The sequence below is a fragment of the Canis lupus genome, chromosome 38 (genome assembly GCF_048164855.1).
Source record: "Canis lupus baileyi chromosome 38, mCanLup2.hap1, whole genome shotgun sequence".
Taxonomy (NCBI): domain Eukaryota; kingdom Metazoa; phylum Chordata; class Mammalia; order Carnivora; family Canidae; genus Canis; species Canis lupus.
Genome location: NC_132875.1, coordinates 2,156,898 through 2,228,080, shown reverse-complemented (window position 1 = coordinate 2,228,080; position 71,183 = coordinate 2,156,898). Strand labels below are relative to the sequence as shown.

Here is a 71,183-nt window from a genome sequence, read left to right as displayed (position 1 = left end):
GCGCGGCTCTCAGCTGTGCGGACGCGGCCTCCAAGTGGAGTGCGGGGAGATGCTCCTCCTGTAGGGACTAGACTGCTCTGAAGTAGAGCCTCATAAGACTTTTTTATGGCCGTTTTTTTCAACTTGACTGGGCCACTCATGGGGTGCCCAGATATTTGGTTAAACATTATTCTGGGGGGAATCTGTGAGGATGAGATAACCGTTTGGATTGGCAGACTGATTCAGCACTCCAGTGTGGGCGCACCTCACCGAATCCGGCAAGAGCCTGAGTAGAAGAAGAAGACGGCGTACAGGAGGATCCATTCTCTCTGCCTGACCACCCTAGAGCTGGAACATCAGGTCTCCTGCCTTAGGACTTGGACTAGAACTTACGCCATCAGCTCTCCTGCTGCAGACCTTGGGACTTCTCGGTCTTCGTGAGCACACAGGCCACATCCTTGTTAGAGATGTTCCCTGTTGCTTCCATTTCTCTGCAGAACCAGACTAACACCTATTCCAAGCAGCCTGAGCAAGGAGAAGAGACAATACCCAGCACCCCATTCACCAAAAGGAATTGACCATCTAGATTTCTGACACTTTGGGGGGAACTGAGCACAACTCAACCATCAAAACAAGAGACCTTGAAAGAAGCAGGTCATTCTTCAGAGGGAACTTGGCAGATACATGATGGTGTAGATGATGAAACTGGGTTGACCCTTGTTCCTAAGACTCAGTCCAGAGAGTCCTGGACTTTGCACTTTGGTTAGATGCCCCTGCCCCTCCCGCCAGCGCTGAGGAGGAATCACGCAGGCCTGAACAGAACATTCAGGTGATCCTATGAAGAATTGTTTCCCTCATGTGTGGGCACCCATAGCCAGCTAAATCCTAAATCCCCATCAGCAATCCCATCCTGGGCAGTAGAAATAAGCTGCATGTAGCCAGAAGGAAGATGTTAGTCCCAGCGAATAGGTCCATAGAACCTGACCTATTAGCTCTGACCACCCTTAGTAGTGTTGGGGGCTGCAAGACCCCCAAAGTGTCAGATGAGCACAATAGCTGCCCTATGCAAGACAAGCACAGACTCTATACTTAAATGCCGAACTACTTGCTGTGGGGAGTGCCAGGTGCTAGCAGTCAGGGACGGCTCCGTGAGGGAGGTGAGGCTGCAGCTGGGCTCCGGGAGAAGGATAGGATTTGGCCAAGAGTGAAGAAGACAGATCACATCCAACTGAGGCAAGCACAAGAAGCAGAGACGTGGATCTGTGGGATGTTTTTGGGGCACCTCCCCGGATGCACTGAGTGCGTTCACAGTCCCTTGCCTATGCCCGCAGAGCGCCTCTGCTTCTGTGTGCGCCCCCACCCCGACCCTTCCCACACACTGCAATGCTCAGATCAAATGTCACCTCCTCTGTGAAGCTTTCCCTGGTGTCACTGGCCAAACTAATCAGGACTTCTTGCACTCCTTTTGGCCCCTTGCTCCTTAATCACTGCATCTCATTTCTCTCTGCTTCATAGCATAGACCATTATTCGTTTCCTTCCCTCTGTACGCACCGAAGGGCAAGACCCATGACTTCATGACCATAAAGAGTGATCATGAGAGACGAGAGTTTTATTCATCTGTGTATCCACCACCAGCCAACCTCGTGCCTTGTACCCTGCTTGTGAGCAATGAATGCAATCGAATAGAACTGGAAATGAGCAGCCCGCTCAAATAGAAGGTACACGTCGCAAGGATGGATAGAGGCCAACGAGCAGAGTGGAATCCAATTACAGCGCGGTTAAATGTCGGAATGCAGAGGTCAGTGTAAGGACACTGTGGACGGAAAAGCCTTCCAGAGTTAGGCCAACAAAGACATCACCTGAAGCGGTGAACTAGGTGTGAGTGAAAGGCAGTCACCCTCGGGAGGGACGTGAAGGAAGAAATAAAGACCTGTCACAGGGATGGAGAAGTTCCAATGTGACGCTGACCAGGCTGGGTTTCCCCTAAAATAAAAGCATGCTCGGGGCCCCTGGGGGGCTCAGTGGTTGAGCCTCTGCCTTCGGCCCAGGGCGTGATCCTGGGGTCCTGGGATCGAGTCCCGCAGCAGGTTCCCTCAGGCTTCTCCCTCTGCCTATGTCTCTGCCTCTCTCTCTCTGTGTCTTGTGAAAAAGTAAATAAAATATTTTAAAAAACAATAAATAAAAGCATGCTTCACCTTTATGTGAATTGAGGGACCTCTCCTGAACACGGTCCTTCTGTCACCGGCCCCTGCTTCTCCCTGATGCTCTGCCCAGTCAGTGGGGGAGAAAGAATAGAGCCGGAGCAAGACGTCCTCGGGTCTCCCAGGAGAACAAACCTGGGAGGGACCCAGTGCCCAGGAATTCTTCGCGTGGCCTTTGAGCCCCAGGGCCACTGAGCTCCTGTCTCTCGCTCTTTCTTTCCTCGGACTCTTCTGATTTATGAAGTTGTAAGCCACTCGCCCCATCCCCTAAGGGCTTGGTCTCAGATTCTCCTTCTGCAAAATGGGTGTGATCTCATTTCCCCCTTCACACCTTGCCAGCTGGACTGGATTGTGACCAGGAGGTCTACAGGGCTGTTCTTTCAGCGGGTCAGAATCTTGTCTCACCTACACGGGCCAGTTTTTACAGATGCTTGACACAGCATCTCCGGGGCGGGGCCCTCTAGCGGCAGGGCTCAGCTGCCCAGGCCCGGAGCGGGACACAGGGCAGTGCGGGCCTCTCAGAAGAAGAAGGTGAAGCTGATTTAAAATGTGATGGGTTTTGTTTTGTTTTGTTTTAAAAAAAGCTTTGGAGTGCTGTAAACTACACAGCCCACAGGAGAAGAGCTCGGCAGGGCCACTTTGGAAACGGGGTGCAGAAAGAAAGGGGCCTGACTGCCCTCGTGTTTCTCTTTTCTTCTTTTTTTTTTTTTTTTAAGAGATGTTAATTATTTGAGAGACAGAGACAGAGACAGAGAGACAGAGAGCACAAGCATGGTGGGGGTAGCAGGGGAGGCAGAAGCAGAGTCCCCCCTGAGCAGGGTGACCGGGGAGCCCCACACAGGGCTCCATCCCAGGACCCCGGGGTCAGGACCTGGGCTGAAGGCTGATGCTTAACTGCCCCCAGGCGCCCTGGTGGGTGCTGTTTCTTAAGTTCGGCCTGGAGAAGAGAACTGGCCGGGCCAGATTTCCTTCCAGATCCATGACTTTTTTTCTGCTTGATTTTTCCCTGAATTTTCCTGGACTTGAGTAATTTTCTCAAGAATCACCGGCGACAGCCTCTACTGGCTGTAAAACGAAGTTTGAAGAAGGAGACAGAAGGCGGGAGGGTGCTGAGTGGTCCCAGACGCAGGCTCCGATGCAGGGGTGCCTGGGTCTGAATCCTGCCTTCTTAGTCCTCTGACCCCAGGCAAGGCAGGTTCGCCTCTCTGGGCCACAGTTTCCCCTCCTGTAACAGGGGGACTATAATAGCGCCTAGTATGTAGGGCTGATGTAGCGACTAAATGGGGCAGCGTAAGAATATGCCTGCGACTCTTCTTGCAAGCTTGACCCCTTCACCAGATGCTAGCCCTGTACAGTTTCTTGCAGCACACCTGTCTCCGATCCTGTGCTAAGTTAGGGTGTGCGCTGAAGTTTTAGCTCCCAGTCGTCCTACGCCAATGCTCGTTCCTCCTGCCGGTTCACTTACCAGGCCATGTACTATGCACCGACTATGCACCGGGCGCCCCAGCCCGACCCAGAACAGGGGCTGCTCTGAATAATAATAATGCAAACAGAGAGCTCCTGAGGGCAGGGAGACCGGAAGAGCTCCTTAAGGGCTTACAAACTGCTATCCTACATGCTTTATACATTATTGTCAAAATTCACAACAATCCTGGAAAGTAGAAGTTACTTCTTGCAGTTTATGTTAAGGCTGAGGGAATAAATACCTTAGCAAAATCAGGCAGCTGGGGAAGACAGGACTTGAACTCAAGATATCTTGTCACTAGGGCACTGAGGGGGGCACTTGATGGGATGAGCACTGGATGTTGCTATATGTTGGCAAATTGAACTCCAATAAAAAAAAAATAGCCAAAAAAAAAAATCTTGTCACCAAGGGCCACACACTTGCACTTGACCATGCTGCCTTCCTGTCCCCAGCTCTGGACTCCCAACACGTGGCATGGCACTTCACTTGATACTTCCTAGGTGGACCACAAATATCGGTTGAAGGAATACGTACATGTAATAATATTTTAAAGACACCAAGAGCAGCTCCAAGTAAATGTATTCGTATATTAATTCCGTGGTTGTCTGGATAAGCGCTCAACTCCCCTATCGGAAACATCCATTAAAGAACCTTGAGTAGAACTCACTGTCTGCATTTCGGGCCAGAGCTGGTTTCACGGTAAACAAGGGACCCAGGTCACAAACGTTTCTGATGAGTTGTTACAAGATGGGAGAAATACAGTGCAAATTTCCACTATTCAGAAGAATAACAGAAACAGAAGAAGAGGTAGGAATTTATGAGTCTTCAACACTTTAATAGCTTAAAAACAGCTTTAAGTTTTAATGACCCACCACACTCATAACAGCTAACATTTATCAGTGCTTACTTCGTGCCATTCCCCACGCGAAGGCTTTACATGTACCAACTCATTTAAAGCCCCCAAGAAACATTAAAAGTCATAGACTCCCTGAAGTATATGCAGTCCTCCTCCACTTTACAAATTAAGAAACTGAGTCACAGAAAGGCTAAGCAACTAGTCTGAGTTAATACGGAAACCAGGATCCGACTGCTGGCCTCCCGAGTCCAGGGACTGCGTGCTGAGCCACTGTTCTCACTGCTTCCCCAGCCTGCCGCTTCCCAAAGCATAAAATGTTTCTTCTGGACTCCAGACCCCCTACATCTAAGCAGCCATTAGGTCTTGTCAAATCCAACCCAACCACGTCCTCTCAATCTGCCCACCCTCCCCCCAGGTGCCCACTCTCCCCCGTCATTCCTTTATCACACGTTACCTGGGCTGTTGTCCTATAAAGAGCAATCTTTCTAAAATGCTGATATTAACACTTAATTTTTCTACTGAAAAATGTTTCCCGTGAGACCAGACTCCTGAGCAATTTGACCCATCAGACCATCTAGGCCTTTCTCCTGCTTCCTCCCTAGGAAGGTCACGCAGGAGTACCTGGATCCAAGAACCCATCAAATCCTCTCCCGCCCCATGCCTTTGCCCTCTCTGGCTCCTCTGCCTGGAATGCCTTGTCTCCCTTCCATCTCTAGCTGTTTTATACTCAAGGACCAGACCAAGGATCCCTCTTTGGGCAGATTTCTGAAATCTCCCGCTCAAAGCTAAGTATATAGCTCCCTGGTAAATTTCCACTAATAAAGTAGTCATGGTCTATAAATTTTACCTGGTAAGTGCCTAAGAAATGAGACTACAGGCTCCATTTCAGCAGGTTAAACACAGATTATTCAATGATGCACCTCTTCTTTGTTGCATCCTACTTTGTTTTTCAAGAAAAGAAACCAAGCAAGTAGCAAAGACAGCAGGGACTCTCCGACGTGCCAAAGGGCCTGTGCAGTCTGGAGCCTCAGGGAGACCACGGGGTTGAGAGCAGGAAAACAGAACTTGGGGATGAGGAGGTCGGCCAAGAGCGAGGTGACCAGGTCCCTGAGAGAGAACAGAAGGCGAGTGGCCGGGAGGGCCAACAGCAGAGGCAAGAGAGCGGAGTGCAGCACACGTGGCTGCGGGAAGGGCAGGCGGCTCTGCCTCCATCGTCCTAAAGCTGGGGATCTGGGCACTTAGGTCACACCTCCCTCTAGGACGAGAGGTCTGCTTCACTCATCCTTTCATTCCCTGCACCCCTGACAGCAGCCGGTACCTAGGAGAGCTTCATAAATATATGAATATTTGTCCAACTCAATTCCGATCGGGACTCAGAACTGGGAGAAGCCCTTTCAGAGTCTGGGTCTAGGGAACGGAGGACAGCGGTTGCCTGGGTAGTCAGGGTGCCACCTGGAGAAAACACTGGCTTTTCGGTGAGAAGAATGGCCTGTGATTGCCTCACAGCTGCTTGGTGCAGGACCTCAGGGTGTTTTGTAAAACCCTGAAGGAGAATGGACTTGCCGAGAGATGGCGTGCGAGATATCAAACGGAAGTTTCTAGATTTGAAAACAACTCCCCGCTTATCAGAGAAGCCTCAGATCCTCTGCTCTGAGCAGCTCTTTGCAGATGTGCTTGGGCTCCCAGCGTCCCCGGCTACATCTCTGCATCCTCTTCTTGTTGGGCCGAAATTAAGCTTCTACCCTGACAAATTGCAGAGTTCCTTTGTAGAAACTCTGTAAGCAGATACAGGAACTACTTGAGAAGATTAAAAAAATAAATGGTGGTGTTTTTCCAGTGTCTTGAGGTTCTGGCACATTTCATTTAATTTAGTCTACCCATCAGCCCTAGGACTCCTTCTCTCCCTCTACCTCCTTCCCCTCACCAGCTCCTGTCAATGCTCCCTAGTTAGTGCTCACTCACTCATCTTCCCTTTTTCACTCCTCAAACCCTTCCATCACTTTTGTATTCAATTCTTATTTCAGTTTGCTGGGTTTGAATATTTAACATGGTTTCAGTTTTCTTATTGGTCATTGACTGAAACACCTTCTATTTTTATTCTATTTGCTATTCATTTTCCCTAACCAGTTGGGGTTGTTGAACTTTATAAAATATACTTTTTTGTATATGTCAAGATGATTATGGTTTTTCCCTTCCTCTTTAATGTGTTTAAACAATAAATTGTAATAAAAAGTCTCTTAAAGATAAATCATGCTTGCATTCTGGGGATAAACCCCTACTTGATTGCATTTTTTTTTTTCCTTTTCATGCATTGCTTGGTTCACTCAATAAAATTTAAAGTAAGATTTTTTCCTTCTTAATTTTTAAATTAATATTTCTTTAAAATTTTATTTATTTATTCATGAGAGACAGGGAGAGATAGAGAGAGGCAGAGACTCAGGCAGAGGGAGAAGCAGGCTCCATGCAGGGAGCCCGACGTGGGACTCAGTCCCGGGTCTCCAGGATCACGCCCTGGGCCGAAGGCAGGTGCTAAACCGCTGAGCCACCCGGGGATCCCTTAAATTAATATTTTAACATTTATATTTATAAGTGAGATTATCAAGGATTGACAATTTTTTTCTGTACAAGTCAAGATAGTGAATATTTTACACTGGGCAATTGTACAGTCCTCATTGCTATTCAACTTGGCTGTTGTAGAATGAAAACAGTGATAGTCAATACATGAACAGATGATTGTTATGTGTGTTCCAATAAATATTTATGAACACTGAATTTTGAACTCCATATAGTTTTCACATGTTACCAATATTATTCTTCTGAGGTTTTCTTCAACCTTTGAAAATTGTAAAGACTATTCTTGGCCCATGAATCATAGAAAAACACTCTGAAGCCTCGATTTGTCCATAAGCTGTTGTTTGCTGATCCCTGCTCTATATTTTTCTTGGAGAATAATCCTCATCTAGCTTGGAATCAGTGTTATATTAATAGTGCTCAATGAACTTTGAAGTTTCCGTGCTTTGGAATAAAATTGCCTAAGATTTATCCTCTCGCTGAAGGTGATAGAACTAGTTCATAAGACCACCTAGCTTTGGCACATTTTTCGGAATTAGATTACTGAATATCATTTCCAAATTTTCTCTGATTAAAGAAGTTCTTCTACTTACAAACTTTGAATTTATAAACCACTATCGATATAAAGCTGTACACCAGCAATCCGTTGGTTTCTCCTGCCACCAGTATCATATTTGTGTTTGGAAAGACCACTCCTGCTGTGGCATAGAGAAGAATTGGACTTGGATGAGTGTGGGTGTGGGAGGGAAAGGGCTGTTGTCCAGGAAGACGTGGTGGGGGCCAAGACTGTGGCAGTTATTGGTGTATGAAAGAACAGAAGTCAGAGAGACTGCAAAAACTTTTAGAAGGTGTGCTAGGGCTTTTCAAGACTACACTTCCGTGTTCAATGATTCACTAGGAGGACTAACAGGATTAGTCCTAGTCATGCCCATGATTTATTACAGGGAATAGATACAAAGCAAGATCAACAAAGGGAATGAATGGTACCTGGAGTAGTGTCCAGAAGAAACCAGGTGTGATCTTCCAAAAGTCATCCCAGTGGAGTCACACAGGACGTTCTTAATTTTTCTAGCAACATGTTGTGCCAACACGTGTGAAATGTTGTCTACCTGGAAGCTTGGCTGAGCCCAGAACTCCAGGGTTTCTATCAACTGTCAGAAATAGAGGCACTATCTAGTGTGCCTAGCATATACCAAATTTTCAGAACCCCAGAAGGAAAGCAGCTGTTCAGCACAAACCAAATTGTTTGTGCAAACAGTTTAAGCTCAGGTTACAATTTATTGTTTATGGAGGGGGGAAACCATAATCATCTCGACAGATAAAAAAATATATATTTTATAAAGTTTAACAACTGATTAGGGAAAACAAATAGCAAATAGAATAAAAATAGATGTTTTAGTCAATGCCCAGTCAGAAAACTGAAACCATGTTAAATATTCAAACCCAGCAAACTGAACATAAGAATTGAATACAAGAAAAAAAAAAAAAAAGAATTGAATACAAAAGTGATGGAAGGGCTTGAGGAGTGAAAAGGGGACAATGAGATTACTGACCAAGTCCAGGAAGGTGTTACCATTCTTGGGGGAATTTGCCTTTGGAACCAGTGCTGCCCATTGCAGGTGTCAGGAGTCCATACTCCAACCAAAACTATAAGAATCTGGGAACCTAAGGTGCCCCACCATGTGGCTGACAACACTGCAGCCAGAGCCCACAAATACCACACTGCCAATACTTCCAGAATGCTGTTGGAACTGCATTGCTAGACCAGGAATCCTGGAGCTACATTCATTGCCCACTATTGCTGCCACTGCTGGTGACATGATCAGAAACCAAGATGAAGGGAATCCCTGGGTGGCTTAGTGGTTTGGTGCCTGCCTTTGGCCCAGGGCGTGATCCTGGAGTCCCAGGATCAAGTCTCACATCGGGCTCCCTGCATGGAGCCTGCTTCTCTCCTGCGTGTGTCTCTGCCTCTCTCTCTCCTCTGTGTCTTTTGTGAATAAATAAATAAATAAAAATCTTAAAAAAAAAAAAAAAAAAAAGAAAGAAACCAAGATGAAAAAAACATTTCTCCCTTCCTCCCACCTTCCAGTGTTTCACCAGTACCACCCACTGATAAAAGTACAGAATAATATCCCTTATGAATGTTAATGCAAAGATCCTCAACAAAATACCAGCAAACTGGGGCACCTGGGTGGCTCAGTGGTTGAGCATCTGCTTTCAGCTCAGGTCTTGATCCCAGAGTCCTGAGATTGAGTCCCACATTAGGCTTCCGGTAGGGAGCCTGCTTCTCCCTCTGCCTATGTCTCTGCTTCTCTCTTTCTCTCATGAATAAATAAATGAAATCTTTTTTTTAAAAAAAATACCAGCAAACCAAATTCAGCAGCCTGTTAAAATGATTATATATAATGACCAAGCTGGATTTTTTCCTGAAAGGCAAGGATGGTTCAACATAAAAAACAAACCATGAATGCAATAGAACAGATTAATAAAATGAAGGGGTGGGAAACACATGATCATCTCAATTGATGCAGAAAAACAGTTGACAAAATTCAACACCCTTTTCATGATTAAAACAGTCAACAAATTAGGAATACAAGGAGATTACTTCCACATAATAAAAGCCATGTGTTAGTTTGCCAAGGCTGCCATAACAAAGTACTACAGGCTGGGGGGTTTAAACAACAGAATGTATTTTCTCACAATCCTGGAGGCTAGAAGTCTGCAATTAAGATGTCAGCAAGGTCAGTTTATTGTGAGACCTCTCTCTCTGGCTCGTAGATGGTTTTCTTCTTGTGTCTTCACATGGTCTTCTCTCTGTGCAAGCCTGTGTTCTAATTTCCTCTTATAAAGACATCGACCTTATTGAATTAGGGCTCACTCATATGACCTTATTTTAACTTAATTACCTCTGTAAACACCTTATCTCCAAATATGGCCACATTCTGAGGTACTGGGGGGTTAGCACTTCAACATATGGATTTTGGTAGAACACATTTCAACCTATACCATTCTGCCTTCTGCATACCCCCAAATCCATGTCCTTTTAACAAGTAAAATGTTTTTTTTTTTTAAAAAAAGATTTTATTTATTTATTCATAGAGACACAGCTAGAGAGAGAGAGAGGCAGAGACACAGGCAGAGGGAGAAGCAGGCACCATGCAGGGAGCCTGATGTGGGACTCGATCCCAGGTCTCCAGGATCACACCCCGAGCTGCAGGTGGCACTAAACCGCTGCGCCACCGGGGCTGCCCCTTAACAAGTAAAATGTGTTCACTCCATCTCCGCAGCCCTAAAGTCTTAACCTATTCCAATATCAACTCTCAGTCCAAAATCTCATCTAAATACTGTCTAAATCAGATATGAGGGAATCTCAAGGAATGATTTATTCTGAGGGAAGGTTCAACTCCAGTTGTGAATCTGTAAAACCAGAAAAGTTATATACTCCCTCAATATAATGGTGAGACAAAGGATAGACATGTTCACTCCAAAATGAGAAATAAAAAAAAAGAAAAGAGTCACATTTGTTTGTTCTCTTTTTTTAGATTCCATAAATAAGTGAAATCATATGGAATTTGTCTTTCTCTTACTTATTTAATTTAGCATAATGCCCTCAAGGACCAACCATGCTGTTGCTGTGATTTCCCTTATATGTAGAATATAAAACAAACAACAAAATCAAATTATGACAATAACAACACCCAAAACCGAAGTTCATGGATACAGATAAAAAAGTAAGTGGTTACCAGAGGGGAGTGGGCATGAGAAGAGAGTGAAATGGGTGAAAAGTTTCAAAAGATAAAAACTTGCAGTTATAAAATAAATAAGTCAGGGCAATCCTGGTGGCTCAGTGGTTTAGCTCTGCCTTTAGCCCAGAGCATGATCCTGGAGACCCGGGATCAAGTCCCACATCGGGCTCCTTGCATGGAGCCTGCTTCTCCCTCTGCCTGTGTCTCTGCACCACCCCCTCTGTCTCTCATGCATAAATAAATAAAATCTTTAAAATAAATAAATAAATCATGGGGATGTAATGTATGTTATGGAAATTATAGTTAATAGTACTGTATTGCATATTTGAAAGTTGCTAAGAATAAATCTTAAAAATTCTCAACACAAGAAAAAAATCTGTAACTATGTATGGTGCCCAATGATAACTAGACTTATTATGGTGATTATTTCTCATTGTCTACAAATATGGAATCATTATGTTGTACACTTGAAGCTAATATAATTGTATGTCAATTATACTTCAATAAAGAAAAAAAAAAAAAGGAAAGGGGTCACAGGTCCCAAGCAACTCTAAAACCTAGCAGGGCAGATTATATTCAATTTTAAGACATGGGAGTAATCCTCTTTGGCTTCATGTTCTATCCTTTGAATCCACCTGGGTGGTCCTAACTTCTGGGACCAAAGGTTCATCTCCTCCACCGTTGCAGGGGCCCCACCTCTCTGTAACTGAAAGCAGCCCTTCCCCCTGAGCTGTGTTAGGGACCATAGTGGCAATATCAGCCCTGCTGTTTTTCTATTTTCTGGAAGGATAACACATGTTTGCAGCTGGATAACTTTATCGGTCTGTCCAATAGAATTCCAGAAATCCCACTGCCTTCCTTCCTCTAGTCCTGTCTTTGTCTCCTTCAGTCCAAGTTGACAGTATTTCTGCTGGTATAAAATTCCCCAAAGCCTTATTGGTCTCCGATGCAATTCACAGAGGCCCATACCATCAGACAAGAGGGTCCTCCCCAAATCGTTCCTGGTAACCTCATCTCTATCCCTAGATTCCACTTAAATGACTGTTTGTATCCACACACCTATAATTCAGCCCCATAATAGGCTATATATGAAAAACTCACAGCTAATATCATACTCGTTGGTGAAAGACTAAAAGTTTTCCACCTAAGATAAGGAAAGACAAGGATGCTGTTTTTTCCCATTTCTATTCAACATAGCATTTGAAGTTCTAGCCAGAGCAATTAGGCAGGAAAAAGAAACAAAAGGCATCCAAACTGGATAAGAAGTAAAATTATCTCTGTTCATAGATGACATGATCTTATATATAGAAAATCTTAAAGATTCCACACACACAAAAACCCTATTAGAGCTAATAAATGAGTTAAGCAAAGTAGCAGTATACCAAATGAACACACAAAACACAGTTGTCTTCATACACTAACAATGAACCATACAAACAGGAAATAGTGAAAATAATTCCATTTACAATAGCATTAAAAAGGGGCACCTGGGTGGCAAGTTAAGTGAATTTTTTGGTTTCCAAGTGCACATAAAAGTTATACTGGGGCACCTAGGTGGCTCAATCGATTAGGTGCTTGATTTTAGCTCAGATCTAGATCTAAGAACTGTGGTATCAAGCCCCACATTGGACTCCATGCTCAGCGAGGAGTTTGCTGGAAATTGTTTCTCCCTCTCTCTCTGCCCCTCTTCCCATTCACTCCCTCTCCCTCTCTCTCCCCCTTCTCTCTCAAATAAATAAATAAATCTTTGTTTAAAAATTATGTTTATACCAAATAGTAGACTGTTAAGTGTGCAATGGCAGTATGTCTAAAAAAAGTACACACCTTCATTTAAAAACACTTTATAGGAAAATAAGGAGCTCAACTTGATACTAAAAAAACAATCAATCTAATTTTAGAAGGACCAGAGAACCTGAATAGACATTTTTCTAAAGAAGACATACAGATGGTCATTGGACACATGGAAAGATGTTCAACATCACTAATCAGCAGGGAAAAGCAAATCAAAATCAAAACTGAAATGAGATGTCACCTCACACCAGTCAGAGTGACTAGTATCAAAAAAACAAGAAATAACAGCGTTGGTGAGGATGTGGAGAAAAGGGAATCCTCATGACTGTTGGTGGAAATGTAGACTGGTGCAGCCACTATGGATAATAGTATGGAGGTTCCTCAGAAAAATAAGAATAGGGACACCTGGGTGGCTCAGTAGTTGAGCGTCTGCCTTCAGCCCAGGGTGTAATCCCGGGGTCCCAGGATCGAGTCCCGCATCAGGCTCCCTGCAGGGAGCCTGCTTCTCCCTCTGCCTGTGTCTCTGCCTCTCTCTCTGTGTCTCTCATGAATAAATAAATAAAATCTTTTTTAAAAATTAAGAATAGAAATACCATATGATCCAACTATTCTGCTTCTGAATATTTACCTAAAGAAAATGAAAACATTAATTTGAAAAAATATATGCATTTCTACATTTATTGCAGAATTATTTACAATAGCTAAGATACAAGATACAGAATTGAATGTCTATTTATCCATTATAGATATATAATTTATTTATCCATTATATATATGTCATATCTATTTATGTAAATGAGATGTTACTCGCCATAAAAACAAATGAAATCTTGCCATTTGCAATAACATGGATGGACCAAGAGAGTATTAGGCTCAGTGAAATAAGTCAGACAGAGAGGGATAAATACCATATGATTTCTCTTACACATGGAATCTAAAAAACAAAACAAACAAATAAAAACAGGCTTATAAATACAGAAAACAAACTGGTGGTTGCCAGAAGCAAGGGGATAGGGGCGTGAGTGAAATAGGTGAATGGGATGGAGACATGCAACTTCTAGTTATAAAATAGATAAATGATGGGGATGAAAAGTACAGCATAAGGAATAGAGTCAACAGGGGCACCTGGGTGGCTCAGTCAGTTGAGCATCTGACTCTTGATTTTGGCTCAGGTCATGATCTTGGGGTTGTGGGATCAAGCCCTACATTGGACCCTGCACCCAACAGGAAGTCTGCTTCTCTCCTTCTCCCTCTTCCTCTGCTCCTCCTCCACTTGCACACAATCCCTCTCTCTAGAATAAATAAATCTTTATTTAAAAAAAAACACAAGAAACATAGTTAATATATTGTGATAACCTTGTATGATGACAGGCAGTAACTGCACTTATAGTGAGCATTTCATAATGCCTATAAATGTCGAATCACTATGCTGTACACCTGAAATTAATCATACTAGTTTTATTTTTTTGAAGATTTATTTATTTATCTGGGAGGGAGGGGCAGAGGGAAAGAATCTCAAGCAGACTCCGCGCGGAATGTGGAGCTGGATGCAACTTTGACCTCACAACCCTGAGATCATGACCTGAGCCGAAATCAAGAGTCAGGCACTTAACTGACTGAGCCACACGGGCGCCCTTAATGATAGTAGTTTTGTAATCGACTATAGTCAATGTAGTCAGCAATGCTTCAATTTAAAAAAAAATAAAAGAAAGAAAAAAGAAAAAGAGAACATCTTGTAGTCCTTACATAGGAATACATTACATTATATTTACTCATTAACTTAATAAATATTTACTAAGTGTCTGTTACATTCCTAGGTACTGCATTAGGCTGTGGGTAAGAATGGTAATCAACCCATTTCATGTCCTCAATTAAATCATAAGAAAATAAAGGAGATGGGCCAAGGAAAAATTCTGAACCATTTGAGAAATGCTGTGATTTGAATAATAACAAGAGCAAATCACCTTCCCTGGTTTTCAGGAGGTTTGGGAGAGTTCTTTAAGGGGGTGATATCTTGTATATGAAACTGAGCTACAGACTATGAGAGACTTGCGGATGCAACCAAACAAGCCCTCGTTTTAAGGCGATCATGGCTTTGAACCAAAAATAAAAGGTGGGTAAATGAGGTATTGGATAAAAAGTAAAAATATCAGCTGATATTCAAAGGACAAGGGGAAGCATTTCAGAAAAAAAGAGATTTTTTTTTCATTCAAAAATTCCAGAGCTGGCAAATGGCCAACAGTGTCACTTACCAAATTCTAGGCAAGTGGGGAACAAGAAGGCATGGCTCACATACACGGGGAGCTCAAGAGGGCATCTTTCGGGTATTTACACCCAGAGACAAATGATATCATTCAAGGATCTCTCTCTCTCTCTCTCCTCCGTGATTCTCATGATCTCCGCTCCTCTGTGAGTGGCAACCTAATTCTTTTCTCCTACAAGCACCCCTAAGCCAGCATCTTTAAACCTTAGCAATGCAGATACAAAATCATATCTCTTAACACTCATATCAGATATAATAAACGACTCTAAAAATGTTTTGCTGTTAAAAAAAATGCTAACTGTCATCTGAGGTTTCAGTGAGCAGTAATCTTTTTGCTGGTGGAAGATCTTGCCTCCGTGTTGGGGGTTGTTGACGGATCAGGATGGTGGTTACTGAAGGGAGTGGAGGTGCAAGTTCTTAAAATAAGACCACAATAAATTTCGCCACGTTGAGTGATACTTCCTTTCAGGAATGGTTTCTCTTTAATAGCATTTTACTCACGGTAGAACTTCTTTCAAAGTTGGAGTCGATCCTCTTAATCCCTGCCGCTGTTTTATCATTTTTGTTTACACCATATTCTAAACACTTTATTGTCATTTCGACAATCTTCACAGCATCCTCACCAGGAGTAGAATCCATCTCAAAAAAAGAAAAAAAAAAAAGCATTGCCTCTGCTCATGCATAAGAAGCAACCCCTCATTCATTAACATTTCATCAAGAGATTGTAGCAATTCGGTCCCATTTTCAAGCTCCACTTCTGATTCTGGTTCTCTCGCTATTTCCACCAAATCTGCAGTCACTTCTTGAAGCCCCCAGAGACATCCATGAGGGCTGGCATCAGCTTCTTTCAATTCCTGCTAATGTTGATATTTTGACCTCTTTTCATGAACCGTGGATGTTCTGAACAGCATCAAGTGTGATGAACCCTTTCCAGAAGATTTTCAATTGACTTTGCCCAGATCCGTCAGCCGAGTCATAATCAATGGCAGCCACGGCCTCACAAAAACGGATTTGTCAAATAATAAGACTAGAAAGTCAAAGTGATACCTTGCTCCATGAACCGCAGAGAGGGTGTTGTGTCAACAGGCATGACAGCAACACTGATCTCATTGTCCGTCTCCATCAGAGCCCTTGGGTGGCCAGGCGCATGGTCAAGGAGCATCAATATTTTGAAAACAATCTTTTTTCTGAGGAGCAGATCTCGACAGCAGACTTAAGACCTTCTGTAAACCATGTTGCAGACAGACATGCTGTCATCCAGGCTTTGTTGTGTCATTTCTAGAGCCAAGGCTCTAGTAGATTTGGCATCATTCTCAAAGGCTCTGGGATTTTCAGAATGGTCAACGAGCACTGGCCTCAGCTCATAGTCACCAGCCGCGTTAGGCCCTAGCAAGAGAGGCAGCCTGTCCTCTGAAGCTTGGAAGCCAGGCACTGACCTCTCCTCTCTCGCCAGGAAAGCCCTAGATACCTCCTCTTCCACTATAAGACTGCTGTGTTCACACTGCAAACCGTTGGTTAGCTTGGCCACCTTGGGTGATTCCCTCAGCTAGATCTTCGGAGGACGTGCTGCTTCATCTTGCACTTCCATGTTACGGACACGGCTTCTTTCTCCTCGCCTCGCAAACCAACCCCTGCTAGCTCCAGACTGTGCTCCCGCAGCTCCCCTCTCTCAGCCTTCACTGAATCCAGAGAGCTCAGGCCTCGCTCTGGACTAGAAACTTCGGCTTAAGGGGATGTTGTGGCTGCTTCGGTGTTCTGACCAGACCTCTCAGACTTGCTCCACATCTGTAATCAGGCCATTTAGCTTTCTTCTCCTCCTGTGTTCACTGGAGAAGCACTTCTAATTTCTTTTAGGAATGTTTCCTTTGCCTTCACAACTTGGCTAACTATTTGGTGCCAGAGGCCTAGGCCTTCCCCCCGTCTCCGCATTGGACGTGTGTCCTCACTGAGCTTCATCACTGCTAGGTTTTGATTTAAAGCAATGGATGTGTGATTCTTCCCTTCACCTGAACCCTTACAGGCCATTGCCGGGTTATTCACTGGCCTAATGTCAATACTGAGGGAGAGAGCGGCCGTCGGAGGAGCAATCAGCACACACGCGGTACCTACGATTAAGTTCACCACCTTATATGGGTGCGGCTCATGGAGCCCCCAAACAATTGTAATAGTAGCATCAAAGATCATGGATCAAAGATCACCATATAAATATGATAGTGAAAAAGTTTGGAATATTGCAAGAATTGCCAAAATGGCATGCAGGAAGGAAATGCTGGAAAAACAGCACCGATAGACTTGCGTGACCCAGGGTTGCCTCAACTCTTTAATTTGGAAAAAAAACACCATGTCTGCAACGCGGCACAAAGAGGAGTGCAGCAAAACGAGGTGCGCCTGTAATGTTGGGGCGGCCCCACACTGTGAATGCAAGTAATGCCACTGAATCGAGCAGTTAAAACAGTAACTTTTAGGGCCACCCGGGTGGCTCGGTGGTTGAGCATCCGTCTTTGGCCCAGGGTGTGATCCCGGGGTCCTGGGATGGGGTCCCATGTCGGGCTCCCTGCATGGAGCCTGCTTCTCCCTCTGCCTGTGTCTCTGCCTCTCTCTCTCTCTGTGTCTCTCACGAATGAATAAATAAAAATCTTTTTACAAAATCAAGCCCGCAGTGTGCAGGAAGAGGCGTGCGCCACTTCTGATAGGATGAGGAAGTTTTCGTAAGAGCACTTCCAGTCTGTGACAGGCGGCACAGGCAGCCCGGGCCAGCCGAGCCCCCGCAGCAGCCTGGGCGGCTGACAGCATGCTCTGGGTGCTCCTGCTGCTCCCACTGCTCCTCCTCCTCCGGCCAGGTAAACGCCGCCGCTGCCTCGCAGCCACCGAGGGCCTCCGGGCTTTGCGCAGCTTGCTCCATCTAAGTCACTTGGGCATACCGTCTGTCTGTCTGTCTGTCTGTCTGTCTGTCTGTCTCTGCCGAGGGATGGAGGGACCGGGTGGGCCTGAGAAAGTGCCACCTCCTGTCGGTTAGCACAAGACGCTCCCAAGCTCCCTCAGGGATCACGGCTCCACTCGTGTCCGCGTCCACGGGCGGCTCTGCGGGCACAGGGAGGGGAGCTTTTCCTGAGAGCAGACTACCTGGGCCTGGGGTCTGGGGCCAGCGTGCTGTGATGCAGGAGAGTGGCCCCTCCTGCCACTTGGCTCCCGTCTTGCTCTGTAACCTCAGGCAGGTGGCTTATTCTTCTTGAACCTCACGAACCTCAGCGAAAATACTGAACATCCAGGGTTCGGTGGAACCGAAACTTCTGGGCACAGTTCAAACACCAGAAATAGATCTATTAGTTTTTGTTTACTTTGAAAAAAGATCTCTCCCTTCCTCTGATGTAAATCAGGGTCTAGCCAGTCCAGCAGGACTCTCTGTGACCCAGAGAGAGGGGTCCTGGTTCCCCGCAGTCCGTCACATGGAAAGCACGAAGGATGTCGTGCTTGGGGAACCACAGGTGGCTACTGGAGCCAGAGTATAGGACTCAGGGACAGATGGCCCAGGAGACAAGACAGGAAAGCTAGGCCAGAACTAGCTCAGGGTAGCGGATAAAAATAGCTGTCTTCTTTGAGGGTGTGTTCTGTTCCGGGCCCTGGGCCAGGTGCTGCGCACTCTTTACATACATGAGCCTCAGCACAGACCTCTGCGTTTGCACTGTATTGACCCCATTTTAAATGAGGCGCCAAGAGGATTTCAATAACTTGCCCAAATTGCATTAGCCAGCAGGTGGCAAGCTCTTGCAACAGTTCTGAGAAACAGTGACCGCTGACCAAGCACAGCAGTAGCAGAAGACAAAACACAGAAGTGAGAGAGTCACCATAGATGTAGAATGAACTAGATTGACTGGCAACAGCAGTGAGGGGAAAGCATTAATTTTCTAGTTTCTGGGGACACTAGATCAGAGCAGGTGAAAAGTCCTGACCTTGCGGAGTTCACATTGAGGCAGGGAAACAAGATGAATAAGTGAAATGGTCTGTTGCACAAGGATAGGTGACAGATGAGCAGAGCAGGGAAAGAGGGGGTGGAAAGGGCAGGGAACTTTCGGACAGAGTGGCCCAAGGTGACAAAGTTGGGTGACAAAGGGGAGCGGAGGAGGGAGCAGCCATGGAGATGGTGAGCTCAGTTTGGGACCTACTAATTTTAAGACATCAGTGTGCTACCCAGGAGATTTCCGGAGAGCTCCTGGAGATTGAGGACTGCAGGCCGCAGGCTTGGAAGTCCTGGCGCCAACTAATGAACAAAGCCTAGGAGAAAGTGCAAGGAGGACAGAGCCAGGGGCTATAGCGTAACCGCAGAAGGAGGGGGGATTTGTTCTATACTCAAGAGCCGCTCCCTGGCCTGGGGGCGAAGCCCCACATCTTTGCTTCCCTTTTACCTCCGGGCAAAATTCATTTTACCACCATGAAATGAAATATTCAGAATGTCCTCAGGTTACAAATCCCCTGCTCCTCCCCATTTCCATTGCTAGCTGTCACAGAGATCCTGTGAAATAGACACTGTCATTCCCACTTCGGGGAAAGAGGAAAGAAGCCATGTGACACTTCAGTAACTTACTTCGTGTCACACAACTATGGGTTGGGGTGGCACCGCAGGCCGCGGTGCAGAAAAGGAGACGTTTGTGAATGCACTTGCAGTGTTCTGAGCGCAGGATGGGGGCAATGAGTGCCGAGGTTGGAAATCAGGGAGCCTGGCTCCGGGGGTCTGTGCTCATAATCACCCGCTATGCTACTTATTATTACATAAATGGATATATATAACCACACACACATACATATATGTATGTATAAATGTGTGTATATATGTGTGTCTGTGTGTGTATATATATATTTTATATATATTTATATATATATATAAAACTACAAAATGTGTATATATAACTACAAATTGTGTGGCGAGGAAGAAAATCGGCAGGGTACCCTGAAACAAAAAAAAAAAGCAAGGGGATCTGCTTTGAGTGGGGTCAGGTGAGTGCAAAGGTCCTCTGCTGGGAAGAGTTTGAGGAAGGGAAAGAGATCTGCCGTGGCAAGGATATGGCACAAATCAAATCAATTTTGAAAAACAGTATGAAGGAAGATGATTCGTGCCATCCTACCATCTTCCCAGTTGGTCAGACACCATAACTTGCTATTTTTTTTTAAAATTAACTGAGAAGATGAACCATGTTGAGAAATAATCCCAAGAGGTATAACTGAAATCAGGTATCATCATGCCCTGGAGAAAATGAATCGCATTTGTTTCTCCATTGTATCCTCTCTAGATGGGAACTTATCAAACACTAATATGCATTCAAATTACTAGGGAATCTTATGATACTGATTCTAAATGCGGACAAACATTCTGCATTTATTTTTTCAAGATTTTATTTATTCATGAGGGACATGGAGAGAGAGGCAGAGACACAGGCAGAGGGGGGAAGCAGGCTCCCTGCGGGGAACCCTACGTGGGACTCCATCCCGGTACCTGGGGATCATGCCCTGAGCTCAACCACTGAGCCACCCAAGTGCCCCGCATTCTGCGTTTATAATAAGCTCCCTGGTAACGCCAGTGTTGCTCCGTGAACCACACCTTGAGTAGCAAGGTTCTAGATTTCATGGGATTTTAGTCATTTTGGGGTTGAAGGAAGGGAGAAATAAGAACTAATTCTTTGAGTACGTTGGCCAGAAGCAGATGGGGGTATCCTGATGTTGAGGAGAGAAGTGGTTGCAAGTGTAGGCAGAGCCCATACGGGGGAGCTAGCCATGTGATTCCGAGGTCCTGAGTTAAAAATTGGTTTCTGCGGAGACATTGAGACATCGTATCCAATGGCTCCCTTCCCCCGAGCAGTGTCGGCTGCCTCTCTTACCAACCATCCACACCTTCCAAGGTTTACAGTTGCTCCTTATTGTTCACTGCGGCAGGGAGTTGTTTTGCATTTTGACATTATCCTCAAGGACAACTGTGCCTTTCCACCTCTCAGAGTCTGAGGTCTGTCCCCATGTGTCCTCCAGCCTCCCACCCCCAAGGTGGGAATGGAGACCCCTCAGCTGGGTCTCTCCATCTACAGGCAGACTTTCTTTCTTTCATCAAGGTGAAATTCACAAAACTTAAAATAATAACTTTTAAGTATATAATTCAGCGGCACTTAGTACATTCACAATGTTGTGCAACCACCGCTTTTATCGTCGCAAAACAGTTTATCACCCCGAAAGGAGACTCTATGTCTGTGAAGCAGGAATTTCCAATTTTGCCCTTCCCCTGACAACCCGCTGCCCCCTGGCAAGTACTAACTGGATTTTGTTCTGTGGGTTGACCTATTCTGGACATTTCATGTCAGTGAAATGGTACAACATGTGACCTTTGTGTCTGACTTCCTTCACTTAGTATAATGTTTTCAAGGTTCATTCATATTGTGTCACGTATCAGCACTTCACTTCTTACTGTTCCATAATATTCCATTGTATATATGTACCACGTTTGATTTATCCACTCATCTATATAGATGAACACTTGGGTTATTTGTACCTTCTGGTCTTGTAAATGGTGCTGCGATGAAGATTTGTGTGCAAGTATTTGAGTACCTGTTTTCAATTCCAATCCATTCTGGACCACATGATAATTCTATCATGAATCTTTTGGGGAGTCACTAAATAGTTTTCTACAGAGGCTGGTCCAGCTTCCATTCTGACCAGCAAGGTAGGAGGGTTCTAATTTTTCCAGCACTTACCTTATTAATAATTATTTATTTTATTAATTCTTACCGGTATTTCCTTTCCGATGATGATGATGGTTATCATTATCCTGGAGTTGGTATTTAAAATGTTTCTTTTCCTGTGCCAGCAGTTCACTATTTCACTTCTGAAAGATAGAATTCATAATTCGGCAGAAGCTTCTAGGAGTTTCCTGGGTCTAGGAGGTCTCAATGGTGACAAAATCCCTTCTCTAGTTTTGTTCTGCTTCTCATTCTTAAGGGGCGCGGGGCAATGGATCATCTGTAGCTACTTCCTGCTGGATGTGGGCATCATCGTGGGAATCATCGAAGATGCAAACCCTGTTTCTAGCTAGTCCTCAATATGTGGGCCACCGGGCTTAGCCCTGAGCTGTTCATACCCTGTGTGACTACTACCTGTAATTGTATGGCCTCTTGGTCACAAACTGTACCAAACAGTGAAGTACGCAGCTCCAAAAAGTAATGAGTAGCAGGATTATTAGTGACCCCAGGAAAGAAAGAAGATTTGTAGTACTGGGTAGTGCTGTTTGATAGTCGCCCAGACTTAATCAGGAGATCCTCCTCTTTGGTTGAAGGTATGTAGTCAAGCCACCAGATCAAAGATTTTTTTTTTTTTAATATCGACTTCTACTTCAACTGAGGCATTATTACTCCAGGTACAACAGGAAGTATTAGTTACTCCACAGATCCCCTTCCTCCTGCTAACAGGTAGTCCAAACTGGTCTATTATCTCATACTACATTAACTAAGGAGCCAAGGACAATTTAAAAATTCTTGAGGGCATTGCCTGTATTTCCAGCCAACGTTTCTATTGTGGCAGATTCCTTAGGGTGGCTTCATGATGTACAAAACCTCCCCAAGGGGCAGTTAATCTGATGGCCAACCCAGTGTTGGCCAGAATCAGTCCCAGGACCCTTTTCCCAATGGGAAGATAGAGAATGATTATGTAAGGTAATCCCCATGGGACTCATGAAGCTTACAGTATAGTGCCCAGGGAGCTGGGCATCACCAACACACGCATAAGCAACAGCGAGAAGTGGGGAGATAAAAATTCTAGCTGGAGATGAGTCTCTTGGGAGCCTATGATGGGATGATCCACAAATAGAAGCATATCCTGGGGACACACAGGCCCAGTGAGCCTGCACTGAGTTAAACCAGTTAAACAATTCAGGGCCCCAGTTTGGAGATGCCATTGACTGCAGGAGACAAAGGTCCACTCCACAAGACTGTGTAATTGATTGGACCTGTGGTTGCGTTTCCAGGGGCCTGATGACATAAATAGGTACGTCTCCAGCACCCCTTAGATTTGGTCAGTCTTGTCCGTGTCTTACATTGACTTTCCCACGTCCCTGTAGTGTTGTCACATCCCTTCACTGGGCACCAGTGAGCTTCACTTGGAAAGCAATCCTCAGTGAGAGTAACAGTAAGAGGGGCTGTAGAGGAGGGTCTCAGCTCTCTGTGCCTGTTTCAGGGGAACATCCACAGCAGGGCTCTGGCGCTGATGTGCAATTGAGATATTGCACCCCCTCTCCTCCTGGAATCAACAAGAGGGCAAGGGGGCATCTGGATGGCTCAGTTGATTAAACATCTACCTTTGGCTCAGGTCATGATCCTGGAGTCCTGGGATTAAGCCCCACATCCAGCACCTGCTCAGTGGGGAGTCTGCTTCTCCCTCTCCATCTCCCTCTCCTCCTGCTCATGCTCTCCCTTGCTCTCACTCTCTCTCTCTCTGAAAGAAACAAATAAAATCTTAAAAAACAACAACAACAACAACAAACAAGAGGGGTAAGATTTACATATAGAATTTCTCTATGGGAATGACCCAGCCATACAGCTATGGAAGGAGAATTTTTATTTCATTTTATTAATTAATTTACTTATTTGAGAGAGAGAGACAGGAAGAAAAAGAGAGAGAGTGTGAATGGGAAGGGCAGTGGGAGAGGAAGAGAGAATCTCACGCTGAGCACGGAACCTGACTCAGGGCTCCAACTCACAATCCTGAGATCACAACCTGAGCCAAAACCAAGAGTCGATCACTGAACCGACTGAGCCACCCAGGTGCCCCTGGAAAGAGAATTTTTAAAGGCATTCGGGGAGCCCATAAAAAAACTTACATCAGGGTCACTCTGGATTGGATGGTGTATGAGACATCCAGTTTCAGTGTGTGAGCGTTGGAGACACACCTAACGGCCTTTTAGTTCAGTTCCCTCTGCGATGATTTTACTTAGAATCCCTAGGGAGTTCAGCTCCCAAGGGTGCTCTGCTGTGTGTGTAGCTCAAGATATTCCTAGAACTACTATGACAATAACGATATCGGGCACGTGCTCAGATTAAGGTCTCAAGGGCTGAAACACTCCTTAGCCTCTGGAACCTGGTGAACACGGCAAAGAGGCCTCAAAAACTCTACATTTCATCATGCATTAGCAATGAGCTGTGGCATTTATTACTGGACAGTCACAGAGAAAATGGTTTAACCTCTTCAAGGCAGCAAACAGCAAGATAGGAAACCAGAACAGCGGGGCTAGCCCTGAGTGGACAGAAATCACTTTTCTACTCCGGAGTCAGGCATCCAAGACACTACCCCTTCTAGTTTTAAAGAAGAACACATGACAAACAGTAGGAGGTGGGGCCCTATCCATATTGGGTGTGGTTGATCCTGGGGAGACTCGCTTTTCCAAGCTTGGAGGTACACCCAATGCCCAGGCTTATTGGGTGAAGCCTGATTTCAGTAGGTAGGGGGATGCCAAAGAGCCAAGCGTACTTGCTGAATGCCTGCACCACTTGTTGGAGATGAAGCGTATGCTTAACGGGCAGAGAAACCTCCAGGTCTGGGTGAGGAGGAGCAAGAGCCTTTAGGAATGAGCCTTTTGGTTTAGCCTTTGGGGCAGCTCTTACCCTGATGGGAGCTATCGGTAATAATTTTAGACAGTTTTGCTATGTTTCTGGGCACAACGTCACCAGGGTCTTTTCGGGAGGATTCTTTTAGCTTGTCTTGTCTTTCTAGAGGGCTGAGGTCTCCAGGCACAGAGTGTAGCCTCCAGTTGATGTCCAAATCTCTGGCTACCCCAGAAATGCCTTTTGGTATGAAAGCTGACCCATTATCACTTTGTAGTGACCTCAGTAATCCAAATCAGGGAAATCTCGCTTTATTTTTTTTAAATTTTTTTTCTTTGAGAGAGAGAGAGAGATGGGGGGGGCGTGGAAACAGATGGGGGAGAGAGAGAATCCCAAGTAGGCTCCACGCTCAGTGCAGACCCTGAATCATGACCTGAGCCAAAACCAAGAATCGGACAGCCAACCGACCGAGCCACCCAGGCACCCAGGAGACATCTCTTCTGATAAGGCCTTTGATTTCATTTGCCTTTTCTGTCCTATAGGGAGAGGCCTCCAGCCATCCAGTGAATGTATCTATGATTACCAAGAGGCATTTGAAATCCTCAGGTGCCACTGGCATGACAGTAAAATCCATTTGCCAATCTTCCGCAGGCGGTGTCCCCTCCAATCTGAGTGGCCGCGGCTGAAGGCGGTACCAGGGGCCTGGTTTGTACCTTCTTTGTCTGATAGTAGACACACTGGTTTGCTATTCTTCTAATAATCTCTTTCATCCCTGGAATGTCTATGATCTCTGTTAACCATGGGCATAAAGCTTCTTTGCCATAACGAGTTGAATTATGTGCGCTCCTAGGAACCCCCCAAACAGTTGGCTCGGGTGCCCCGACTTTCCCACTGCTCTTTGTCATCCAGCCTCTAATTAGCAGGGACCCCCGCGAGCCCATTTTTGCTGCCTCTTCTGTTTGATCATGGGAGCAGGTAGGGGTGGACTGATAGAAAGGCAAGGGGGGGATTAGTGGCCGCTGCAACATCTCCGCTGATCTAGAAGGCCTTTCCATGCCGGAGGGAGCCGAACTACTTCCCTGCATTACCTCTGAATTTCCTTTCTGGTGGCCCCCGGGTGAACGCACCACTGCCACGTCCCGGGGCTCGCACCCTGCTCCCAGCAGCCTGGGGACTTCTCTGCCTATATTTGATTTCCTTAGTTCCAGCATTCAGCAGCGTCTTTCTTTGCAGGGGGCTCCGTGAGCATGGGTTACAGAGGACGTGTCTTCAGGATCAGTGTGAGCAGGCAGCACTTTACCTTGACCCGATTTAAAGCTCAGTTAAGTTTAAGTTTAAGTCTACTGAAAGCTTGCTCGAGTGCTTTATCCCACCCAGACAGGGAGGTCTCAGGTCCCCGAAGCTTATCATAAAGGGGTTTCATGGGACGCCTGGGTGGCTCAGTGGTTGAGCGTCTGCCTTTGGCTCAGGGCGTGATCCCAGGATCTGGGATCAAGTCCCGCGTCAGGCTCCCTGCATGGAGCCTGCATCTCCCTCTGCCTGTGTCTCTGCTCTCTCTCTGTCTCTCATGAAGGAATAAATAAAATCATTAAAAAAAAATAAAAATAAAGAGGTTTCACAATTAGCCCAAAGTTAGGAACATAGATGCAGCAAACCCCAGCCATTCCCAAAAACCCACGCGATTGCTTACAGATCCTTGGTGGGGCTATGGGGCTGGCTGACAGACTGCTTTTTCTTTCTTGGGGAAGGCCTTGTTGCCCCCCTTAGAAATAATGAACCCCAAGCATTTTACAATTCCCTGAGAAATTTGAGTCTTTTCTTTTGATACCTTATATATCCCTTGCTGACTAGGAAAATTTAACATGAATCTAGTATTTTTGTCAGAGTATCCTGAGTGAGGCTGGCTATTGGAACACCATCATACCTGGCACGACAGTACTCTTTTCCTGAGTTAATTCTTTTAAAGCTTGTTCTAGGATTTCTCCAGAGATAGTGGGGATTTTTTTTTTCAATACTTGAGGTAAACCAGTCCAGCAGTATTGCTGTCTTGGGCGGGGCGGGGAGGGGGGGAGGCAAGGTCTTCCCACGCAAAGGGAAATGACTCTTGGGATTCAGAACCTAGTGTGCAGCAGAAAAAGGCCTTCTTTAAATATAACGCAGTGTAATACTTACTATTACTTGGCAAATTGGTTAATAGGATGTATGGATCGGGTGCTACAGGATGTATGTGTCGAGTAGCCTCATTAACAGCTTGGAGGCCTTGAACAAATCTCTTCCTTGCCCCCTGGCTTTTTAAGGGGTACACAACTGGTGTATTGCATGGGGATCTGCACAGCCCGATCAACCCTTGCTCTAAGAATCTATGTGTTACCCAAAAGATCCCTTTTATAGTTTCTGGTTTTAAGGGCTGTTGCTTTACCCCAAATCTCTCTGCTTTAATTCCTCCATCACACATGTGGCATTATGGGCATATCCCACTCATCCTTGTGCCAAGACCTCTGGGTTAACCTGGCTGAAAATACTTTGTGGAATCTCTCTTCCTTCAGATACTGGCAGACTGTGTAGTCGAGTCATGAGTCTAGGTCCCCAGTACCTGGACACGTGGATCTCTATCCTGTCCTGCTCCCAACTGATAAAGCCTCCCAATCTGGATAAAATGTCTCATCCTAAAAGATGAACAAGACATTCTGGTGCAAAAAAAAAAGATACTTTAGTCCTTTCGATCCTATGGTCAGCATCTCCAGAAATATTTTAGTTTCTCCTCCTCCTGACACTCCTTTTATGTTACATTTTATGTTAAAAAGGCTACCCTTTTGGGTGTTCGACAGGGAGAAAGTGGCTCCAGTATTGAGCAAAAATTCAACCCACTCCCCTCCACTCCTAAGGTCACCCAGGGCTCCTCATGGGAAATGAGGATCTGATTACCCGAAGCTGGCAGGGGAACCCTATCACCCGATCACATCCCATCTTCGCTCAGGGGCAGCTGGGATGATTCGGTTTTGCCCATCCTCCTTTTGGGGGCGGTGTGAGCAATCCTGTTTCCATTGCCCTTCCTGTTTACAGTATGCACACTGACTGTAACCCAACTTGTCAGCGGCCTCTTGGTCCCACGGGTGGGGGGGCGGGGAGGGCGGGGACACACCCACAACATCTTCCTTCCTGACCCTGGGTTACCTTGAGTGGCCTGGAGAACCACTCCCAGAAGGCAGTCTCCTTTCCACTTTCTTGTCCCGCCAACTCCCCCCACCCCCACCCCCTATTGAACACCCCAAAGATCTTCTGCTAGCTGAGTGGAGTCAGTGTCAGGACCTATGGCCAATTTTTGATGTTTTCTATGGATTTCTGGAGCACTTTGAGATATGAACTCAGTATTAACTGAGACAACTTTGGCTGCCTTGGGCCATGAGGTCCCTATCTGTATGCCTTCTCAGACCATTCTGCAGCTCGAGAAGGTTGGTGGCTTTTCATTTGACCCTGTGAATCTCCCTCAAGTTGGACGAGTTTATAGGAGATCTACTTACTTCTTGCATAGCTCTTGAAAGTAGGCTCCAGAAAAGTCCTATAAACCCTCTCCTCGGTCTACAGAGTTAGGATCCCACTGAGGGTCAGTTCCTGGCACTTCCTCTTCACTCTGTCTTCACTCATGACCCAGGCTGATAGTCCCTTTCAGACCCTTCTCTGACTTTTGCCATCACCACAGACTTTTCTTCTGCCTTCAGAAGGGTGGTTAGGAAAGCTTGGGTGTCCACCCAGACTGGACTGTGATAGACAACATGCAGGAAATTTATGAATTCAACCAGACCAGCCCATAGTCCCCTGGGGTGCCTTCCAGGGGTCTGATGTTGAAAAGAGGACATGCACGTCGATGAGATGTCTGTCGCCATTAGGTACCTGTCTTAAAGGGAGTATTCCAGCCTCAGGCTTGAAGTGGGTCCCTAATCTAGTAGTACCTTAATCCTGGTAATGGAGAAGACATCAGGGACTGCTTGGGGGGTGTTAATGAGAAACTGGGGGTTAGCCCCGATGGGGTTGGAGGAATTGTGGTCTGGGTGTCACTAAGGATCTGGGTACCTGGGAAATAAGGCAGAGGTTTATTATGCCTTAATGGCTGACTTGGAAATGTAAAAGTGATTTGAGGTGAGTGCTTGCTAGCTTTATGTCCTCTGACTTAAAAAAGAATAGTTCCTAATCAGATGGAGTTTTTTTTTTTTTTAAGATTTTGTTTATTTATTTGAGAGAGAAAGACAGAGATAACGACCCTTTACTGTACAAATGCCTTTTCTTTTGGTATAGCCCCAGTAGTTTAAATGTACTTTTGTTTGCCTTGTCAAAGGGTTAGGAAAATATTTCTATGGCTGATGTCAAAGAGATTACCGCTTCTATTTTCTTCTAGGAATTTTATGGTTTCAGGTCTCACATTTAGGTCTTTAATCCATTTTGAGTTCATTTTTGTGTGTGGTGTAAGAAAGTGGCCCAGTTTCATTGTTTGGCATATAGTCCAGTTTTCCCAAAATCATTTGTTGAAGAGACTGTCTTTTCCCTCATCGTATATTCTTGCCTCCTTTGTGGAAAATTAATTGACTATATAACTGTGGTTTTCTTTCTGGGCTCTCTAGTCTGTTCCATTGATCTATGTGTCTATTTTGTGCCAGTGCCATGCTGTTTCGATTACTACAGCTTTGTGGTATATCTTTAAGTCTGAAATTGTGATTCCTCCAGCTTTGTTCCTCTTTTTCAAGCTTGCTTTGGCTATTTGGGGTTTTTTTGTGGTTCCGTACAAATTCTAGGGTTTCTTGTTCTAATCTTTGAAAACACTGTTGATAGCATCTCTCTTTTGATAGAGACTGCATTAAATGTGTAGATAAGCAGGCTCCTTTTACTGGGGTCTGGGATGAATATTCAGAGAGGGAGGTCCTCATCATCGCATGGAACGGGCAGACATATGGTTGCACATGCACATTCAGAAAACATGCCTATATGTACATTGTATGTTATGCTAATGAGCCTTATGCTCCCCCAGGGCAGGGATCTTAACATTATGATGAATCTGAGGCAACTGTTAGGCACTTTATGAGTCATTTGCCCAGTCATGTACTGGGAGGATGGTGGGAGGGTCCTACTCAAAATATTTCTTTTCTGGTTCCAGTGATTCTTAGTTAGTTTCTAAAAGATAAAACTGATAGCTAGCAGTAGCTTTGAGGAATCTCTTGAGTTGAGGGGTTCTCACTGGTGACCAAATCACATCCCCTAGGCCCTGAAGCAGCTCTCCTGATCTTCTTTGTCCTAAGCAAAGTGCCTCAAGCCTTTTTCTTTTTTCTTTCTTTAAACCTTCAGGAGCCTCCACCTTCTCCTTCCCCCGCTTTGTCTCTTCTTCTGTCGCAGACTCCCTTCTCCTCCCTCTGTACCAAAGCAGACTCCCCACAGATGTAAGCAAAGAGATATTTGAGCCCATCCTGGAAGGATATATGGGAGCTCACCAGGTAGAAAAGGCAAGAAAGGGCATTTCTGGCAAAGGAAACAACAGAGCAGTGAAAGAGCAGGGCATTCTTGGAAGAATCGCAAATAAAGGTGCTAAGGGTACTTCTTGTTTTTATTCAAAACCTTGCTACCATGTTGTCTCCTTTGTGAAGTGTTCCCTGACAAGCCCCAACAATTCCGGCCCCTGATGCTCACTCCTTTGTGTCTCATAGAGCACACAACTACACTGATTCAACATTTATCGAGCTAGAAATTGTGCTAAGTGTTAGGGATACAGAAATAATAAGCATAATCCCTATCGTCAATATTCTGGAATTGAGAGGAAGCAATCTCATAATTAAAACAAAAAGAAAGAAGGAGTTGGTGTTAAGTGCACCAGGAACAAGACAAGGCAGAGGTCAGCCCCATCTGAGCTCAAGGGCTAGCTCACTGCACCGAAACTACAACCTTACCTGTCAGGCTCTTCTTCCACATGGTGAGCCCAGAGGACCCATTTCCTATTCATATTCCCCATCCTTAGCCTTGAAGTTGGTTCATAAAAGGGACCTAATACATATGATCTGAATGCCGTGGTATCTAAGACTTCACTCACTGAACTAGCCTAGAACTAAGCAAATGGTAGAAAGGATGACTTGTTAAATGAATAATTGCAATCTATAAAAAAACAAAGGAGACTTCAAAGAATGTGCTAGGCAGGGAGGCAATAGTTCCTGGGGAGTCCTTGGGCCCCAGGGTATGTGCAGAACCCTTACAAAAGAGAAATTCCTTAATATCCTGGACAGAGAACCTCCAAGAGAAAGGATGGAGTTTCCTCATCAAATACTCATTGGATAAAAAGTATGCGCCTATACAAACACTGTTCAAGAGTGATCATACAATAGAAAAGACAAAAAATCTTTGCTCTCATGGAGCTTGCATTCTAGTGGAAGGGAGAGAGAATATTAAAAAAAAAAAAAGAAAATACAAATATAAAGTATGCTAGATGATTAGCATTACAGAGAAAAATAAACTCAAAGGCAGCTGAATGTACAAGGATGGGAATGCAGGCTGGGGCAGCCACTCTGGAAACCAGTATGGAGGCTCCTCAAAAAGTTAAAAATAGAGCTACTCTATGACCCGGCAATTGCACTACTAGGTATTTATCCAAAAGATACAAACATAGTGATTCAAAGGGGCACCTGCACGCCAATGTTTATAGCAGCAGTGTCCACAGTAGCCAAACTGTGGAAAGAGCCCCGATATCCACCAACAGATGAATCGATAACAAAGATGTGGTACATATATACAATGGAATACTACTCAGCCATCAAAAAGAATGAAATCTTGCCATTTGCAACAATGTGGATGGAGCAAGAGGGTATTCTGCTAAGGGAAATAAGTCAGTCAGGAAAAGGCAAATACCATAGATTTCATTCACATGTGGAATTTAAGAAACAAAACATGAACATAGGGGAAGGAAGGAAAAATAAAATAAGATAAAAATAGAGAGGGAGACAAATCATAAAAGACTTTTACCTCTCAGTAACAAACTGAGGGTCTCTGGAGGGCAGGTGGGTGGAGGATGGGGTAATTGAGTGATGGGCATTAAGGAGGACACTTGATAGAATGGGCACTGGGCATTATATGGAACTGATGAATCACTAAGTTCTACCCCTGAAACAATAATATGGTAACTAAATTGAATTTAAATTTTTTAAAAAGGCAGTTGAATGTATAAGAGTGAGGGCTGGGGCCCTCTTTGAGAGGGAATGTGTGCATTAAATACCTTTTGGAGTTTGTTTTTTAAGTGAGCTACCGCACACCTGGGAGAAGTGCTTCCAGACAGAGGGCACTGCTAGTGTACAAGCCCTAGGCTATTCAAAAAATAACCAGGCCGGCATAGTTTGAGCAAAATGAACCAGTCTGGGGACAGTGATAGGAAATTAGGTCAAAGAGATCAAAATAAGCAAATCATTTTGATCCTTATAGGCCATTGTAACTCTTTTGGTTTGATTTGAGTTTTGTTTTTGTTCCAACATTTTTATCTGAAATATAACACACAGCAACTTTCTCCATAGTTTGGCTACTGTGGACACTGCTGCTATAAACATTGGCGTGCAGGTGCCCCTTTGAATCACTATGTTTGTATCCTTTGGATAAATACCCAGTAGTGTAATTGCTGGGTCATAGGGTCACTCTATTTTTGACTTTTTGAGGAGCCTTCCCACTGTTTTCCAAAGTGGCTGCGCCAGCTTGCATTCCCACCAGCGGTATTGGATTCCCCTTTCTCCACATCCTCGCCAACATCTGTTGTTTCCTGACTTGTTAATTTTAGCCACTCTGACAGATGTGAAGTGGTATCTCTTTGTGGTTTTGACTTGTACTTCCCTGACACCACGTGATTTTGAGCATTTCTTCATGTCTGTTGGCCATGTGTAGGTCTTCTTTTGAGAAATGTCTGTTCATGTCTTCTGCCCATTTCTTGACTGGGTTATTTGGTTTTTGGGTGTTGAGTTTCATAAGTTCTTTATAGATTTTGGTTACTAGCCCTTTATCTGATAAGACACTTGCAGATATCTTCTCCCATTCTGTAGGTTGCCTTTTAGTTTTGTTGACTGTTTCCTTTGCTGTGCAAAAGCTTTTTATCTTGATGAAGTCCCAATAGTTCATTTTTGCTTTCATTTCCCTTGCCTTTGAAGATGTGTCTACCAAGAAGTTGCTGTGGCCATGGTTGAAGAGGTTGCTATCTATGTTCTCTTCTAGGATTTTGATGGATTCCTGTCTTACATTTAGGTCTTTCATCCATTTTGAGTTTCTTTTTGTGTATGGTGTAAGAAAATGGTTCAGTTTCATTCTTCTGCAAGATGTCCACCAACAGATGAGTGGATGAAGAAGATGTGGTGTATATACAGTGTAATATTACCCAGCCAACAAAAAACAATGAAATCTTGCCATTTACAACAACATGGATGAAACTAGACGGTATTATGCTAAGTGAAATAAGTCAATCAGAGAAAGACAATTATCATATGATTTCATTCTTGTGGGAAATTTGAGAAACAAAACAGATGATCATAGGGGAGGGGAAGGAAAAATAAAATAGGACAAAATCAGAGAGGGAGACAAACCATGAGACTCTTAACTCTAGGGAAAAAACTGAGGGTTGCTGGAGGGGAGGGGAGTCGGGGGGTGGGATAACTGGGTGATGAGCATTAAGGAGGACACTTGATGTAATGAGCCCTGGGTGTTATACTGATGAATCACTAAACTCTACCTCTGAAACTAGTAATACACTATATGTTAATTAATTGAATTTAAATTTTTAAAAAGAAAAGAAATATAACACACAATAAGAAAACTGTACAAATCCTAAGTGTGAACTCAATCAATTATCATAAAATGAGTAAATCTGTGTATCCAGGCACAGGTCAAGGAATAGAACATTAGCAGCACCCCAGAATTCCCTGTTTATGCTTCTTCCTACCTACCCTCTCCCTCCTCCTCAAAGGTAACCACTGTCCTGACTTCTAGCAGCAGATTTGTTTTGCCTGTTTTAAAACTTTCAATAAATGGAACCAGTAATAAAAATTAAAAGCAAATTAAATCTTTGCTCAAGATTTTGCTTGTGATATTCATCCATGTGGTTCCTGGAGGGTACAAGGGTTAAAACGACAAATAAGGTCACATTAAACTCCTGATGGGAAAGACGGGGTACAGAGGATAACTGCTGCCAGTGTCCCTGTGCCTAGCATCCACATGACCATCCAGGAAGGAGAAAGGAAACATGAGCTCACCCAGGAGCTGAGCATCAGGCTCTCAAAAGATATTTCCTCCCAGCTCAGATCCTCTCCTAAGAAGTAAGAGATACGAAGAGGGTTGGGGCCATGATTGCATTTATTTCTTCACTGATTCACTCAAACCTTTCCAGGTCCTACTTCATGTTAGGCACAATACTGAGATACAAAGAAAATTAAGGCATGGTCAGTTAGACAAACGAGTAAACAGGACTATAAAATAGTGTGGTAAATGCTAAGTTTCTGCCAAAGATGCTAAGGAAGCATCGTCTTTAAGAATCGTTATGACTATTTCACCTCTTTTTGCTCAAACATTAATAGCTCCGATATAGACTCATGAGATTATGGCCATTATCTGTTTCTTTGAAATTATGTTTATTACTTTTTTTAAGTTGATTTATTTATTTTAGATATATAGAGAGAGACCGTGTGTGAGCAGGGGGAGGGGCAAAGGGAGAGAATCCTCAAGCAGACTGCCTGCTGAGCACAGAGCTGAGATAATGATCTGAGCCAAAATCAACAGTCAGACACTCATCCAAATGAACCTCCCAAGTGCCCCTTATAGTTACTGTTTTTATATCGATCAGTTTTATCCCCTCAGTTGGGCTAAAGTCATTTTGAGAATAGGAAAGATGTCTTCTGGTATCGCAAAAAGAGCACAAGGGAGCTGAAGTCAAAATAGTTGGGTTTGAATCCTGACTCTTGTTCTTTATTTGTACAAGGCTGGGAGAATGAATTAAACTCTCTATGTCTCAGTTCCTTTATCTATATAAATGGAGATAGTAGCATCCACCCTAACTGCCTCCCAGAATTATATCAGCATCAAAAGAAATAATGAATAAGAAGAGCTGTAAATTCTTATTATCAGTCCAGTCCTCTAAACCCCACAATCCTACTTCTTTGGACATAGTAGGTAATCAGTAAGTATTAAGCTTTCATTAAACTTCATAAGCAAAGACTTGTGGTTTTGGAGCCAGTGCCAGGGAGTGGATGCAGTTTCCTGTCCCTGTCATACCCAGAGAACTCAGATGCTGGAATCAGATATTGTGGCCATGACCTAGGAGTGACTGGCCACTGTGAGAGGGTGGACTGAGCCAGAACCATCTGAACCACCTGCCTATTATCCAAGAATGCCATACATTTTTGGGGGGGTGATTGTCCGCTTCAAAACTTCTCCTAACCCCTGTCTCTCTTCCTCATATCTCTGGGCTTTGGTATCAGCAGGCTCTAACAGGCAGGCAGTTAGGGGAAAGGGTGCGGGTGGAAGGGAATGGGGAGAAGGGGTGGTGATAGCAGCTTCCCCTCTGTGCTTACAGGGAACACAGCTTCACAAGACAGCTCAAACCCACAGACGATGAATGGGATTCTGGGAGAGTCGGTAACTCTTTCCCCGAAGCTTCCTGTAGGGGAAGATATTCAGTCCATCACCTGGATTCACAGAGGAAGATCTCTCATCATCATAATGCCAAAAGTTGAACAGTTCTTAGTGACTGATCCAAAATGGAAACATCGACTGCAATCCTTGGGGAACTACTCCTTACGACTCAGCAACCTGACAATGGAAGACGCAGGACTTTACTGTGCCCAGATAACCATACCAACATCTTCAGAGCTTTCCTGTTATACTCTGAAGATCTTCAGTGAGTCAAAGTGTGGGGTTTAATTGTGTATGGACTGAAAGGTATCATGTATGTCAGATCCTATGTGAGAGCAAGTATACACTGTAGCCTAGTGGTGAAGAGGATGGGATTTGCACTCAGACTGAGGTCTGGCAGTAAGACACATCAATGGCGTTGCTCAGCCAGGTAGTGACAGAGTGGAGATGAAGACCTACATCTTGTGACTCCTGGCCCCAAATCACATCACTCTCATACACCAAAATAGTCCCTCTCGGGGTACCTGGGTGGCTCGCTTAGTTGAGTGTCTACCTTAGGCCTGGGTCGTGATCCTGGGGTCGTAGGATGGAGCCCCACGTGGGGGGGTCCCTGCTCAGTGGGGAGCCTGCTTCTCCCCCTCCCTCTGCCTGCTGCTCCCCCTACTTGTGTTCTCTCTCTTTCTCTCTCTCTGTGTGTGTCAAATAAATAAATAAAATATTTAAAAAATAAAAACAGATAATAAAATAGTCCCTCTCGACTAGACGTGTAATGGAAGTAACAGACGTGACTAACTATGACTCTATTACCTTGAGCATTACGTGTATCTGTAGTATAATCTTCACAGCAGCTCCATGAGGCAGGCAATACCCTTATCCCTGAGGCTTCCAGTCAGTTCCAGCAACCTGCCTACAGTCATGGAGACAGTAAGTGGGAGAGCACCTGGCATGATACCTCCCTTTACACAAAAGCCAGTCTGACCCCATGGAGTGATCGGTGTACAGAACAGTGGTCTACCTAGAAAGTGCTCTATAAGGACGAGCTGATAATAAGAAAGATCCTTTCTATCAAGGTTATTTAATTTGTGACAATATGGCTCATGACGTCCACATAAGATTGTAGAAACTATGAGACAGCTTGTGATTCAGTATTAGGAAAAAAAATCCTTCTAGCAATCAGTGATGTTCAGAGATACCATGAATGGCTTTAAAATAATCTATACTTAGTAGAAATGTTGTCCAGAAGATTCAAGCACTCAACTGCCAACTTTAAACGCCACCAAGATTCTGTAATTCTTATCTGCTCCAGAACCCATGGCACCTAAAATTCACCCAGAGTCCTTTGGGTTAAGACATGGAATCCAAAAAAGCACTTTAGTTAAAATAAAATATCACCACAAATAGGTTACATGTGAACCTTTAGAATCCCCTGGATATTTAGCAGATGTACCATGTTAGATTGGTCATAGTTATGTCCCTGAATGAATAAGACACAGAACAGGTAAATGTAACGGGAAAGAGAGATTGTCTAGAAAGGTCTGCCATGGGGGTTCCAACCAAAGGGGCAAAAATCACGCTGGGGCAGTGCATCAGTTTCCTGAGGTTGCCAAAAGAAAACAGCACAAATTTGGTGGCTTAACAAAACAGAAATTTTATTCTCTCACAATTCCAGAGGCCAAAAGTCCAAAATCAAGGTGTGGGCGGTGCCACAGTCCCTCGGAAGGCTCTATAAGGCAATCTGTTGTGTCTTCCCGCTTCTGGGTGCTGTAGTCATTCCTTGGTGTTTGCTGGCCTGTGGCTGCATCACACCAGTCTCGCCTCCTCCTTTCCCTGTGTTGTCCTCTTTTCTCTGCTTTCCTCTTACAAAGGCCCTTTCCACTGGATTTAGGGCCCACCAGATAATCCAGAATCATCTCCTCATCTCACTTAAGTACATCTACAAAGACCTTTTTCCAAATAAGATTCTGGGAATTGGGACACGGAGATATCTTTTGGCAGAGGGGTAGGGGGTGTCATGATTCAACCCACTACAGGCAGAGTCACTCTGGGTGACCAGGATCATCAAGGCAGAGCTAGGACCCCAGAGAGAAGAGAAACACCCAGTAGAAAGTCTGAGAATAGACCCCATGTCAGGCTCCATCATACTTGTTGAGATAACGTTCCTCTGCCACTATTCAGAAGACCAAGCACGACTTCTTCTGCAATCACCATACTCCCCAGGTTCAATGCCAACCTCTTCTCAGGCCTTATAGCATCAGGAGTGCCAGGATACAGGGGTGAGTTAGACATGGAGTCGTCACTGAGTAGATAGCATCTGAGCCAAGACCTGTTGGAGGTGAGGGAGTGAGCCATGCATATTTGAATGACAAGCCATCCAGCATAGGCTCCAAGAACACCAAGGAAGTCAAACACCAAGGAGCAGAGTGAGGGAGAGAGTAACAGGAAACAAGGTCAGTAAAGAAATAGAGGCACATCAGGTAAGACTCTGAGAGCCGTCCCAGGGACTTTGGCTTCTACTCTGTGAGGCTGAGAATCATCAGAGGGTTTTGTAGAGTGGGAGTATGATTTGACTTACTTGCTTAAAGGATCACTCTGGCTGCTCCGTTCAGGGGACAGCGGTGGAAGCCAATGTACTAACCAGGCCACTGTGGCAATCCAAGCACGCCGTGCTGCTGCTTTGCACCAGGGTGGTAGCAGCAGACGTAAGGAGAAGGGGTTGGACCTGGATGTATTTTAGAAGGAAAGCCACCAAGATATCCTGAAGTGGTACAAGATGAAGAGGTGACTAAGGGATGGCTCCGGGGCTCTTGGCCTGAGTGACTGGAAAGGTGATTATCAACTAGGATGCAGAAAGCTACAGACTGAGTAGGTTTTGGAGAGAAAAACAGGAATCCTTTTGAACATGTTGAGTTTGAGACACACGTTATGTCCAAGTGGAAAAGTCACATAAGCAGTTTTATATTTATTATGTGGAAAAAGGTAACAAGATAGATTTTTGAGGTCACCCATGGACACAGGTTGCAGGAAATGTGGTCTTCATGCCAAATGGTTGCCATTTGCTGTTCTAGGCACTGTCTCATTTAATCCTCACAATTCCCTAAGAAATTGAGATTATTGCTCGGTTTTCCAGATCAGGAAACCCAAGCTTGGAGAGATTAAAAACCTATCCGTGGTCATGTAACCCGTAAGTGACAAAGCCATGACTCTCACCGAGATCTTCCTAACTCCAAATTCAACACTTGCCATTACACGAAATCTGTCAAAATATGTCCCACTTCCTACTCCATTAACTAAGCTTAGAACATTCCTCAGTATTTTCCCACCAGATGGTTGGAGTCATTCAGTTCTTTATTGGGCCACCGTTACCCTCAGGCCAAGTCCAGATCAGTGACCTTTCCGTACCGCCTGCCACCACCCCATCGATTCACGGCCGCTAACATCCTAATAGCCAATGCTTTCTGGTCTCTGCTCTCAGAAATTCCTACAGCAGATGCTTCCTCACATGCCTGAATATATTGTACTTCTTTGCTCCCTAGAGTTACTTGCTTGCTCATTCACTTTCACTTCTTGCCCTAGTTTTTAGGTTCTCAACGTTGCCCTTTCTGTCGTGCCGACATTCCACATCAGTCTCTTTTCATCATCGGAGCCAGCATCAGATACAGTGAGGACCAGGATTCCTGCAGATTTGTGAGAAATACAGTTCCTAAAGGACATGGAGCTTTTATCTTCCACCCCAGCTAGGGAGTTCTGATGGTGGAGAAAACAGGGCTCTCCAGTCTGGTCTACTGGTTTCTGCCCTGGCTAGGGTCGAGTTGGCCCTCGACTGAACCCCAAATGTCTTCACACAAGGCCAGTGTCCAGGGCTAGAAAGGACCCCAGGAATAAACTGGGGCCCAGAAAGGAAACTGAGCAGCCCAGAATCATCTAACTAGTTGGTGGCTACCCTGGTGTGTCCCTTCCCACTTCTCCCTCTGGCTACTTCGTCTCACGCTGATGCCCCTCCTCATTTGGTCACCCCAGACCCTGGTGCCATCGATGAGTCGATTTACAGACCATAACATACGGTGGAGCGCTGGGTGGAACACGGAAACATTCTGTGTCGGGAAGGGTATTTTTCACAGAGGCCTGAACCAAGCCATCTGGACTTAGTTTGGGTCTTTTCTCTGCACACAGGACGACTGAGTGTCTTAAATATTACTGTGCACCCTGGGCTGTCCAAGACCGGGACCTGCGAGGTCCACCTGGCCTGCTCTGTGGAGAACTCACATGACGCTCTATTAAAGTGGCACGGAGCAGGGAACACGTCTATATATGAAGCCAACCTCACCATCTCCTGGGACCCCAGGAATCCCAGTGAACAAAAGTACACTTGTGTGGCTGAAAATATTGTCAGCAGCACATCCTCCTCTGTCTCCATCCAGAGTCTCTGCAAAGGTAACAGTCTGTCTCAGGTCCCTCTGGGAGCCTTGAGCAGCTGTGGGGTGTGGCGTGTCCTTCCTGCCCAAGGTAATTCCCCACAACAGTGGCCCAGTGGGAAGTGGCCCGAATGCTGCAGGGAGAGGACAGAGACTCCTGCAGCTCTGTACCTCTCACTACCTCCAGAGGCCTCTCCTCCCTCCCTCCCCCTCCCCCTCCCTCCAACCCACTCAGAGCCCAGGAGCAAAGTCCTTGGGAAGTCAGAACTGCCCCGCTCCAAGCCCCGCCCCCCCCCCCCCACCCACACCGTGGCTCTACCAGGCTCCAGCCTGCCTGCCACATGGACTCCCACTCCCAGAAGGGCTGCCCAGACCCAGAGCTCAGCCAACCCCCATAGGGGGCCTAGAAGAGGCTCAGTGGAGGTTCTGAAGGAAATACTCTCTGTGTCTCAAGTGCAACTTCTTTTTTCTTTTTTCAGGTTTTTTGAATCAGAAAAATCAACATCTTGATACCATATGGATTATAGTTGTGGCTATTTTGATGTTTACAGTCATCCTTGTGGGATTATTTGTTTGGAGGAAAAAAGGTTGTTTGTGTAGGACAGGTAAAGGGAGGGAGGATTGTCTGTGGAGACAACCCCTGGGATGTGGCCACACATCTACTAATTTCCCAAGGGAGGTGGGTCCTACCGGAAAATGCGCAACCAAGCCTCAAGGCCTGGCTGCCCTTCTCCTTCAGGCGCCCCCTCCACCACATCCCCTAGAGAGACACCTGTGGGCGTGGGATAGGGTGTGGGAGCCTGTCTCACTACACTCACAAATGTCAATTTCCCGGATTTTATTTTTCAGGCATCTTTCATTTCTCTACTCAGCAAACCCAGAGTGCTGGTGAGCTTGCAGACTCTTACTTCCCAACCATAAAACAGATGGGGAGAACCTAATTTGGGAGGAAAGGGGCTGGTCAGAGGGCTGGATAATGACAGTGGAGGGAGTCAGAATGTCATTACTCAGATGGGCCAGATGGTGCCAGAGGAGATGACCTGTAACTATGCGTGTCTGTCCCCTCTGGGACCTAAAGAGTCCCTTACAAGCATGCAAACCAGTCACTCACCCAGTTTCTTGGAGTCGGATTAGGGTCATTCCCCACCCTGCTGATGAGAAACCAGGTGCCAGTGGAAGGTTCCTGGCCTGTCCGTTATCAACCAACAAGTCCAGGGCAGGGATAGAGTTAGAGCATCAAAGCTCCAAAGACAAACTGCCCGACTCCGTCACTCTTTCAGCCAGGCTGTGAAGGTTGAGTAGACCCAGTCCAAAAAGAAAGAAACAGGAACACAGCCTCTGGACTCAGATTGGCCATGAGTCTCATTTCATGGGTGAGAGATATATGACATCACATGGAGAGGACGAACATGAGGTTCAGAGTCAGAAGGAGGCATCTGAGCTCCTGTTGCGTCACTTCGTGTTTGATTTTGCACCAAATTAATTGAACTTTCTGAACCTCCAGGTTTTCATCTGTAACATAAATAGAATAGACTAGAATAATCTAGAGTATAATCATCCATGGTATAATTGTCTATAGTATAATCATTTATAATATAATCTGAGAGGTTTAATAACATTATATGCGTGACATGAGCTGGCTCCATTCAGTTTGCCAACGAGGTTCCCTAGTCCTTGTGTAAGCAGTGTTATTTGGTCCCTCTGGGAGGGACCTGGCCCACATGTGAATCCAGGGGGAGACTGAAGCTTTAGGATACCTCAAGGCCATATTCCCCCAAGCAATGAGATCAGAAATAGAGCACATGGCTGAGAAGGTTCTGGTTCAACCCAGAACTTCAAAGACTGTCAAAAATGAATGAACTCTAAGAAAGGGCATTGTCTTGAATAACTTTGCCTCTTTGCAGCCAAAAAGTGCCCTCGTGTAGGCAAAGGTCCCAGGAGAGCAGGACACTGACTGTGCCTTCCTATGTTAACAGCAGCGACCATAAGGAACTTAGATTATGTCTCCTTCTCTCCAGGGAACACCATGTATGCTTGTGTCACTCATCCAAACAGGGTGAGTCCTTTGAGCTGTATACTCCATCATTGGTATGATTTTTATGGTCTTTGCTTGCTTGCACACTTGTCACCACAATGACGATGTACGTGGGACCTAGCTAGCCTCCAGGCCTCTCGTCCCATGGTGCGTTTGCGCATATGGTGCTTTACATGGTCCTCTAACTGCGTGTTGCATCAGTGAGTCTTGTCCCTTTTCAGCTTAATTACAAGCTGCCTGGAGTGAAAAGTATATGGTCCTCTCTCTTTCCTGAAGCACACTGCTCGGTAAATACTTGCTGAATGGATCAGAATTCAATTACGTCTGAGAGTTTCCAGAGCAGACAATTCTGAAGCAGGGGTTTTCTCGCCCTGGATGTAGTGGAAATAGGGGAACTCAGAGGTCTCTCAAGAGGGGAAGTGGGGCAAGGATTTGCAACAGTAGAAGACAGTAAAGGCGTGAAGAGCCTCCAACCCTTTCCTCCCGTCTGCAACACAACAGATGGCCTTGGTCAGCCACCAGGAACTCCTCTGCCACACCTCAGCAAGTTTCCACCACTCCCAAAGTAAAGCACCTGCAGGTGGACATTTCTAAATAACACCATACATCTTCTGAGAAGCAAGCCAAGATAACTCAGCATTCGCCAACTGATCGGTGCAGTGATCCAGCGAGAAATCTGAGATTCCCCAAGGACATGTCCCCCCACACAGCCCCTCAGTTATTTACAGGATAGGCTCCCTGAAGGGGGGGACGAGAAGGGCATTCTCACTGGTTCAGATGTTTCTATTGCCTTTCCAACTCCCTCTTGAAGACAAGATGAATCAGCAAACCAATGAATTCCAGTGAATTTGCTAACTTCTTCTTTAGCAAAAATTGTACTTTGGAGAGTTCCGGGTGTTCTGATAATACCCTAAATATTCCTTAATTGGTTTTAAATGTCAAAACTTAGGGGCACAGGGGACTTTTCCTGTTATCGCTGTGCTTTGTTTTCCAAGCAGAGCCGTTCTTAGGTCCGGGTGTTCCTCCTACTTATCAGTTGTCCGGGCTTGAGGAGAACCCAGTGACATGATGACCCGGCAGTTTGAGTCATAGGGACAAACTGGAGCAAGCAATACTCCAGTCAGAGCTAGTAAGATCTAAGACAAAAGACGCAATGCTTCTGTACCACTTCTGGTATGGAAGTCAGCTCTTAGGACGGGGGAAGGTAGAGCTGGATGCAGGAAAGCATGCTTCCTTTTCTTCACACCAGCTGCCAACAAGGCCGCCCTTCTGTCCCTTTCTGGCTCTTGAGCCACTGGTTTGCTGGGGTGTCATGCTTCTGTGTGGGCCTCAGGAAGTGTCACTAAACCTTCTCAGGTTTGAGAGCTAGGGGTGTTTGGTCTCCAGCTCCTCTTGCTGCACAGTCTCTAGCCTTTTCTTCCTGAAGAACTTTCACATCATCCCCCTGTGCCGCCTTGTCTTCCCTGGGAACATATCTATGTGTGGATACCTGTTCGTCGGTGTGAACTAAATGCGTATGATTATTTTTTACAGCAAACGAATACCCCAACACCTGGACAAAGTGGTGGTCTCTCCACCATTTACTCCACAGTTCATCAGTCCAAAGAGGTAAGCCCACTACTTAAGTCCCCTGTCCTCACATCTTAGCTCCCTCCCCAGACTTGTAACTTTACAAATAAAGTCAAAGTAAAGGGGCCATTCTGTAGATACACAAATACCAGCAGGATATAGGAAGTCTCAGGACATCACCAAAATATACCCAAGAAGTTATCTTGTATTTTAGGATCACCTCCCATAACTGAGTTTTCAACATACTTGAACTTAGATTTTTTTTAATTCAATTTTTAATTTAACTTTGCCTTAGCTCTCAAGCCAGTTAGTGCTCCCCAGACCTGCTCTATAGCCATGAGAGGTACCCTGAGGCTCCGGTCCCTACTAACCTGCTTCATTTTCCTCTTCTTTCCATTAGAGTAAAACTATTCATTCAGGGAAAGCTCCCCTTGACAACATCATCTAAATTGCTGAGAGGTCTCGAAAGGAACTGAGGAATGACGCAGCTTCTCCTGATCCCAGGGGAGAGAACACAGCTTGGTTTCTGGCTGTCAACAAAATTCGAATATTTAGGATTATCTCTTCCAATTCCTCTGACCAGAACCTGCTCAAGTACATCAAACATCTAAGGAATAACATCATTTCCAGAGTGTGATCCAAATTACATCTCCTAATCTGCTCCAGGGCAAAACATGCTTCCATAAACAAGTCTGGACATTGACTTTCTCCTTGGCAACTGATGGAAATGTGCTTGACAGAGAGTTATAATTTAGAGGACAACCACTCCTCTCCTTTTACGAAGCAGCAGGATTGTGATTCACTAGGAGAGAGCACAGCGTGTTGGTTACCTAGGTTGTCTCTGGAATTGGATGGGCCTGTTCCCAAATCTTCACGTGTCATTTACTAGACATACCTCCTGGGACATGTTCTGGAACCTCCTGAGCTCTGGTCTCCTAACCTGGAAAATGGGAATCCGCCTGGTACTCAAACCAGGAACCGCAGTTAGCCCTTACATCAGCTGTTCTATCAGCACACCCTTTGGACTCTACCTCCAAATATATATCTTAGACCAAACCACTTCTCTCCAAACCTTTAACCTCCACCCCATATCAACCCACCATCATCTCCAACCCAAATACTACAGTAAGCTCAAAACAGATTTCCCCAGTTTTTGCTCTTACTTCCCTTTGATCCTCTCTCTAGGAGACAGCCAGAGTTATGTTTTTAATATAAATCAGATCCTTCACTTGTCTACTTAAAACTGACCCTGCAAGACTTGCCAGGCACTTAGAAAGAAACTGAGTCTCCATGGCTCTGGGTGGCCCATCTGCAGCCTCACCCATCAGCTCTCCCCACATCCCCCTCTCTGATCTGGCTTCTCTGATTCTCTTTTAGCCCCTCCAGCAGAGGAGACAGTTTACTCACATCTGCCTCAAGACCCTTCTTTACCTGCCTGGCTCCTTCTTACTCTACAGGTCTCAGTGCATATATGTCAACCTCCAAGAAAGACCTCAGACCACTGTCACTGAAGTGGATGCCCGTTTCTCTGCTACATCTTCCATGTCGTCTATCTTATGCCATTAAATATTTATTTTTATTTAATGTCTGTTTCTCCTACTCTACTGTATGTGCTCCGGGAGCAAGGACCGTGACGATTTTATCCTTGTAGCCTGAGCACCTAGCACAGTATCCAGCACATAGAAAATGTTCAACGAATACTTTTTTAATAAATAAAGCAATATGTGCTGCAGTTTTGTGGGAATTAAAGACAACGTGCTTACAGCCCTCCGTGTGGTGCTTAGCGCATGAAAGAGCTCGATAAACGTGAGCATCACTGTTGTGCTGTTGAGGTTTCTTTTCTTTTTAAGATTGTTTATGTATTTATTTGACAGAGAGAGAGAGAGAGAGCACAAGCAGAGGGAGCGGCAGAGGGAGAGGGAGAGGCAGGGTCCCCACCGAGCAGGGAGCCCGACACGACACGAGGCTCCATCAACAACTCGATCAGCAACTGAACCGCCCAGGAGCTCCTTGGTGCTTCTGTTGTGCAACTGCATTCCTCCCGAACTAACAGAATCTTCTCACATGCCACCCAAGAAAGGAGGAAGGAAAATGGTGCCTCGGTGGCCCAGTCGGTTAAGCGTCCGCCTTCTGCCGAGGTCATGATCCCGGGGGTCCTGGGATCCAGCCCCACGTTGTCCTCGGGGAGTCTGACATCCTATGTGACCTGTTTCCACATCATTTGCTACCTTTTCTTCTCTGCTCAAATTTTGAAATTTCATTCTTTGATCCCCAGGGAAGAATTTTCTGATTTTTTTTTTTTTTTGCTAAGTCTGAAATCTTAAAACAAAAATTTTTTTTCCAAACATTTATTGAGGTATGAACGACATGCAAAAAGCTGTATGTACTTAATGCCTCAACGTCATGGGCTTGAAGGTAAGGAAACAGTCGTGAAACCATGACCACAATCGGTACCATAAACATAGCTGGCACCATCAGAAGGTTCCTCTCACCTCTTTTATTTTTAAAATTTTTTAGTTTTCTGTGTGAGAAGAACACTTACCTTAAGACCCATCCTTTTAGCAAACTTTTAGGTATGTAAGTCGACATGGTTAGTTAGAGGCGCTAGGATGCTTAGTGGCCTCTGGGACTTACTCCTCGGGCATAGCTGAATCTGCACACCTTGCTCCTCACTCAGCAGAGGTGGCGGGGTGCTGAGTCCAGCCCATCCTCCCCAGAGCGGGATGCAGCCTCCGGGATAACAGTGCAGCTCCCGCATCCTCCTTCCCTGCTCAAGGAGGCAGCCCTCACGTGCGTTCCCCCATCCTGCAGGGCCAAGCCGCTGGGAGCGAGCTGTGTGCTGCTGTAGGGCCACACATGGGGTCCCGTCCATGGGGGCCCCTTGGGACGCCGTCTGCAGGGCTCCACCCGGTCCGCGGGCTGGTTTTGCAGATCCGCGTGTCACCTGCCCTGAGCCCCAGCCTCTTTCCTTTGTTCTCAGCTGCCCCTCAATGAGGCAGAAATGCACGTTCTGTAAGCATTCTGGGCAACAGAAGCGACCCTCTCGGGAAGGCTGGGGAGGCAAGACACATCTCACTTTCTGTGTCTCCTGTGCGGGGAACCCCAGGCCCAAGAGTCTCTCCGGCCACTGAGCTGTGCCAGCTGGGGGAGTGGGTGACATAAGTAAAGGAAACTTTGCACCCTTTGCAATGGAGCTGTTCTCAGATTCTGTGCTCCACTGGGGTGCTAGGACCTCTCCACGAAACCCTGGAGCGCTCATAAAAGTATATCTGTCCATAATTGGCTGCTAATTGGTGTTCCTTTGGGAGGACAAGTGCTGGGCCCTCTTATTCCATCATCTAGCCGATGTGACTCTAATACATACATCTTTTCTCAATGTGTCTTTTTCTGATCACAAAAATCCATGTTCATTATAAATAATTCAAACATTCCACAAACAAAAATCCCCTACAATCCCCAAGATAACTGCCACAAATGCTTCCCTATTAAAAGAACAACTTCTTTACCAGAATGAATTTTTTTTTCTTACGAATATCTCTTAAGGTGTGCTTAGCTGACTCAGTTTGGTGGAGCCTATGACTCTTGATCTAGGGTTGTGGGTTAGAGCCCCACGTTGGGTGTGGAGGTCACTTAAAAAACTTTTTAATCTTAAATAAGTTTCCAATATCAGAACATACAGTTGTGCTACATTTTTTTTGCTTTTGATTAATTTTTATGTTTTATCTACAAATAGTTGAAAGTCAAATAGTGTTTTAAAATGCATACAACAAACTACAGTCTCTTATTTTATATTCATCTCTTCCATACTTCCCCTTCTACACACACACAATCTATTGACTTCTTATCTGTTTAGATTCATTCTTTCCTTGCTCTATCCTCCTAACATGAAGACAGCTCATTTTTGGCTGAATACCTATGCAAATGCTTTCATCATTATGACCATGGAAAATACTGTTGATTGCTGAGCCAAGAACTGACTATGATTACATTTCCCCCCTTGTGCACTTTTAGTTTTTCATGGAGTTAATTGCCTCGTTTTCCTTTTTGCTTTGTTTTCTCTGAACATCTATATTCCCATGCTCTCCATTAGCTCTGTAAAAGCAATTCTCAATATAATTTTCCACCTAGTTAATTGTGTTAAATAATTTATCAGCTTTATGTCTTCTAGAGGCATCCCTACTGGGGCATCTGACTTCCTATTCCACCCTGAGCTGGTTATTTTTTTAAAAGATTTTATTTATTTGTTTGTTTGTTTATCAGAGAGAGAGATTGAGAGCACACAAGCTGGGGAAGTGGCAGGCAGAGGGAAGGGGAGAAGAAGGCTCCCCGCTGAGCAGGGAGCCCAATGTGGGACTTGTTCCCAAGATCCTGGGAACATGATCTGAACCAAAGGCAGACGCTTAACCAACTGAGCCACCCAGGTGCCCCTGAGCTGGTTATTTTCTATGCCTGATGCAAAGTCATTATCTTGGGGCTCCTTTTGCTATCGCCTTTGACAATCCCTTTACCTGTCTCCTCTGTGAGATACCCCAACTTTTATATCCCATGATTTCCTTTATATGTTTCTGAATTATTTTTTAAAGATTTATTTATTCAAAAAATAAATAAAATTTTTAAAAAAGATTTATTTATTCATGAGAGACACAGAGACATGGGCAGAGGGAGAAGCAGGCTTCCTGTAGGGAGCCTGACACAGAACTTGATCCCAGGACCCCGGGATCATGACCTGAGCCAAAGGCAGACCCTCAACCACCAAGCCACCCAGGCATTCCTTTCTGAATTATTTAAATAGCCGCAGTAATAGTGTGTTGTTTTTTATTTTAAACCAACAAAATTCTTCTTAAATTTCAAATCCAGGGCAGCCCCAGTGGCGCAGCGGTTTAGCACCGCCTGCAGCCTGGGGTGTGATCCTGGAGACCCAGGATTGAGTCCCACATCGTGCTTCCTGCATGGAGCCTGCTTCTCCCTCTGCCTGTGTCTCTGCCTCTCTCTTCGCTCTCTCTGAATGAATAAATAAATAAATCTTTAAAATAAAATAAAATAAAATAAATTTCAAATCCATTTTTAAAGTTAAACAAAAAATGTTAAGCAGGCCAGGACTGTTGAGGAGAGAGAGCCTATGTGCTGGAAACTATGTGTTGGAGACCAGCTCTTAAGACCTCAAGATTCAGGGGGAGGGGATGGGGGAGCTTGAATAGGAAATAGCCAAAATAGTGGCTACAAGCAATAGATGAGTCATCCAAGTTAAATTACTCTTACACACTGGCTATCAACTACATTATCAGTCAGTGGAATAGGACAAGACCGAGAAAATTTGATCAAGAAGAAGGAAGGACTTCTAGGAACAGAGCTGTAGAGGCATTAGAGGAAAGAGAAGAGAGTTATTGCCATGCCATGCAAGCTTAGAGGAAATCTCTTTGGGTAGGTAAAAGAGTGCCTTCCACACCAAGGGAACTAACCAAAAAAAGGAAGACTTCCTTCAGAGGGAAAGAACAATAATCTGTGAAATCGGGGCAGGTAGAGAAACGTTTTCAATATCGAGGATGCCAAAAACCAGCCAGAAAATTAGAGATCATGTCATGGAAGGGATGCTAATCCATCTAGAGCAGGAAGTCTACAAGCATCCACCCTGAAGCTGGACAGCACTGGGGAGGGTCAGTACTAAAATGAGAACTAGACATGCTCATGAATATCTAAGAAGTGGGGAAAAAGCTTGTAAGAAAAACTAAGCTGACATGTCACTATAGACCAGGTAATAAAATACAGACTTCTTGATCTTTATCTTTTCTTAAACTTTTAAACATCCCCCATATTTATTATCAGTGTCACACTCTCTTCTCTTGGCTTCTGTGATACCACATTCCCCCCACATTTTCCTCCTTCTTTACCAGCTGCTTCTGTTTCCTTCCGAATCTCTTTCTCCTCTGCAGGATCAGTAAAGAATGGAGCTGATGTTCAAATCTGGGCCCCTTTCACTTCTTTACCACATGTTCTTGCATGACGTCAACCATCCCCGTGGTCTTAATACTGTTTATATGCTAATGATTCCCAAATCTATATCTTTAGCCTTGGCCTCCTGGCTTACAGCACTAACTGCCTATTTGGCATCTCCACTTAAATGTCTAACCCATATTTAGGATGTCAAAAAAGAAAAAGAAGAAAAAAATTTGGATTTCCTTCTTCAAGGCTCTTCTACTACTCTTTCTTGTATCAGTAAATGGTACCATTGTTATGGGACACTCTCTATCATCTCCCCTCTACAGGCGTGAAGACCACCCAACGCTCACCATATAATTAATCATTTTTTCCTTTCTGGTGGGGAACAAAAGGAATTAGCCAACTGTAAGTAATCTATTGTTATGAAGGTAAACACATTAAGACCTGGATGCCCCATTCCCAAGAGACAGAAAATGCATTTTGCAGCCAGGGAAGAAAACATGCAGTGCCTACAAAATTCCTACAAAACGAAAACAAAAACCTTTCTTTGTCCAGAAAGTAAGCTTGTTCTTCAACGTTTTCATTGCAGAATGGAGGAAACTGCATCACCATTAAGCTGCTTTGGTTGAGGGAAGAGTTGTCCTAGAAAGATCATGAAAGAGAAGTCCTCTCCCCTTTTAAGCAACCCCCAGTGACACCCACTGGCAGTCCCAAATCTTTGGCATGAACTACAAGACCCCTTGTTATATCTCTGTTCCTTCCATAGCATCTCAGCCTGGCTTTCATTTTGCTCCTAGAATAATGCAAACTGCTTCTGTGCCTCTGCATATTCAATTCCCTCTGCGATATATTCTACACACACGCACACACGCACACACGCAGGCTAGCCTCTTCTTAGTCATCGTTTGGGACTCAGCTTCTACATAATTTCTCCAGAGAAGACTTCTCTGACACCCTCGCTTTCCCTATTCCTGCGACACAGTCTCATAGCTCCCTCTGTTTCTCCAACCATTTATACAAATTGTAATTTAATAAGCATTTACGTAATTTTGTGTTTGATATATCTAACCCATGTCATTGCATTCTAGGTTCCAAGAGATTAGAGGCTGTGTCCCCAGAACCTCACATGGTACCTCGTCTATCAAAAGAGACGTTCAATAAATACTTGTTGAATAAGCGAGCAAACAATAGATCGGAAGTAATTTGGTAGATGAAAGTGGAGGAGGGAATTTATAGACTAGAGGAAGGACCAGGATACAGAACAAATGACATTAGGATTGTTAGCAGATGATCAATGTAGGGAATGCTGGGAACACCAGAGGGGGCTCCTGGTGTACAGAGGGATGGCTCTTCAGTGGAGTCACACCAGGATGGCACACCCCAAACTATCTCATCACAATGGCCTCTGAAATCTGAAATTTGAAATGATCTCTCTTCCTCTTCCTTACATTCCCCCTATACTCACTGGCGTTTCCTCCCTCCTTCATTCATTTTAAGTCACCCAAACCCTTAGTCTCTATCTGAATAGCTTCCATTCTCTGTCCCAGATCGATAAAGTCATTGTTAACACTCTTGTGCTCTCCTCCTTAGCTTTCCCTATTGCTGAGCCAGCCTCCAATCCAAAGGATTACCTGTGCCCCCTCCTGATTTCCCAGCGCAACCTGCGACATCCATAGGAGAAAGCCAATGAACCATGCAGCGCACCACAGATCCACACAGTTTCTCTTTGGACCTTTGCTCCAACCACTGATGCTTTTACCCACCCCCCACCCCCAGCTAATCCAAACACTCTCACCCTTTACATAGTTTCTGTAATCACCTATCCAGTGGTTCTCAACCCTCGACTGCTCATTTGAACCACAGGAGGAGCTTTTAAAACCACCAGCGTAGGGCCCATTGTCCAGAGGTACTCATCTACTTACTCCAGGCTGGGACTCAGGCAGCAGTATTTCTAAATTCCCTGGGGGACCCCAGTCCCAGTCTACTTACTGGCAGAAACATTCTTTTGCACATGTAGACTACATGGGGTCATCTTTGAGAGGAGATTGAATCTTCTTGGTGAGGTAATGTGTTGATCTTCAGATACTTTAAGAGAACGCGATGGCATACTTGTGGACTAGAGAATGAACTGCAGGTGAGTCTCCCCAGCTCTTCCCCTTTCCTAGCCATAGGCCCCTTTCCTAGCCCACCTGCCGCCTCCCTTTGACCCAGCACATAAGAGTGGAGGGGGAAACAATCATAGTGAATGGCTGATAAGAGGGATTTGGGAACCATGATGGGGTTGTTGTAGGGGTCAGGAGTCAGTAACGATGCGAGGAATGAGGAAAGTATTCCCTCGGCATACTTTCTTAAGTCCTAAACCAGAAATCACAAACAAGTAGCTGGAGACCAGGACCCTACCTACAGATATTTGGCCCCCCAGTACTTTAACTTCGTTGTTACTATTACACTATGCTCACCACAAGTAGCTACCAACTACCACATACAGTGGTATTACAACACCATGGATTACATTCCCTGTGCTGTGCCTTTCGACCCCTGACTTATTCACTCCATAACTGGAGGCCTGTATCCCCCACTCCCCTTCACCTTAATTTTTAGCTCATAACATGAAAAACGGAGACAACTTACCTAGAGATCTTCATTTCTCACTTTGCTTTAAAAATGCTTTCCAGAGCTCTGCCCACATCAGGAGTACATTTCTACAGGGTGCTGAGGGACATTTATCCTATTCTCAGTGGGGTTCACACGCTACACTCCATCCCTGGCCTGGCCTGCCCACCTCACCTGTTTATTTGATCTGCCTGATATCTATAAATATTGAAGCTTCCAACCTCTAGCCTGAACCATGAAGCTTTGCCCCACTCCATACTGGTTAAAGAAGCAAATTAGCAAGTGGGGCAAAGTAACAATGCCTGATTTCCCTTACCCCCTGCCCCCCAGCTATCCCCAAACCAATAGTTGGACCCCGTGTGGCTTTAGAACATTTTTCTAAAACTTTGAGTAAAAAAACACTGAACCTCCATCAGGGCCCAGTGTATATGTTGATAGGAGGGAGATCGCCGCTGATGGCTGCAGAACAGAGAGGGGGTAACCCTGCTCCAGGGTCTCAAGGCAGTCATTTCATGCTAAATTTCACAATGATGAGAATGGGTTGAGAAGTGACTTCTCAACCTGAGACAGGACATCTGAATCCCTGGTTTTCCTCTTCCTAGAGGTTATCTAAAGACACTTCCTGTAGAAAAGAAGGAAAGGGACATTGTCATTGACCTCTGACTCCCTCTAGAATGAGTGGCTTATGTCCAAAGCTTTCACTTCCTCATACTTGATCCCAACAGGCTTCTGAAGCTGCCCCCTTAGAAGCACCAACATACACGTGCAAGGGTCTTTCCTCTGCATGCTGGTGCCCTCTGCAGCACTTGACATTACAGAGTCCTCTCCACCCCTGAAGTTCCCCTCTTTTTAGCTCTCAGTATGACATGCCATCCCAGCCCTCGCCCCTGCTTTTCTGGATCCTTTTACCTCCCCTTGGCTTGGCTTCTCTTAGGATTCTTATCTCATAAATAGATTTATTTCCCTAGGTTCTACTCACTGGACACTTCCTGGATGTTCCATAATCACCTTAAATTCTGCTTTTCTCTCTCCTTTTATTCACTTCCATAGACTATATATCCTTAACATTCCTAGTGACTCAAAGAAAGGAGAAAATCCCTACCAAAGCCCCTCTTGGGATCTGATAACAATCCAAAGCATAGGTTGAGTTCATGGCAATTTAAGACAAAGGGGAAAGTAACTTAAATTTTTAACTTCTTGGGCAGCCCAGGTGGCTCAGTGGTTTAGCACCGCCTTCAGCCCAGGGCCTGATCCTGGAGACCCGGGATCGAGTCCCACATCAGGCTTCCTGCCTGGAGCCTGCTTCTCCCTCTACCTGTGTCTCTGCCTCTCTCTCTCTGTGTCTCTCATGAATAAATAAATAAAACCTTAACAAAAAAAAATTTTTTTTTTACTTCTTACAATAGAGATTTTCAGGAGAGGAAGCATGCAAGACAGGAGCCTGCTTGTAACAGAATGTGAAGTTTGAAAAGACATAGTCAGTGCTACAGGTTTATATTTAGAAAGCAAAATGCACCTCTCCAACAGCTGATCCTACAAGTAACTGCATTTATTAAGCAGTTGTTATTTAGTTATTCATTAATTTATTAAACATTTAACTGCTCCCTGGTGCCAGGGACTAGGTGTTAACTTTTAACAAGATAGACAGGGCCTCAGTCCTCAGGGATCATGGAAATAACAAACCCTAAACAAATATATAATAGATATAGGTGGGTAAAAACAAATAAATACACGATTACCTCTGTGGTAAGTTCTATAAATGAGTCCTTCAGAGGTACTGGCAATGTCACTGAACCTGCTAGGCTCTACGACCTCAGGGCTTCTATACTTCCTACTCTCTCGGTGCACATCTCTAACCCCAGGTCCTTGTGTAGCCAGCTTCTTCTCACTATTCATATCAAAGAGTTTTTCTGGGACTCTTGGGTGGCTCAGTGGTTGAGCATCTGCCTTCAGCTTAGGGTCCTACCAGGACCCTGGGATCGTGTCCCGCACCAGGCTCCCCATAGGGACCCTGCTTCTTCCTCTGTCTATGTTGCTGCTTCTCTCTGTGTCGCTCATGAATAAATAAATAAAATTTTTTTTAAAAAAAGACATTTTCTTTGATTATCCTATAATTTAAAATTGCTCCTAGCCTCCCCACTCCCACTCATTCTGTCCTATTACCCTTTGTTTTCTCAAAGCATAGATCACTGTTGAATAATATATTATTTATTTCTATACAGGTCTTGCCTGGTTCCCCCACTACACTCTAAGTTCAGTGGTGGTATAGATTTTGTCCCTTTTCTTTTTTTTTTTTTTTAAGATTTTGTTTATTTATTCATGAGAGACACAGAGAGAAAGAGAGAGGCAGAGACACAGGCGGAGGGAGAAGCAGGCTCCATGCAGGGAGCCCGATGCAGGACTAAATCCCGGGACCCCAGGGATCATGCCCCGAGCAGAAGGCAAACGCCCAACTGCTGAGCCACCCGGGCATCCCTGTCCCTTTTCTTCACTGTATTCTTAGCACTCAGAATAGTGTGTGAAACCAAATACATACTACAAATTTTTGGCAAACTGATGAAGGAACAATTAGAGAATAACAGGGAGAAGCCTACCCAGATAGGGTGATCAAGAAAGGCTTCTCTGAGGTAGCAACTTTTGGAGGGGAATATTTTTTAAAATTTACAAATAGTAACCTGCAATCAAAACTTCTTATCTGGTGTGGAGAAACACACACACACGCACACGCACACACACAGGACCAATTCTCAACCTAGAACATGCCCTGTCCTGGATCTCAAGATGACTTGTCAAGGTGGGGGGTTGCCATTCAACATCCATCCTATCTTCCTTCCATGCACCTTCCTGTGCTACAGAAACAGAACATCTAATGAACTATATGTCCTAGACTTCCATGAAGTTGGGCAGTGCCTTTCTGTTTTTCTTATCAACTTTTTATTGTACAGATGTAGGTTTGAAGAAGGCAAAGTGTCAGACTTAATCAGTGCTGACAATTCAGATAAAGAACTCAGACTTTAGAAATAGAATTCACAGGAATCGGTGACTTGACTATATATGGGAGAGGAGGAAGAGACATATGACTACGATGAGTCAAATATATCAGCGATTGACTGAAATTCAAAAACGAAGAGAAGGAAGTTTGGAGAAAATAATTAATTCGGTCTTGAATGAACTTAAGCTGCCTGAAGGACATCCAAATTCTATTAGTGAACAGTCAGAAATAGAAAACTAGAGCAAGAGAGCCCACTTGAGGCTGGAGCTACAGGTCTGGAAGCCACATGCATTTGGGTGGCAGCTGAAGCCATGGGGTTGGTGGGATCATCCAGGGAGTACACATACAGTGAGAAGAGAAAGGGGCATGGCGGGAGCCTGGGTTACTGAGAAGTTACCCCTGAGAAGGAAAACCCACCAGATGACAACAAAAGGAATTGACAGAGAGGTAGGAGAGCCAACAGATCTCAGTCACAACACTTCAAGATAAGTGAGTTTCAAGAAAGTGGAAGTGATGACAAATTCTGCAGAAAACTTAAGAAAAAAACTTTGCTAAGCAGGAGATCATGCATGACCATGCAATGAACAATTTTAGCTCTGAATCTCATGTTATAAGACTGTGCAACCACCATCCTTCCTATTAGAGTCACATGCTATCCTCAGATCACCACCCCCTCCCCAACTCCTTGAGTTTAGCTCCTCGTTGACTTGTACACTTTTCAACACTATTCCTTTCACACTTCTATCCATGCACGTGTTCCTTCCATTAGCCTCACCTTTCAGATCCCTGGCCTCCTCTCCTCCAATAACCTTGTCCTCCACTCCTTTCACTGGATTAGCTTTTCAGCTTTTCAGACCATCCTGGTCTTCTCCTCTATCTTTCTGGTTCCTCCTTATTGTTTCTTGGCTTGGCTCCTCTTGTGATTCTTGTCCCCTAACCTGATTTGTTTCTGTATTTCTGCTGATTAGACATCTCCTGTAGTCAATACCCTAGTATCAAGAGCTACAGCCTTTCTGTAATCTTAGTTTCAAGCATCCTACTCTCTCTAAATCCCACCTTCTGTCTTTCCATTTCACTCCTTCTTTTGCTGCATCTCCAGTAATCCCTTTACCTCCATGCCCCAACCAATAGTCCATCGATCGAATTACCTTTCACTATTGCTCCTGCCCGTCAGGGCATCACTTTCCTCCTTACCCAGTTGAATGTCAATAATAAGTCATTGTCATCACTCCCTCCCACACACCCTTCATTTCACTCCCTTGTTCCATTTTGAATTGTATTTCCTGGCCAAAAAAAAAAAAAAATTAATACTGCCTAATTCCAACTTGGGCTCATTCATGCCTGAATTGGCAAAACTAGCTGAAAAAAGGTACACAATCCTGCTATGATTAGTCTCATTTAAATTTATGATCCCTAACTTCATTGTTACCAAGTGATTATTCTGTATTTCTCTTGTTCGTTCTCTCACTCTCCTAAACAATTAGGAGGTGAGGGCAGAGAAATCGTAGGAGGCACCACATTCTAGTATTTCTTCAACTATCTTTACTCACTGAAAAAAGCTTTCCTTACTGAAAAAAGCAAGCTGTCTGAAGAGTATTTTGACAGCTTCCGTTATAACACGCTTCGTTTGTATCCTACTCTGTCTTCTCTTCCTCTGTATCTTTCTTCATCTTCTTGTTACTATGGATGAATTTAATGAACTGTGTCAAGTGAGGGACAGTTCCTCTACTCATGCACCTATCTCCTCTCACCCGCTCTAGGACATTGCTCCAGCAATTCTCCCCTTTTAAATCTGCTTTAACAAATTCCCCCTCTATTAGATCTTTCCCGTCAGATTACAATCAGATTACAGACATGTTATTCTCCCATCTAATAAACAAAACAAAACTCTTTTGATCCTACTTCTCTTCCTAGTTACTGCTCTATTTCTCTTGTTCACAGAAAAAATCCTACTTTTCTCCTCCCACCCTCTTGATCCATTGAAATACTCAGTCCTCAAATTACGTGAGCTATCAGCGTTATTTGATTTGGTCAATCCCTTCCTTCTTCTTGAAACATTTCTTCAGTCATCTATCAGGACAGCACCTCTCCTGATTTTCTTCCCATCTCCTGGCCACTCCTCTGTCTCCCTCACTGGCTCATGCTCATCTTCTCTGCCTGTTAACATTAGATTACTCCAAGGCTCAGTTCTTAGAATACTTCTCTTTTCTATTTTTTCTCATTCTGATGATGATCTCATCTATCCTCATAAGTATGAATTCTACCTATAGGATAATGACTGCCAAATGCATATCTCAGTTCCCTTGACAACTAAACTCCATCCTTTATCCAGCTGCCTCAAGACTTCTACCCTTGCATGTCTTCTAATCACCATCTCATGTTTAGTTGGTACAAACCCAATCTCCTAATATTTCTCCCGACCTGCTTTTCCCACAGCGTTCCTCAGCTCAGTAAACTACAACTCCATCCTTCCGGTTTCTCAGTACAAAATGTCTGAGTCCTTATTTCTCAGACCCCACATCCCATCTGTCATCATAGGTTATTGGTTCTCCCTTTAAAATAGATCCACTAGGGATGCCCAGGTGGCTCAGCAGTTGAGCATCTGCCTTCAGCCCTGGGCGTGACCCCGGAGTCCCGGGATCGAGTCCCGCATCGGGCTCCCTGCATGGAGACTGCTTCTCCCTCTGCCTGTGTTTCTGCCTCTCTCTGTGTGTCTCTCATGAATAAATAAATAAAATCTTTTTTAAAAAATAAATAAAATAAAATAGATCCATTATAGCCATTTCACTGTGACTCCTGTGATCCAGATCACCATCATCTATCATCTAAATTACTGCAATAGCCTCCGAACCAGGCAGTCCTGCTTCCATCCTGCTCTTTTCAATCTACTCTCAACACAGAGTGATCCTTTTAAAACTTCAATCAGAAAGTATCACTCCTCTGCTCAAACCCCTCCAATAGCTTTTCATTTCACTCACAGTAGAACTTAGGGCCATTAAAATGGTCCAAAACACCTGATGTGACTTGATCTTCCTCTCCACCTTACTTCTCTGACCTCAATTCCTACTAATTTTTCCCCACACCTCTCAGCATAAGCCACATTGGCTTTCTGGATATTCTTGAAACATGCCAAACATTCTTACTTGAACTTTGACACTTGGCTATTTTCACTCTCTGGAATGACGTTCTTCCAGATATTTACATGGCTCATTTGCACATCTCCTTCTGGGTTTTGCTCAAATATCACTTTCTGGAGAAAACGATTTGGGAACCATTTGCATCTGGGTGACAGCTGAAGCCATGGTATTGATAAGATCACCCAAGGAATGTGTCTATAGTGAAAAGAGAAGATGGTCACTTACAGACCCCTGAGTAATACCACAGTGGAGAAGAATCCCAACAGAAGAACAAAAAAGGAATTAACAGAGAGTTAGAAAAAATAGAAAATCCTAGTATCACAAAATTCAAGGAAAGGGAAAAAATAGGAAGCACATAAATAAATTCTGCAGAAAACCTAATATAGAAATGTGGTGAGTAGGAAGTCATCAGGGACTTTGGCAAAGACGGTTTCCTTGATAGGGTGGGTTGAAGCTACTGAGCAAGGAGTTGAGGAATATGTGGAAAATATGGAGGTAGAGACTGAGATTGGAGATTACTGTTTTGAGGAGCTTGGTTCAGTAGAGAAAGAGGGAAATTAGTTAGTGGCCAGGGGGTAAATGCAGGTACATGAGAAGGAAGGTTTTGTTCTAGGATTTCTGTGTTATAGGCAGGGAAAAGCTTGAGTTTGTTTATAGAGTAAAAGGAGGTAAAAGAGGAAGAAGTGAAAGATCCAGTAGAGGATCATTGATACAGCAGTCTTGCAAAGAGGATTCAATAGCATCCAACAAAGGTTTATGGTGGACCCACTACCAAATGATACCACATTGAGATATAATGAGATATAATGAGTGAGATATAATGAATGAAATAAACATTTTGTAGCATAATGGATATGGGCAAGGTTAAAACCACAATTGTAAATTCTGATTTTTAAAGCCCAAATAAGGGCGCCTGGATGGCTCAGTAGGTTGAGCATGTGCCTTTGGCTCAGGTCGTGATCCCAGGGTCCTAGGATTGAGCACCGCATCAGGCTCTCTACTTCTACCTCTCCCCCGTGCTTGTGCTCTCTCTCTCTCTCTCTCTCAAATAATAAATAAAGTTTAAAAAAAAAACTGAAAGGAGCAAAGGAAGAAGGAAAGGATTGGTTATAGGAAATTGAGGGACTTTATATTTTTATGGCCTCTACTTTCTCAGAAGGCAAGAGACTGCAATCTGTTGACAGTGAAGGGAATATGAAAAGAGGGCATAAGGAAGGTTAAAAGATTTGCAAAATAATTAAAGGGATTAGGAGAGGAAGCTAACAAAACTAAAATGAAAAAGAACTATCAAACCGCTCTCAATACCTACATGATACTAAATACCATTCATTTGTAGGGGCTCCATTCTCTGCAATTCTGTGATTTTTATCCACTAACCTTCAGCACTCAACTACAGAGTGGCTTGTAGAACTTGGAGATGGTTGGTGGCTTACAGTGCAGGGAAAGAGGTCGTGTGTAGTGGGAGGATCCTGAAAACTATCAACTTGAGTTTGTCTACTTCCAGCCCATCTTCCTTTTGCCTGCCTCTAACAGAGAGACGGTAAAAGCTAAACACTTAATTCCCCAGCTCCCCTGCAGCTAGTGGAAACCACGCATCAACAAGACATAAGCATAAGTCTCCTGTTCCTCCCTTCTAGTGTCTACCGCACAGTCATGAGGCCTGGCGAAGCAGCAGCCACTTGGTGACCTTGAGGCAACAAGTAGGAGGATAAAGTCAACATAGTAAGAAAGTCAGAACAGAAGGGAAGAAAGAACATACATCCTGATTGTGTTCAGGGCTGAGTTGTTGGCTCTGGACTGCCTTGCCTCAGGCTTCTTACCATGTGGAACAAATAAACCCGTATTTACATAGGACACGTCTTTGTGTTTTCTGGTGGTTTTCAACCAAATGTGTTCATAACTGAAACAGAGGTCTGGGCTCTGCAGGTATATTAGTCATGATGCTTTTGGTTGTAAAAAACAAAAACATTAGGTAAATGTAGAAGCTTCTTTTATGTCCCAAAATGCAGTTTTGATTTGACAGAGCCTTTACTTCAATGACGTCTGTCTCAAAATGGCTCCAAATAATTTCTGTACTACAAAAATAAAGCCAAACTTGGGGGGTGGGGATATTATAAAATACTATAAGGGAAAAAAGCGGGGAGAGGATTTATTGACTCATATATCTGGAACATCCAAGAGATAAAATTGGCATCAGGTCTAGAAAGATCCATAATCCAAACAATATCTTAAGAAAAACTATCTTTATCTCTAAGCGTTGCTTGCCTCTGCTTGGATTTATTCATTCTCAAATCTCTCCAAGTATGAAAGACAACTTCCAGCAGCTCCATTTTTAGGTATTCCTTAGAGCACATGACCCCATAGGCTGGCCTTGACCCTTTCTTTCTCTTACAGTGTCCACATTAATCCCCAACATGAATTGCTTGCATGGCCAGGCGGGGGCCCACATTCATGGTGGAGGTGGTTAGGCCACAAGACCAACAGCCTCACCAATACCATATGGGATGCAAGAAGAGTTCCCTAATGATACAGATGTTCAGCATACAGAGAAGCAATAGGCCGACTACTGGGAAGGGAATTGTGGGAGAACAAAGTGAGGCTAGGAAGGAGACAAACTGGGGGAAAATGAGAGGGTTATTGATGAGGCTTATAATCTGTACTGCGAAATGGTACAAGACATGGAAGGATACGAACCTGTGGTCAAACAGCAGGATACAGCAGCTCAGTATTTCAGACAGGTGGAACAGTTCTAGTTGATAATTGACAAGGTCTAGTTTGTGCGTAGAGAAGGTGATCAAAATAATGCTCTGAGTCGAGAAAGTTAAGGTACTAGATCAAGATTAACAAGGATAGATTTATATTTTAAAAGCCTTAAACTAGTAAAATATTTATGGTACCTGTGTTAATTATCTATTGCTATATAACAAATCACCCCTGGAAACCACCATTCTACTTTCTGTTTCCTTAATTTCAATGATTCCAGATACTTCTTATAAGTATCTTACAATATTTATTATTTTGTGACTGGCTTCCTTTACTCAGCATAATATCATCAAAGCTCATCCACGTTGTCACATGTGACAAAATTTCTTTCCATTTTAAGGCTGGAGATCTACTGAGTTTTTAATTTCAGCAATTTACGTATCATTTCTGGAAATTAAATTTTATAAAATCTTGTTTTTTGGTTTTACTTTACGTTTTTAATAATTTTAAGCATAAATTTTCCTTTTTTAAATATGCTGACATTTTAAATCATAATGGGTTGTTCCCTTGCATGCTTTGAATATCCCATCAAGGAAAAATGGGAAGTTGTTCGATGGGTACAGTTTCAATTTTGCAAGATGAAAATGTTCTAGAGATCTGTTACACAATAATGTGAATGTGTACACTTAAGAATGGTGAAGAGAGGGACGCCCAGGTGGCTTAGCGCTTAAGCATCTGCCTGCAGCTCAGGGCATGATCTTGGGGTCCCGGGATTGAGTCCCAAGTCAGGCTGCCTGCGTGGAGCCTGCTTCTCCCTCTACTTATGTCTCACCTCTCTCTCTCTCTCTCTCTCTCTCTCTATGTCTCTCATGCATAAATAAACAAAATCTTAAAAAAAAAAAAAGAATGGTGAAGAGAGTACATTTTGTATTATGTGTTTTTACACAATTTAAAAAGTTTTAATTTAAAAAAACTCAGTAGACATGTCCACCAAGATAAAGTTGATATACTTTTCTATTCTTCCCACTGAGTACAATGTAAAACCCTAGACATTATATATAAAACAAAGATGATGAAGGTGGAGAGAAGGCAGACAGGCTAAGGAACTCAGGGTCCAAGGGAAAACTCCGTGGTGAGTTTTTGTTTTTGTTTCATATATCCCAAGTTTGGAGCTGAAGAAGTCAGCTGTCTAGAAATGCCAGGAGGGATAGACAACTTATACCTGAAAACCATCAACATGTAGGTAATACTTAAAGGCCTGAGACCAAATGTGGTCCCACGGTGAGTCGATATAGATTGAACAGAGGAGAGGCAAAGCAGACTATCGCCTCTGGAAGAGGAAGACCTAACAATAAAGAAGTGTGAGAAGGTAGAAGTGTCAGAGAGGTGGAAGAGAAACCACTTAGGTGCCAGGCGTCGGGCTCATACTATACAGATTATCTCATTTAATCCTCACAACAGCCCTATGGTTTAGGCACTATTATTATTTCCACTTTACAGGTGAAGAAATTGAGGCTTAGAAGCTAAATTTCTTGCCCAAGTTCCCACGAAATAGAGAGATACTAGCACTAAAATCCAAGACAAGAGCAAATGTCATGCTTTCCGTCAGTACATTGAACAAAGAGGGTTTCAAAAGTCTTAGGTGGTGACAGTCAGTTACAGGATAGTCTGGAGAGAGTCGGGACACCGGGAACTAGTAGTTAGAGAGCTAAGAAAGAGCGTGGGTGTAAGAGGATAAAGGTCAGCCAGGAGGATCAACACGGAGAGACGGTCTTAACCAAGGAAACACTGAGAATTTTAAAACTGATGACGCGTAGGAAATAAAGGAGGATTATTCAGAGAGCAATCCAAGGCCTCGTGCTTGGTGATTGTGACACAAAAACAACTTGCTGGGTTGCAGAATTCAGCTTGAGAGATTTACTAGAAGACACTCCTGTATTTTTCCTTTACTCTCCCCACTACTGCACGCACCAATTGTGACACCAATTGTGTGGGGGTGTTTTCCACACACCAAGCAATTCTGGGACACCAGGGGCGAGTCCCACAGTTCAGTCCGGTTCAGGTACCACCTGGAGTCAGACTCAGATGGCACCGGGTAGGCCTCAGTCCCACAAATTTACCCCACCCCAACTTTAAGTGCCAGTTGCAAGCCCAGGTTGTCACCTATAATCTGACCCATCGGCTATATATTGAGGTGCCCCCGACCCCTTCACTGAGTTCAATAATTTGCTAGAACGGCTCATAGAACTCAGAGAAGCGTACTTACACTTACCGGGTGATTATAAAAAGCTATGATGGGGCACCTGGGTGGCTCAGTCAGTTAGCATCTGTCCAGCTCAGGTCATGGTCTCAGGGTCCTGGGGTGGAGCCCCACGTCGGTTCCCTGCTCAGTGGGGAGCCTGCTCTTACTTCCTCTCCTTTTCCCTCTGCCCCTCCCACCGCTCTCCCTCTCTCTCTCTGAAATAAATAAATAAATAAAAAGTTATCATAAAGAATACAGATGAACTTATAAGGGGAGGAGATGCCTGAGGGCAAGGAGGCACGGCACAAGGGGCCTCACCGGGTGCGGCATCTTCCCAGGACTTCCGTAGGTGCAGCAACCTGAAAGTTCTCCAAAGCCCCCACTCTGGGGGGTTTTATGGAGACCTCATTACATAGGACCGATAGGTCATTAACTCACTCTCTAGACCCTGTCCCGCTCCCGGAGGATGGGCCTGGGGCTGCACACACCAAGCTTCTAGTCAAGGTGTGGTCTTTCTGATGACCAGCCCCTTTCCAGAAGCCACCCAGAGTCATTAGGACAAAAGACACTCCCGCCACCCAGGACATTCCAGGACTTAGGAGCCCTGGGTCAGGAACTGGGATTGAAAACCGAATATTACAAGATGCCGCTCGTGCTCTTAACTCTTACGAAATCACAAGGGATTTAGGAATCCTGTGTCTGGAACTGAGGGCAGAGACCAAGATATGTATTTTTTTTTTCTGTAATTTCACAGGAGAATTTATGAATTCGGTTGTAAATAAGTTGAAAATTAGGTGAAAATAGAACATTCAGTGAAAAAGCATAGAGGCATGATTTAGACTTCTTATTAATATTCAAACATACGACTCTGACAAATTAGGAAAGTGGTTATGGATGGCTTTTTAAAAAATTAAAAATTAGGGACGCCCGGGTGGCTCAGTAGTTGAGAGCATCTGCCTTCGGCCCAGGGTGTGACCCCAGGGCCCCAGGATCGGGTCCCACATCAGCCTCCCTGCATGGGGACTGCTTCTCCCTCCTGTCTGTGTCTCTGCCTCTCTCTCTGTGTGTGTGTCTCTTGTGAATAAATAAATAAAATCTTTAAAAAGAAATAAAAAATCAGTAACAAAGTGATTTGCATCAATCCATTTTTTCCAGATAATTGAAGTTTACATCTTCAAGGGGTGTCTATTCATTATAATTTTTTTTTACAGAAATATGTCTAGAATATTTAATTAGCACCCTGCTTCTTAAATAGATGATGGCCCTTGATTAATCACATCTGCCACGTCTGTCACCGTGTTAGTACAGTGGCCTCTCAGGTTCTCCTGCAATCTCCTAAGCTCTCAGGGACTGGTAATTACTCCTCTAGTCACAGAGCCTCCCTCTGGTAACCCAGCGCCTTCTCCTCTGTTGTTTCCCTCTTGCTGTGCTCCGAGAAACACGGTTACTGCTGGGTTTATATGAATTAGGGGTCGGCGGGGGCCTCTCTTCGGGCCTTTGGGCCAAAGGCAGGGTGGCCGCCACTTTGGCAGCTTGGCTCTTGTCTACCACCAGCTTCTCTGGCCTGGTCACTGAACGGCAGAAGTTTCTGCGAGGGCAGCAAAACTTCCACCATACTTTTTGCTGGCATAACTTTTGGAAGTTGCTTTTGGTACCATTAAATGACAAAATGAAAATGAAAAATGGATCTGATGTCATTTATTCAAGGGCAGGCAGCCTGCGGCTGGAGAAGCACAGGGTCTCCCAAGCAGTGGAGACCCTTCCCCAGGGGGTTTGGCAAGAGCGAGTTTTCTAGAGCATTAGAAGAGGCAATGTGGAATCAGGGCACACTTGGCTCGGAGGTCAGGGGTTTTTCACAGGGCCCCTGGGTGGCTCAGTGGGTTAACCATCCCTCTTCAGCTCAGGTCATGGTCCCAAGGGTCCTGGGATCCAGCCCCGAGTCGGCTCCTGCTTCTTCCTCTCCTCACCTCCCACCCTCACTCTTGCTTGCTCTTGCAATCTTCATCTCTCTCAAATAAATAAATAAAATCTTAAAAAAAAAAAAAAAAAAAAAAGACTAGCGGCCTTTTTTATCTAGAGTAAGGTAAACTCGCTGATGCCGAACTGGAGGATTACGATTGGTGCGTGTGAAGTTTCTCTGACAGGTGTCCCCTGAAGGTGCAGGCCGCCTTAGGTTTAGACTTGCGACATGGGCCAGGCCACTGGGCAGGCAGGGGGCTTCATTCTGTGGGTCCCGCTGCACAAACTAACTTCACTAGTACGCATTGCCGTGCACCGCTGCTGTCAAGAGGAACAGTGGCTCCGGGGTGAGGATGAAAGAGTGGCTCGTGCGAATTAGAGCAGCCCTTCATTCATCCGGCATCCAAAGAAAACCATCAGGCCTTATTTATCAGTACCTTTCTTACTCATTTGAACTATTTTTTAAATAAAGGGTTTTCTTTAACATCTTAACCAGGTGTTTCTAAGTCTTATAGCCTTCTGGGGTCACTGTTTTCTTTACTGTCCTCAGAAGACCAGCCCAGCAACCCTCCGAGGGAGAGCCCCGTCTGTGAGGACTGCAGGACAGGCAGGGAGTGGGGCCCGACTCACCGGGGAACCCCTCACTCCAAACTGCTTCTGCTTGGGAGTTCCCACCCGCTGCGTCCCCCTCCCACGACGTCCTTCTCCACGCCTCATCACCCCCGGTGTGACCTCTGGCCCTCAAAGCACCGTCAAACACAAGTCTGTGTGTCTGTTGCTCCTTCGCTTGTTGAAATAACTTCCTAGGCCCAAGGCGGTCACGCTGCCCACGGTGCCACGGCAGCAGCTGAAACACAGGGGTCACGTCCCCGGGAATGCTCGGCTTGTCCGGTGGGCCAGGCCTCACCCCGCCAACCCCGGGCTCTGCACCTGCTCTCTTGTTCCTGCCTCTTCATCCTCTAGAAGCGTCCCGCCTCCCGCCCCTTTTGCAGTGCTCCCAGCGGAGAATGAAGTGCTCAAGTTTGTTTGTGTCACTTGCATGGTCTTCTTTAACCACTTTTTAAAAGACTTAAAGATTTGAGGGAAAGGGCCAGAGTCCGCAGCACGGCACAGAATAAGAAATTAAAAGCCAGTCCCTCGAATCACTGTCTTCGGGGTCCCCGGGCCAGCCACGGGCAGAGACGTGCTCCCGGTGACGTGCTCCTCAGGTGCCAGCCTGTGCCCTTCCCTCCTGGGAGCTCACTTGTCCTCTCACCCCCACCCCCTCAGGGCCCACCAGCACGGAAGTCAACCAAGTCAACCGTTAGAATTTCAGGAATTTTGCAAACCTGATGCTGAACACAGCCATTGTTAAAAAGTAAATTACGTGAGCGTAGGTTTAAATATGGTAATTTTTAGAAAGGTAACAGGTACTCAAAACACCTCACTTCCCAATCCTAGTACAGCCAGCAGCCTGCACCCCTGAGATGATTTCCTTTGTTGCTCCCATATAATGGAAATACTTTATAATGGTGCACAGCTCTGCAAACTCAGGCGAGTGCTGCCAACCGGGTTTGGGGGTGTTTGTTGTTGTTGTTGCAGAGGAGCTTGTGGAACCTCCCGGCGTCCCCCCCCCCTCCCCCTTGGGACAACCGAAACCACCTGTTCTGTCCGCAGACCAGTTTAAACTCCGAAGCACCCAAGTCCCCTGTTCTGAGCGGGCCTGGGGCCAAGGGCTGAGCCCAAAAGACAGGGCGTCCGGGGAGCTCCTGGAGGCCCTGGAAGCCCTGGAAGCCAGGAGCCCGAGCGCCCTCACCTCTCCGTTCAATCGCACCGTGCATACAGTCTGCACCTGCTGTTTCCTAGTCCTGCTCGTGGACATGGACGGAGCCTTGGAGTCGGCCCGAGGGGGCGGGCGGAGCAAATGGGAGCAGGAGGGCAGGGAGGCGGCTTTGGGAACACTGAGCCCTCCTGGGAGGGAGTAGGGACAGCGCGTCATCATTGAGGGGAAAATCCTATAAGCAAAGCAATGGAAACCCGTCCATCGTCTGAGGGGGATCAGAGGAGGGAGGGCAGCAGCGCCTGCTGGGGTTTGTGAGTCATTTCCTGCTTTAATCCTTCCTGTTTGTCCTTGGTTTTTCCACAGGTAACGGTGAGGCTCACCTTCCACCGCAGTCCTGGGGTTGGGCCAACGGCTGGGGACTTGGGGCCCTTTGATGTCTGGAGCTGTTGAGGGCCACAGATGATGCCTAAATTTGCAAACTTTCCGGGGCTTCGAGCCTTCTGATCTGATCAACTCTGCAGATGCGAGCTGGAGGGAGCCCGCTGAAGGCCTCCTCCCTCCCTGCCCCATCTCGCTCCTCTCTCTTCCTTTCTTCTTCCTTTCTTTCTTCCTTCCTTCTTTCTTTCTTTCTTTCTTTCTTTCTTTCTTTCTTTTTTTTTTTCTTTCTTTTCTTCTATGAGAGACAGAGAGAGAGAGAGGCAGAGCACAGGCAGAGGGAGAAGCAGGCTCCCCACAGGGACCCCGACATGGGACTGGATCCTGAGACCCCAGGATCACGCCCTGGGCTGAAGGCAGGCACTAAACCACTGAGCCACCCAGGGATCTCTCTCTCTTTCTCTTTCTTTCTTTTCTTTTCTTTTCTTTCTTTCTTTCTTTCTTTCTTTCTTTCTTTCTTTCTTTCTTTCTTTTTTTCTTTCTTTCTTTTTTCTTTCTTTCTTCTTTCTTCTCTCTCTCTCTCTCCCCCCCTTCCTTCCTGCCTTCTCTCTGTCTCCCTTTCTTGCCTTCTCCCCCCCCCTCCTTCTGGCCTGTCCCCCTTCCCCCCTTCTTTGGTCTTGGGTGCTACTCTCAGTACTCTTGTGTCCTGGTTACGGGGTGCTACCACAGGGAGAGGAAATGGGAGCCTGAGCGTATGATCTTGAGGCTCATAACTGAACTCCTGCGGGTCCCCCAGAGGCATGAGAAAGACAGAGGAGCGAAACGGGGCTCCTTTGAAAGAGGAACCATAAAAACGAAACTTATGAGCCTTGTTTACCTTTTTCCAAACAACCTCAGCGTACCTACATCTGAGAAGAACTTTCCTTCTGAAGCGGTCGCTGCACGAGCTGGAAAGAGCTCGGACTGTGCCGTGGGGCCTCCCGGGCGGGCCCTCGGTGGCTGTGGGACCGCGTGGGCTGCTAAGCCCGCGTCCTCAAGGCCCAGCCGCCCGCGTCCTGCAGGTGGGCAGCCGGCCGTGCTTACCCGTTGCCCCTGGGTGTTGGTCAATCCTGATTAAACCCGGGCCGTAAAAACCTATCACAGAGTGACGGGCACGCAGTAGTGCAGGTTCCATCCGTTCTAGTTCATTCTTTCCCTACACCCAGCCCCAAACATTGGCACCAGCACAGTTCTGTAAGGAAACAATAAAAAGAGACGTATTTCCATACTACTGTCATGTTCCACAGCTTACACAAAGGAAAGCACGGACACAGAAGTGAGTGGGCTAAGGACACAATGACCAGTCAGAGGCGCCAGCCCTTGACCAAGGCTCCTCATGCCCAAACCCGAACATTAATGGCAAGACTCGAGGTCTCGCTGGTAATCAGTTTTTAAAGCAGAAAAGAGCATAAAGTTTGGAGTCAGAAAAATCTGGTCATGGTCTCAGGGTCCTGGGGTGGAGGACTCTATCCTGTCACTTACTCTCTGTATGATTTTGGAAAAGTCACGTAACCTCACTAAACCCATCTCCTCATCTGTAATATGGGACCAATATACCTAGTGTTGATCCATAAACTCAGCTAATTTAGCAGAAGCAGAAATTTGGAGCCAAAGGTGACTATGAGAACAAGGTAATAGAAGAAGGCATTGCACTGACAAAGGATGTAGGATGGAGGTTTGAGCCCAATATCCGTGGGGTTTCCGTGGGGTAACATATGTGGAAAAGGAGCCTAAAGTGAGATTCCCTCCTTTTAAATTGGGGCTAATTCTCCAAAAACCATAAACAAATCAATAGATGCTAAGCTCTCCCCACATTACAGAGCTGACCCCCATTTTCAGGAATCTACAAAGATGAGAAAAAGCTGGCTTTGCAGCCCTGAACCCTTCACCTCTACCAGGAGTTGAAGTTGAAGCGAAAGGAAGGAGAGAATTTCTCTGCAGAGGGTTATGGGAATATTGTGTTCTACCCAGCATGGGGCAGGGCACATCCCCTCACTTCAGGCAGTTGGACAGGCTCCAACAGAACCGTAAGCAGCAGATCATTAGGAGTGACATGATGTGTCCTCTGGAGTTTGGGGTTTGTAAGGCCCATGAAGAGAGGCTGTGGATAGATGGACCTACGGCCACAGAGCAGAGGACTGACCATCCAGAGATGGTGGGACAAATGCAGGAGTGTTTCCCCAGACCAGACGTAGGCTTTCGGTGGAGCCGATCTGGAGCCAATTTGAAAGCTCCTCACTCCGTAGAGGTCCCCTCATGACCAACTTTAGGAAGCTCAGTCCTGAAAGTAGAAGTTAAAACCAGCCAATCAGATAAGAAGCATCACCTACATTGGGGGAATTACAGTTAAAGATTGTCAGTAGGGGAATCTTTGAAGAACCTAAAAATAGTCAATAATGTTAATCTGCCCCAATCTAGGTCACAGGGATATGAAAATGGGCTCAAACCCCCATCCTACATCCTTTGTCAGTGCAATGCCCTCTTCTATTGCCTTATTCTCATAGTCACCTTTGACTCCAAATTTCTGTTCCTGCTAAATTAGCTGAGTTTATGTATCATTTGACTGCCAGTGTGTATTTCCCTATTCCTTACTACCTCAAACCCAGGGAAGATTCAGATCATCCCCCAAATTTCTGCCTACAAAGCCCCATTTACACAAAAGTGTTGCATGGATACAACATTCTGATTGTAAGAAAGCTTTTTGGGGACACCTGGCTGGCAGTCATCAAGCATGTGACTCTTGGTTCGAGCCCCACGGTGGGTGTAGAGATTACTTTAAAAAACTGAAATCTTTAAAAAAGAAAGGTTTTTGGAAGAAAGATTGGTTTACACTAAAGCAACACAGAGTCAGCTATTATTTTTATCTTCCCAGAAAGCATTTCTATTTTTCTGATAATAGACCCTTCCCCCATCACAGGGAAAAATGTAGTCACATGACCTGTGTCAGTTGATTGTAGCGCCCTATTTCACTGGCGCTGATGATTGGTGCAAGGGATGAACATGGAATCCAAGCAAGTCTAATTAGAACATGTCCCTGGAATTGTTACACGCACACTGGAACCCCTACAGGCCCCCTAAAAGCTCTTTCTTTATGGTTGCTCAGCAACCATGTTTCTTGCCACATAGCCAAGTCCTGCCTGCTGCAGAAAAGAATGAAGTCAAACAGAGATGAGCAAAGCTGAAAAAGAAGGGAATGAGGGAAGAAGAGAGCGAGAGATCTGGCACTGTTAACCCAGGTTTCTATTTTCAGCCCCTGCAACACTGGTTTCTGTAAATCTTTCTTAGTTGCTACAAACTCACCTAGTATCTTTCCAAATTTTGTGACCCACTAAGATCCCTTTTTTATTTAAGCTTCTTGGAACTGGATTTGTGCCACTTTCAAACATAAGACTGATTAATCCAGCAATATCTTCCAATTAAATGTTGGGTATCTCTGGCCTTAAAAGCCCTTTCCCTCCGCTGTCCCTAGAAATGTGCACCCATGCCTGTCACTAGTTTTATACTCTTTTGATGTCTCCACTCTCTTTCCTTGCTCTTCCCCTTCTGCCTTCTCTTTTCTGTTGCCTCCTAGAATAAGAAGTAAATTCCCTTCTGTATGCCAAACAGTTCAGCTACTTTTTTCATTATATCGGTCCCCAAAATCCATGTTCTCAGATCATATCCTTCACCGTGATTTATCAAGGTATTTTCCTTGTGCAGGTCAATACACACACACACACACACACACACACACACACAGTCTTGGACCACTTGTTGTCTATTAGGAAAAAAATCTAACCTAGATATTTCCTAATTTTTTGGATAACTGGTCAGGTAAATTATGTAAGTTTTCTCATTCATAAAATTATATTTCAGAGTTAAAGAGGCTATATAGATTAGCTACCCTAACCCCTTTAATAAGCTTAGAGAAGTTAAGTAGCTTGTCTGGTATCAAAAAAGGAGTTAGTGGTATTATTGGGGCTCCTCATTCTTTGTCCAAGGCAAAAGAACAAGCCTTTATGACCTTGCTTAATGCCATTATATAAGTTGGTTAAGTTTCCAAACTCAATGTTCAGAAGAACCTCTGAGTTTCAGTCCCTCAACTATAAATGATGTAAAACAGATCATAGTTCTTTAACACTTTTAAATCTGGAACCTTTTTTTTAAATGAAATCCTATACTAACTGCAAATAAAAACAAAATATATAATGATAATAATATATATATACTAATTCAGATGCTTCAAGAAACAAGATGCCAAAGATTTACTGGAGGAAACAACAATGAAGGAAAAAGGAGAATAAACTGGAGAGTTGGACTCTTCAGACCATGACGTAGATCTGACCCTTAGGAGAAAGAGA

The 71,183-nt window shown here is 44.9% G+C and overlaps 2 protein-coding genes and 2 long non-coding RNA genes across 14 annotated transcripts in view; 3 read left to right on the top strand and 1 right to left on the bottom strand.

Moving 5' to 3' along the window:
* The window catches only part of CD84 (CD84 molecule), a 23,918-nt gene extending 21,754 nt beyond the window's left edge, over positions 1 to 2,164 (top strand). The window contains exon 8 of one of the 2 annotated variants that reach the window (XM_072814943.1): positions 1,495 to 2,164. In XM_072814943.1, coding sequence (XP_072671044.1) covers positions 1,495 to 1,695 — 201 coding nt within the window. In that variant the 3' untranslated portion in view covers positions 1,696 to 2,164. The other variant, XM_072814944.1, reaches the window with a different exon arrangement.
* A 15,411-nt stretch (positions 2,165 to 17,575) lies between these two features.
* SLAMF6 (SLAM family member 6) lies at positions 17,576 to 44,668 on the top strand. Of its 9 annotated transcripts, none has more exons than XM_072814951.1 (8): positions 17,576 to 17,713; positions 35,010 to 35,333; positions 39,239 to 39,499; positions 39,960 to 40,067; positions 40,330 to 40,368; positions 41,457 to 41,536; positions 43,049 to 43,123; positions 43,485 to 44,668. In XM_072814951.1, exons 1-8 carry the CDS (start codon positions 17,665 to 17,667, stop codon positions 43,530 to 43,532), a joined length of 984 nt encoding a protein of 327 aa, XP_072671052.1. In that variant the 5' UTR covers positions 17,576 to 17,664; the 3' UTR covers positions 43,533 to 44,668. The 9 variants fall into 9 exon arrangements, with proteins under 9 accessions (XP_072671052.1, XP_072671053.1, XP_072671051.1 ...); XM_072814952.1 differs by having other exon boundaries at positions 39,960 to 40,085; positions 41,499 to 41,536; XM_072814950.1 differs by having other exon boundaries at positions 39,960 to 40,085.
* On the bottom strand, positions 36,701 to 70,320 carry LOC140626995 (uncharacterized). Of its 2 annotated transcripts, XR_012025969.1 has the most exons (5): positions 69,782 to 70,320; positions 68,840 to 69,124; positions 67,888 to 68,035; positions 40,592 to 40,992; positions 36,701 to 37,391 (listed from the first exon to the last, which is right to left on the bottom strand). It is a non-coding gene; the product is annotated as an uncharacterized lncRNA (long non-coding RNA). The 2 variants fall into 2 exon arrangements; XR_012025968.1 differs by lacking the exon at positions 36,701 to 37,391 and having other exon boundaries at positions 39,830 to 40,992; positions 69,782 to 70,312.
* On the top strand, positions 50,377 to 59,617 carry LOC140626880 (uncharacterized). The gene is made up of 2 exons (XR_012025871.1): positions 50,377 to 51,155; positions 59,401 to 59,617. It is a non-coding gene; the product is annotated as an uncharacterized lncRNA (long non-coding RNA).
* Positions 70,321 to 71,183: the final 863 nt, after the last annotated feature.

What these genes read in the sequence shown, in the direction of transcription:
- SLAMF6 (XM_072814945.1), top strand. Translation starts at nt 17,665, where the DNA reads ATGCTCTGGGTGCTCCTGCTGCTCCCACTGCTCCTCCTCCTCCGGCCA. An exon ending in TTATACTCTGAAGATCTTCA is followed by an intron (nt 35,334 to 39,238) that starts GTGAGTCAAAGT and finishes CTCTGCACACAG; the next exon opens with GACGACTGAGTGTCTTAAAT. An exon ending in GCGTGTCCTTCCTGCCCAAG is followed by an intron (nt 39,572 to 39,959) that starts GTAATTCCCCAC and finishes TTCTTTTTTCAG; the next exon opens with GTTTTTTGAATCAGAAAAAT.